Genomic DNA, 67,913 nt, shown 5'->3' with positions numbered 1-67,913 from the left:
CTGTGGGGAAATCTCTTGGGGGTCCACACCAGAAGAGGAGTCCTCAGACTGGGGGTCTCACCCCCACTCAGGCCGTCCATCTCACTCACAGACAGCCACCTCCGTCCACATGCGCACCAGCAACGCCCAAGGGTCCCACGGCCCCACCCCTCAGCCACACCCGAACTTCTGCCTGTCAAGCAGGTGCCAAATGGAATCTCCCCTCCGTGGCGTGCCGGGGAGGATGGCGGGAGCAGTCTGCTCCAGATGCAGACGTTCAGGGGATATAAAAACAAGAATAAAATCGACCAAAGGTTTGGTCTGCTTTCTGCTTTTACCACTCGCCAGCAATTGTAAACAATGTCAGTGATGGAGTACCCCACCTTGCAAAACATCTTTGGTGTTGGTCTAAGTTCTGAACATTTGCTGCAGATCTTATCATGGAGTTTAAAATATATACGTATAAGTATATGCGTATACATACATGTCTATGTGCATGTATATACAACAGTGTCTATGTAAGTGCTAATTATATGTATGCATAGACAAATGTACAATGACATGTATCCATCATTTATAGAACTGTGTATATATGTATATAAATATGCATATACATAATTAGCACATTTTTATTATTCTTTGTTTCTTATCTTTCAATAAGTGTTGTATTGTACATGGAAGTTAATTCAGAGAACTCCAGTTTTACAGTTTTTTGGCCTCAATACACAATGGACTCTGCTACACATATTCATTTTGAGATAGTTTCATGGTGGTCGGACTTCTGGTTCAGGGTCTCTCCAGACGTAATTCGTGCCTCCAGCATGTGTGGCACTGCCCACTCCTGCTTTGTTGAAAATGGCAGTTGCGACGTAAACATGGCTGGTGCAGTGATTGTAAAGATGAAATACAGAGCTTGAGTGACAGCCATGCTGTCCTCTGGAGCCCGTGTTTGCGTATCAAGTTTAAAATCGTGAAGCAGAGAACAAACCGCAACTGCAATATTTTTTGTTTAGTAAGTACAAATTTGAGCTCATACCTGAAATGTTTATTGAACTTGAACTAATATTTCTAAAACTGAAATGTGCTCTTCTTTTCAATTTCTAATTGTTTTCAAACTAAAAAAATAATCAAGGCAAGGATGACAAATGATGATTACTGGAAATAGTTCTGTTAATTACAGGAGAGTTTCTTACAAAACTAAACACACTCATAGCATACCATCGAGCACTGCGTTCTTTAGTATTTACCAAAGGAGCTGAAAACTTACGTCCACACAAAAACTCGCACATGGACGTTTATAGCAGCTTTATTCACAATGAACAAAACTTGGAAGCAACCAAGATGTCCTTCAGGGGAATAATGAAGAAATAAACTGTGGTGCATCAAGACAATGGAATATTATTCAGTGCTGGAAAGGAATGAGCTGTCAAGCCATGAAAAGACAGGAAGGGACCTTAAGTGCATATTACCAAGTGAAAGAAGCCCATCTGAAAGGCTACACACCATATGATTCCAACCCTATGACCTTCTGGAAAAGGCAAAACCACGGAGACAGTGAAAAGATGAGTGATCTCCAGAGGGTGGGGGAGGGACGCATAGGCAGCCCACAGAGGACTTTGGGGCAGTGAAACTGCTCTGTATGAACCAATGATGGATACATGTTGTTACACATTTGTCCAAACCCAGAGAATGTACGACAGCAAGAGTGAACCCTAATGTCAGCTATGGACTTTTGGTGATAAGGATGTGTCAATTTAGGTTCATCAGTGATAATAAATGTCCCCCTCTGGTGGGGGGTGTTGACAATGGGGGAGGCTGTGCACAGGTGGGGGCAGAGGCCATATGGGAAATCTCTGTCCCTTCTACTCAATTTTTCTGTGAGCCTAAAACTACCCTTAAAAAAACCAATAAAGTTTATTAATTAAAAAAAGAAAGAAAAGGTGCCGGCCCCATGGCACAGCAGTTAAGTTCGCACATTCCGCTTCAGCAGCCCGGGATTCGCTGGTTAGGATCCCAGGTGCAGACATAGCGCTGCTTGTGAAGCCCTGCTGTGGTAGGCGTCCCACGTAAAATAGAGGAAGACGGGCACAGATGTTAGCTCAGGGCCAGTCTTCCTCAGCAAAAAGAGGAGGATTGGTGGCAGATGTTAGCTCAGGGTTAATCTTCCTCAAAAAGTAAATAAATAAATAAAATTTTAAAAAAGAAATAAAAAACACAAATCAAGAAAAAGATGCTGGTTATTCCATGATGGGTGTTGAACTGATCTGAGTGTGCGATCCACCCCATTCACTGCAGCCTCTCTCTGCAAGGTGCTCTCCATCAAGGCGGGGGTTTTTATAGCCTTATTGAGATCTGATCCCCCTACCACACAATGCAGCCATTTACGGTATGCGACTCAGTGGCCTCTGGTGCGGTCACAGAGTTGTGTGGCCATCACCGTGATCGATTTTAGAACATTTCCACCATCCCAAAAGGAAGCTCAGCGAACCCTAAGTGTCGCCCCTAATGCCCCATCCCCTCCAAACCCTCGACACCCGCTCACCCACTTCCTGTCTCTGTAGCTCTTCCTTTGAGGGCAAGGACTGTTCCCTTTGCTCTCTCTGCTTGAGACATAGAAGCAGGTAAGCACGCCGCAGTTGTTTAACTAATCTGTTTGTTTTCATTTGAAGCTCAGTCACAACTGGCCTCTGCTCGAGGCCTCTCCCTCCTCCACTCATTGTCCCATCAGGACTTTTCAGAGTCACCTCCGTTAGAACTGGTAACCCTCTGCTTCATGATTCCCTGCATGCTAGTCCATGGCGCCTCCCTGACTCCTCCCGGGGCAGGGACAGAACCTATCTGCTTGTCTCTGCCCCCAGCTCAGGCCCCAGGAAACGTGTGTTGAATCTGAACAGAAACAAGACAAGTCAGCCACCTGGACACGCATCTGCCTGGAGCGCCAGGCCTGGGAATATCTACACACGGCAGAAAGGCCTGGGGTGTGTCAGGTAGCGTCCACTGTCCGGGTTTGGGTCCCAACTCTGCTGTTCAGCCTCAGCGGGACACCGGGCAAGAGATTCCATCTCAGCCAGTCTCCCTTCCCTCAACTATAAACGGAGCTAATAATAGGACCTACCTCCCCTGGCTGCTGCGAGGATTAGCGCAGGGGCTAGTAACACACAGAGTTCAGTAAATACTAGCTATAATTATCGTTAATCACGCGGGATTTAGGAAGCTATTACGGACGCGCTTCACTCGGCCATCCGTCAGTCTCGTTCCACACACATTTCCTGAGGAGAGGGAGAGAGAATCCAGTGCCCCAGGGAACTGTGAGTCCTTCCGTGTGACTGGGGTGTCGGGTGAGATGGGGTGGGGCGGCAGATAAGACAGATCAGGTGCCAGCTCCAGAAGGGCTCAGAGGCCAGGCTGGGGAGCTTGGACGTTCTCCTAAGGGCAATGGGGAGCCACGGGAGGCTATTGAGAAGGCGAGGGACAAATGTTGTCTCTGAGTGTTAGAAAGATGCCTTTCTGGGTCGAGGTTGGGACACTCCAGGGGGAAAGGACTGGAGGTAGGGAAGAGGCTGGGGGGATGAGACACACGGGAGAGGGTGGGACCAGGACTTCCACCTGCAGCCGCATGGACGTGGAGAATGCAATGGTTCTTAGTCCGTGATGTCTAGACAACAAGAGGGATCCAGCAGGGTCTGTAATCCCGAATGTTGTCTGCCAAATTGTGTGTTTCCATTTTTACAAAAGTAAAAAAGAAACAAGGTGAAAATAACTTTGATAGTATGTCTTATTTCACTCGATACAGTGTATTCTTGTCATCCCCGACACTCAATACAGTCGATTCTCCTTATTCACGGTGGCTACGGTCTCTAAAGTCTTGAGAACACTGAGTCACTGGCACTGAACCATCGCCTCTAAAGGAAGTGTGAGTTCAGGATCCCGCCAGCCTGGTCACAACATGTATGTCAATTGATCAATGAGTAACCTTGTTGTGTGTGTGTTTGTTTAAACACAACTTATTTAATACATATTGTTGATTCACTAACCTTGAGCTCACGGTCAACAGGGCCATACCTCAAGCCCAAAGGAAGCTTGTCTAACACCTATTTTTCCTGTGAGGCACATCGCAGCCCTGTTGCGATTGGCACACTGGACGGTACTTACGCACTGCGCTTGGGGGCCATTTTGAAGCCCCAAATCACCAACAAAAAGCACAATACTGCAACAACCACGGCACTAACTAGATTGCCAAAAAGGACATGTTTACAGGATGAGCACTGACAACGAGAAGGCAGAGTGCCTCCTCGTTGAACCTCAGCTGGGAATGTGCGCATCAGGGACTCACATTTTTCACGGCCCTGTGCACGCCGGTGAAAGCACCGTGACTGTTGACTTGAGGGTTACAAACAAATTTTATCGGGTAGGGAAATTCACAAATATGGAATTCGTGAATGATGAGATTGACTGTGTATCCAGAACATTATGATATCACCATGTAATTAATACAAAAATCGTCAATGAGATAGTTTGCGTTCTCCTTTTCGTGCTAAGTCTTTGACATCCGGAGTCTACTTTACACTCACAGTACCTCTCAATTCAGACCTGCCACATTTCAGGTGCTTGAGAGCCACACCTGGCTAGTGGCTTCTGTATCCGACAGTGCAAGTCTCCATGGCTTTTTCAGATTCCCAAAGCGACCTATGAACACAAAAACTAAAAATTAAGCACCGATGCCAGGTACAGCTGCCTTCGAGAGCCATGCGGTACGCTCTGAGAAAGCTGCATATTCTCTCTTCCCACCCAGGAATTCCACCTGGAGGCCAAAGCCCTGGAGAAAGCGTTTTCACTTAGCACAAGGCGACACGTATGAGAATATTGTTTGCACCCCTGCTTGAAAGAGCACAATATTGCAGAAACATAAAAAGCCACCTTCAGAAGGACGTACCCATAAAATACAGTATGTCCATACACTAGAATATTCAACATCTCTGCAAAGGAAAGAACTGAGCTCGATGTAACAACACAGATGAAACTCACAAACACAGGGTTGAGCTGGTGAGGACAAAAGCCAGCCGCAGAAGGTCACCGAGGTGATGCTATTTATACAACATTTAAAAACATGCAAGGTGATACTCTATAGCAGTTAGAGATTCATACGTATGTAGCAAAAGTTGTTTATTTTTAAATGAAGACTAACAAACATGTGGTTGGCGATGGTGGTTACCTCTGGGAGAAAAGGAAAGGATTTGGCCTGAGGTGAGTACACAGAGGGTTCCAATTATATTTGAAAAGTTCTGTTCAACTGAACAGTGATGGACACATAGGTGCTCATTATACTATTTAGGATATTTTTGGAGGGTCCGTCCCTGAATTATTCCATCGCCCAGGGAACCAGAGTAGGGGTTTGTGCTGCTGAGTGACCTGGTCAGAGACAATGATGGTTGACACGTGTGACCTGTCTGTGCCTTCGAAAATAATAGTCCCCATATCACAGGTAGATTGTGAGGATTAAATGAGCTTCCTGTACAGGTGTGTAAAGACCCCAGAGCACCGGCTGGCCTGCAGACACCGCCATGAGAGTGCTTGTTGATAATAATCATATCGACAAGCCATGATTTTATTCTGAGTGCTTCGTTTACTGCTTTCATCCATTATTTTATTTAGCAGTATTTATTCAATGTACATATGGACAAAGGGGCTCCGTGGTGCAATAGAAAGAAAAATAGCATTACTGTTGTGAAAACAGGAATGAAGGTAGCCCAGCCTTCAGCACTGTACTGTCGACTGCACCATGATAGCAATTCAGAGCCAAGATTTTAATTTACTAGTTTACCATCTTATCTTTCCAGACAAAACAAATCAATTTAATGTGATCGTTTCCTTTTCCTTTCTTTTTCTTTTGATCTCTTTCTTTGCCCAAGGACGGGGTGGGAGGGCGGGTGGGTTAAGCTGTCAGCTGCACAATCTTTGAGGCATAAGTTAACTTTTATGTGATCTTTCAGTATACGTTTTACTCATTAAATATTGGAAAAAATGTAAAATATATAAATAATTTATGATGTATACTCTACTATATACAATATAATATGGAATATGTGATAGTATATAGTATACATAATACATAGCATAATTATGTATAAGGTAATGTATATTACATTCATTATTATAATATATGCAATATATTATATATTACAAATATATAATATATTATAGGTGTTCAATGTTTCTTTAACAATGACACTCTGAGCAGGACCTGCAATTACTCTCATTTCTTAGGAGGAAACTGAGGCACAGAGGCAGTTGGACACTTGTTGGAGAGCATGCACAGAGCCAGGAGAGGCTCATGAGAGGAGCTCTTGGGGGCTGGCAGGAAGGACACAGGAGGGGACAGGCAGGAGGCCCAGAGGGCAGTTCTCATGAGGGGTGTGTGCGCCCCAGGGCCAGGGCTGGAGCCTCCCCCACCCACACCTGCCTCCGCAGGTCACTCCGGGTGACCCCGCCGGGCAGCGTTGCTAAATGGGGAGGTGCAAAGCTCCCCGGATCATCAGTGAGCCTCTGGGGGGAGGGAGGGGTGCTGGGGAGGGCGGAAGGCCTGCAGCGTGCCCCTCACCCTCCACGCGGGGGACCCAGGTGGCTGGCTTTGCAGCCTGACCTTTGGGCTCCAGCGCAGCAGCTGCTCTGCAGTCCCCGAAGGCCCCCTGCACACGCCACGGCCCCAGGGGAGGAACTCAGCTCCAGCCGGCCACCGGGGGATCTGCTTCACGCAAGCTGCCTGGGCAGGGGACAGAGAGCAGCCTGGAGTCCCCAGATGCTCGGGAATCCTGGCTCTGCCTCTCGCTGGCTGCTGGTCCGTGCCTCCACATCTCTGTGCCTCAGTTTTTCCATCAGCAAATTGGAAACCATCCTTCACTGGCCCAGGGCTTCAGGCAAGACTCCACAAAGTCTTGAATGAATTTTTTTTTTTTCAAAAGGTCCAGGGCCTGGCACCGAATAAGCATTGAATAAATAGTCATCATTGCGTTATTTCATCTTTTTTTTTTTTTTTTTTTGAGGAGGTAACACGTGCTGTGGGACAAATTGAAATAATACAAAAGACACAGCGATAAAAAGTTCCCCCAAAGCTGTGGGCTGACATTGATTACGGACTCAAGTAAAGCAGCAGCAGAGGACTTATTTGGAAAAATTGGGAAAAATTGAATGCGGTTTGGGTATTAGCTGATTCTAAGGAAATTGCCCATTTTAAGGAATTATCGTTAATGCCGATAGATGTGATTAATAACACGGTTGAGCTGGAAATTTTCCTTTTATAGAGACATAAACCCAAGCATTGGGGCACAAGTTATCATGGTGTCAGTACCTTATTTTATCATTTTTAGCTTTTTATGAGGGAAAATTGCCAGCACGACCAAAAATAAAGAGTAAAAGAAACCCCCTTGTTCTCAATTAACAACGCCCCCCCACCCCCCACCCCGCCAACTTTCGTTTTCTTTGGCTGGAGTATTTGAAAGCAAACACCAAGTAGCATATCATTTCACGCAAAAGGGTTTCCACAGTCTGTAATTTACTTTAAATACTTCATTTCCCCCAAAGCAAACAAAGCTAAAGTGAATATGGCAAAAAGTCAGCGTTTTTGAAGTCTGGTCAATGGGTTGAAGGGTGCTCCCCACGGCATCCTTTCAACTTTTCTGCATGTTTGCAACTTTTCACAATCAAACCTCAAAAAGTCAAAGAGCAAAGGAAGTTCTCCCTCTGACCACCCCCCCCCCCACCCCGCCCCGGCCCTGCCGGGGTTTCCAGGGGCAACATCGTAGCCAGTTTCCCGGGATCCTTCCAGAGTCTCCGAGACTGTCGTTGCTGTGTTTTTATTAATAGCAGGTTGTAGTAGTGGTGGGGCAGGCGGCAGGGCTGTGAGTCACTCAGAGCTGGCCCAGAGCCTGCCAACACCTCCTCCCACTCCAACCTTATGTAAGGAGATCGGTCTCTGGGAACCTCAGTTTCCTGCTCTGTAAACTGGGGATAAATCCTCACCCTTTTGAGGTGGCGAGGAGGATCCAGTGGAAAGCCCCCCCACCCTTCTGCACAGAGTCAGCTCAGAGCAGTGCCGAATACATGAAAGAAGCTTTTTTCCCCAGGACATCGCTCGGCCATTAGAGATCCTGGGTCTGAGGGAGGAGGGGCTGGGGCCTGGACCCCTGGGTCTGAGGGAGAAGGGGCTGAGGGCCTGGACTCCTGGGTCTGAAGGAGGAGGGGCTGGGGGCCTGGACTCCTGGGTCTGAGGGAGGAGGGGCTGGGGTCTGGACTCTCAGTATTAAGGAGCAGGACTTTGGGAATGGTCTCCTTGTTCCTGGAGGCCAGGACTCCCAGCCCAAGGAGGAAGGTGGAATGAGCAGAGCTGTGGGTCTGCCATCCCAGGTAAGGTATGTGAAGGGACCTGTCCCCCCAGTTCCCACTGCGCTCAGGCCCAGCCCTGGGGGGTTCACAATATGTTTTGTCCCCTCTGTCCTGGGACCAGAGCCCAGAGTCCAAGCTGGTCTAAGTTTGGAAGGGGGAGGGAGGGGGGCAGCGGGTCAGAGGGGGTGAGGGAGGGGTATGGGGGGGACAGGATGTCTCTGAGCTGTCACACACACCCCTGTCCCGGGCCCAGAGAAAGGGAGGGACAAAAGGCTCTGAGAGAAAGTCAGGAACAAAGACAGGAGGAGAGAGACGGAGAGACACTGGGAAGAGCAGACCAGAGTGAGGCAGAGGGGGGAAAGGGAGAAACAGAGAAAGGGGGGAGGGGGAGCAGAGTGCGGGATATCCTGAATGACAGACGGGCAACAACAGTGGGAACAGCGTGGGGACGAGAGAGAGAAGCCAGGGACCAACAGAGACAGGACAGGAAGACCCAGCCTGGGGACCCGAGAGCTAGAACAAGAACAAGACAGAGACGGAGGGCAGTGGAGAGAGACCGAAAGAAAGATAATCACACAGAAGAGACTGAGGGAGGGTACAGAGGAGAAGAAGGGGTGAGAGGGAGCAAACGAAATCAACAGGGTAATACAGAGAGGGACGAAGAGACCCAGAGAGGGAAAGAGAGAGGGGAGGAGTTGGGCACACAAAGTCAGGGAAATCTTTCAACTCTGACAGACACATAGGGAGACCGAGGCAGACCCTTTCAGACGAGCTCCTAGACCTTAGCTCTGCTGAGCGAGGCCCCGTGGGGTGCAGTGGGGCTCGGGTGAGCTTGTTGCTTTTTGGGGAGCCCAGACAAAGGGTGCTTGCCCAAGGGCCAGCCGACACCAGGTGATCCTGAGATGGAGCTCAGGGACCCCGAGAACCACGAGGATGGGGACCCAGAGGTGAGAGATGGGAGCCAGGGGAGAAAGAGACAGAGAGAGGCAGAAATGCAGAAAAATGGAGTCAGAGATAGAGATGGAGAGGGGCAGGGAGCAGACACAGAGAGAAAAATGGAAGAGACAGGAAACAGAGAAGCATCAAAGACCCAGAATAACGCAAACCCGAGGAGACACAGCAAGACCGAGGTCCCCAGAGAAACGGACTCAGACACAAAGAATGGGAAGCACAGGGAGAGAGCAGGACCCAGAGCGGGACGGGCGGAGTGGGGAATTGCGTGGGCTGAGGATGTGGCCCCAGTTGGAGCTGGGGGCTTCTGGTGGCTCCCACAGATGGTGGTGGGCGGGCTCTCTGAGACAATCACCCCAAACCCCGCCAGGACATAAAAACAGGTGGCCCGAGGCTGGGTGAGTCATTGTGACTCATCCTCCTCTCTGGGGACAGTGACCCCGTCCCCTGGTCCCCCATCTCAGCCCTGGGCTGGGCCTCTAATCTCCTGTGCTGCTCTCAGTGGGCCCCAGACTCACCCCCTCCCCACCTCTGTCCCTCTCCTGCAGGAGGACACAGCCACAGCCCTCCAACGGCTCGTGGAGCTGACGGCCACCAGGGTGACCCCAGTGAGAAATCTGCGTCTCCAGTATCGCCTCATCCGAGAGCTCGGCTCTGGCTCCTATGGCCGCGTGCTCCTTGCCCGGCCTCGCCAAGGGGGTGAGTTCAGCCACTAAAGGGCAGACTCCAGGACTTCCTCATAATAGGGTCTCAGAAGCCACCAAGACAAGGAGCATCCCCAGGTGGAGCTGTTGGGGACCCTTCTTGTTGGGGGCTCTCAGAAAGTTAAGAGCGCTGTGATCTTTCAAGAAACAGAGCTCACCCAGAGAGAGTAAGAGACTTGTCTGAGGTCACACAGCAAGGCAGGAGCACAGCTTGGATTGGAATCCAGGTCACCACATCCCCGACTTTATGTGAGAGGAAACTGAGGCCCAGAGAGGGTAAGGCAGCTGTGCAAGGCCACACAGCAGAGCAGGAAGTGTCCTCAGGGAAGGTGGCCTCCAACCCCCACTTCACACAAGGAGAAACTGGAAGCACAGAGAGGTCAGACACTATGCCCTGCCCCTCTTATTTTACACATGAGATGTCTGAGGCTCAGAGAGGTTAAGCGGCTTGCCTAAGGCCCCACAGTAAGATCAGAGCACCTTGAGTTCCCTTCTGTTCCCATCTCCCTGGTAGGTCCAGCTGTGGCTCTGAAGCTCCTGCCTCGGGACTCGGTCCTGAGAACTACCTTCCTAAGAGAGTTCTGTGTGGGCCGCTGCGTCTCGGCACACCCAGGCCTGCTCCAGACCCTGGCGGGACCCCTGCAGACCCCCCGACACTTTGTCTTTGCTCAGGAGTTTGCACCCTTTGGGGATCTCAGCGGGATGCTGCAGGAACGGGTGAGGCTGGGGGCGACAAAGGTTGGGACTGCTTATCCCATGTCCAACTCTGTCCCTCACCCCATTTCTATCTCCAACACTGACCCTCAAATCAGTCTTCAACCCAGCTCCACCCGAAGCCCCAAAACGCCCTCCTGATTTCTAATTCTCAATGCAGTTCCATGCCTAACTCTAACCCTAATCCATCCAACCATCCAAACACAAGCTTGCAGGGGTGGGGAGCTGGGGTTGGGGTTGAGGATGGGTGAGGTCTGATGAAGGGAGTGGGGATGGGATTGGGGTCCGGATGGAGACAGAGCTGAGATTTTCATTAGCATTAGGATTGGGAGTGTGAGCATGGGTGGAGTTGAGTGGGTTGAGCTTAGGGTCGATCATAGATTGGTAACGTGTGTGGAGAAGAGCGTGGATGGGTTTGCAGAGATGGTTGCGGATATGTATATAGATTGGGCTGGAGATGGGCTGTAATGAGGTCCCCTCCAGAAAGGAAACTACGTCGGGAGTGAATCCATGAGATTCTGGGGGTTCTTGAGTTTGAAGATTAGGGTGGGGCCATCTTTAGGAATAGACTTTGGATTTGAGACAGGATTGAGGATAAACAGAAGAAAGGGAGGGTGGGAGAAAGAGGGATGGATGGATGGATGGATGGATGAGTGGAGGAAAGGTGGTTGGATGGATGGATGGGTGGATGGATGAATGAGTGGAGGAAAGGTGGTTGGATGGATGGATGGGTGGATGGACGGATGAGTGGAGGAAAGGTGGTTGGATGGACGGATGGGTGGATGGAGGGATGGACAGGTGAATGGTTGGATGGATGGATACATGCATGAGTGGAGGGAAGGTGGTTGGATGGATGGATGGGTGGATGGAGGGATGGAAGGAAGCAAGGAGGGATGAATGGATGGATGTTGGATATTAAATAACTGAATAAATTATTGGATTGCTGACTGGCTGGTGGAATGGATGTCAAGTGGAAACACTGCTGTATAGACTGTTGGATGGATGGCTGGTTTGATGGATGAATAGATTTATCAATCGATTGATGAAGTAAACAGTAGGACTTTAGAACAAGGTCTGAGCTAGAGACGGGATCTAAATTAGTATGGGCTAAGATTGGAATTAAGTACGGGATTTGGGTTCTCACTGGCCATCTGGGTGGTCAGTTTAGAGGAGATAAGAAATATAAGGAGTGGGCATGATTTATTAGGGTTAGGGGAAAGTTTGACGGAAGCTGCAAGAGCTTCTGGTTAGGTTTGGGGTTCCAGTGAGGAAGATAGCCGGGGGTTGATCTATGGGAGTACAGATGTGGGTGCAGGTTGTGGTTGAGGATGATCTGGAGGTGTTGGGGGGATGTCATGGGGCCACTAGAGGTAGCCACTGTTCTGGGCTTCTGGGTTCTTGAACGCCAAGAAGCAAAATTGAGAAGGAACCAGGGCACCCTGACCTTCACCCTCTCTCCTTGACCCCAGGGCCTCCCAGAGCTGCTGGTGAAGCGGGTGGTGGCCCAGCTGGCCGGAGCCCTGGACTTCCTCCACGGCCGGGGGCTGGTCCACGCAGACGTCAAGCCAGACAACGTGCTGGTCTTTGACCCTGTCTGCAGCCGTGTGGCCCTCGGTGACCTGGGTCTGACTCGGCCTGAGGGCAGTCCAACCCCTGCCCCCCCAGGGCCTCTGCCCTCTGCTCCACCTGAGCTCTGCCTCCTGCTGCCACCAGACACCCTGCCCCTGCGACCAGCAGTGGACTCCTGGGGCCTGGGAGTGCTTCTCTTCTGTGCTGCCACTGCCTGCTTCCCTTGGGAAGTGGCACTGGCCCCTGACCCCGAGTTCGAGGCCTTTGCTGGCTGGATGACCAGCAGGCCCCAGCCAGCTCAACCACCACCCCCTTGGGACCAGTTTGCATCCCCAGCTCTGGCATTGCTTCAGGGGCTTCTGGACCTGGATCCTGAGACTAGGAGCCCCCCACTGGCTGTCCTGGACTTCTTGGGGGATGATTGGGGGTTGGAGAGGAACAGAGAGGGACCTGGGGGCTTGGGGAGTATGTCCAGTGAGAATGGGGAGGAGGAAGAGGAGGGGGCAGCAAGCCTGGAGGAGTGGACAGAGGAGGAGGAGGAGGACGACGACAAAGGTGGCAGGATGATGGGGACAGATGGGGGAGCTCCCTGACCAGGTGGCTGAGACAGGTGGCCAGAGCCTCGGCCAAAGTCCCCTCCCCCAGCCCCATGGCCACCTGGATAGGAAGACAGCTGCTCCCAAGAGGACAGAAATGGAACACATTGCATCTCTCCCTACTGAAGGCTGGACTGGGATACACAATTCCCCTCTTGACTGAGGACCCCGGAGTCCCAGACCCCCTGCCCCTCCCCAGTCAAACCCAGGGGTCTTAGTCCCCTCCTCCCTCAAGAACCTTTCCTCTTCCTTCTGCCCAGAATGTGTCTTCTTGAGTGAAGGCGCTGTTCCCCCTACAGATGCATTTCCGCACTGCAGGAACATGTTGAGTGCTCATCATGGAGTTCTGATAGAGTCACCCCTCTCTTCCAAGACCTTGGACGACTCCCGCTGTCCGTAGCACCAAATTTGGGCTTTCAGGATCCAACACTATGGAAACCTTGCCCTCTGCCTCTCCCGTTTCCCTGGGCTCTGGATGACTGGGGAGTCACTCATCCTTTCTGGACCTAAATTTACACACACATGCACACACACACACACACGCACATGTGCACACACATACATGCACACACATGCACGTGCACACACATACACATGCACACACGCATACATGCACATACACGCATGTGCACTCTCCCACTTGCAGATGTTTGCACATCCTGTGTCGTCCCCTGAGCACACCTTCCTCACGGCTCCGTGCCTCCAGAAATTGGCCCCGCCCCCACCCCCTCTCCCGCCATGTCAGGAATGCGTATCTGAGTGATCCATGTCTCCATCTTTTTTCCATCTCCGCTCTCAGGCTGTCCAGACTGGACATGGTCTTTCTCATTTCCACATGCTTTTAGGTTCTGCTCCCACATGGCAGGCACCCTGTACCTACCCACTTGCTGAGAGCACAGAGCACACGGCGTGTGATTGTCCCAGCTCCCTGTGCCCCTCAGACCCATCTGTGCTGGGGGCCTCGGCTGATTTGGATGCATCTCATATCGCCCTGTGCCACCGCCATCACAGCACGGGTGCCCCTGACTTGTGGTGCTTCCTGCCTGTGGGACAGGGGCTGCGTGGGTCCCACACCATGTTCCCATCACCTGGCACAGGGTCAGAAATGGGGAACTGTGCTTCCTCCACAGGGATCTGCCCTACCTGCTTTCTCGAGGTAAAAAAGCGAGTTCATTAAGTGCCACCTGGTCTCTGGGTTGGACGCTGGGACAGAAAAAGGCTGTGGCTGGAAGCACGGGTGAAACCAGAAGAGCCCAGCATTTGATGGTGAATTTCTTAGTTTGGACAAATGTCCCACTGGCTGCATGAGATAGTCACCTGCGAGGAGCTGGGTGAGGAGACCCAGAGCTCTCAGCATGGTCTCTGCCGTGGTTTTATAAACCTAAACCTATTCTGAAATAAAAAGCTTATTTAAAAAGAACCAAATGAGTTCACATCAGTCATCTCCCTGTAAACATGAGGGGTGAGTGCAGGCCCTCTATACCCCTAGCCTCCTCCCTCAGACCCAGGGGTCCAGGCCCCCAGGCCCTCCTCCCTCAGAGCTGGGAGTCCTTGCCCAGCAGCCCCCCTCCATTGAAGTCTACAAACCCAGAACATGGGCCGCCCTCCCTTCTCCCTCTCCCCTCAAGCCCCTCTTCCCAGTTGCTCCACCACCTGCTTCCCCTCCGCCCCAAGTCTGAGATCATCTCTCACTGCATCGTTCTGGAATCTCGTTGTCTCATCCTTTCCCCAAACAGGACCCCAGTGTCTTGTCCCCTGGACATCCCTTATGGAACACTTGCGTCTGACCTGTCAATGGAGCATTGATTGGGCAGTTTGGTGGGGTCAAGGCAAGGGCCAGCTAGAAAATGATTTCATCCTGTACAGGGGGCCTCGACTCCTGGGTCTGCGGGAGGAGGGGCTGGGGGCCTGGACTCCTGGGTCTGAGGGAGGAGGGGCTGGGGGCCTGGACTCCTGGGTCTGAGGGAGGAGGGGCTGGGGGCCTGGACTCCTGGGTCTGAGGGAGGAGGGGCTGGGGGCCTGGACTCCTGGGTCTGAGGGAGGAGGAACCCAGCTCCTGGGACTGGGACATTTGTCTGGCCACAGCCAGTTCTAGGAGTCAACGCAAGATGTCGCTCTGCCCCGAGTGGGGTATAAGGGGCGGGGCCAAGGGCGGGGCTTGGGACCCCTAGGTGGGGGCGGGGTCTTGCTCCTGGGCAGGCCTCTGCTGGCATGGGCTCTAAGTGCCGGGCACTGACCACAGCAGGCAGCGAAGGGTCAGGCAAGCCTTGAAGAAGGTGAGGTCTGGAGGTCGAAACCCAGGTGAGGAGGAGACAAAGGTTAAACGGCCTGAGGTGGGCAGCACCTGAGAGTGAATCCAGGCAGGTGGTCAGAGACCTGGGTCCCTAAGGGGAGCAGGAGCTGGACCTTGAGGCTGTAGAGTGGTTGAGTGTTAGGGACACATATTCTGGGGGTCACTAGATGTGTGAGTTGTATAAGGTTCCAGGAGAGTGGTGGGCTGGGGGACCGAACTCCTGAGTGTGAGGGAGGAGGGGCTGGGGGCCTGGATTCCTGGGTCTGAGGGAGGAGGGGCTGGGGACCTGGACCCCTGGGTCTGAGGGAGGAGGGCCTGGGGGCCCAGACCCCTGGTTCTGAGGGAGGAGGTGTGGGGGTTGTAAGAGTTGGACCATAGGCCTCTCAAGGGCTTGGTGACCGCTCCCAAGTGCTTGCCCCCATCCAGGCCCAGGCGTTGCCTCAGGCTAGTGTGGCCAACCGCCCTCTCTGGCCTCTGGGGGCAGAGAGCACCTGTTTGCTCTTTGGAGACAGAAGCTACTCACCCACCCCCAGGGCCCAAGTCTGTTTGCTTTGGAAACAAGGTGGGGGGTGTCTCAAGTTATCTGGTTCATCTTTCACCCTTGGGCCATCAGTTGGCCCAGGGATGTGGGGGCGGGGGCAAGGGACATCTGTGACTTCAGGCTTGACCTCACCCCAACCAGCAACTGACTAGTCTCTCCACTCCTCAGATGCCTCTAATGAAGAGGGAAACTGAGTCACAATGGCAAGTGCCACTGAGCCCCCAGCCCCTCCTCTCTCAGACCCAGGAGCCCGGGCCCCCAGCCCCTCCTCCCATGGGCCCTGGTCTTGCGGTCCCTGGGCCCTGGGTCACCTTCTCTCCTCTGTCCTTGCAGAGATGCCCGGCAAACAGTCAGATGAGGAACAGGTGGCGGCGGGGGCTGCAGAGAATGGAACTGAGGAGGACCTGGGGGGCCTCACAGCAGAGGAGCTCCGGCAGGGCCAGGAGGCAGCCCTGGCGCTGGAGGACATGATGGCACTTAGCACCCAGACCCTGGTGCGAGCCGAAGTGGATGAGCTCTACCAGCAAGTGCGACCCCTAGGCCAGGGCCGCTTTGGCCGGGTCCTGTTGGTCAACCACCGTCAGAAAGGTACCAGGGTCGGGGCAGGCTGAGTGGCGCAGGGGTTAAGTTCGCATGTTCCGCTTCTTGGTGGCCCGGGGTTCACCGGTTCAGATCCCAGGTGCGGACGTGGCACTGCTTGGCACACCATGCTGTGGCAGGCATCCCACAGATAAAGTAGAGGAAGATGGTCACGGATGTTAGCTCAGGGCCAGTCTTCCTCGGCAAAAAAAGGAGGATTGGCAGTAGTTAGCTTAGGGCTAATCTTCCTCAAAAAAAAAAAAAGAAAGGTACCAGAGCCTGGGAACAGAGGTGGAAAGTGCAGAGGGCGGTGGCCTGGGCCCAGGAGGAAACTCATCAAGGCTGGGGGGTCTGCTGCAAACCTGAATCAAGTCGTGCCTCTGCCCCTTCTGGCTGTGTGTTCTTGGGAACTCCCCTCACCTCTCTGAGCCTCAGCTTCCCACTTTGAAAATGTGGGTGACGATCCTTTCTCTGAAAGAACTGTGATTCTCTGAGCATATGTCAAAGGCTCTGTTGGCTGGGGACAATGGGGAACAAGACAGAGTCCCCCCTCATGGCCCTCACATGTGGCGGCTTAGTGGTCACCATGGGGCTGATTCAGGGCCATGCTGTCTGCAAGGCCGGTGCACAGCGGGTGTGCAGGACATGTTCCCCAAGCCCCAGTCTCGTGCCTTTCTGTCAAGCCTGCACACACCCTCCGTCCTTCCCACGAAGCAGGGACACTACTGGTGGAACTCAGAGTCAGCATCAGTTCAGGACACACCTTCCGCAGCCACCAGGGCACTCAGACCTGGCCTGGGTCATGCTGGGGACCCAGAGATGAATCTGTCAGCCCTGCCTGCAAGCAGGAGCTCCCGGTGTGCATCGGGAGAAAGGGTGTGTTAATTTGCTACGGCCGCCATGACGGAGCCCACAGGCGGGGCAGCTTAAACAACAGGAGTGGGTTCTCTCACAGTCCTGGAGGCTGCACGTCCGAGACCGAGGCGTCAGCAGGGTTGGTTTCTCCTGAGGCCTCTCTCCGTGGCTTGTAGGTGACCACCTTCTCCCTGTGTCCTTACAAGGTCTTCCCCATGTGCATGTCTGTGTCCAGATTTCCTCTTTTCATAAGGACACCAGTCATATGGACAAAGGTCCACCCCAGTGACCTCGTTTTACCTCTTTCAAAACCCTATCTCTGGGGCCAGCCCAGTGGTGCAGCAGTTAAGTTCGCACATTCTGCTTCGGTGGTCCAGGGTTCGCAGGTTCAGATCTTGGGTACGGACCTACACACCCCTCGCCAAGCCATGCTATGGCAGCGTCCCACATACAAAATAGAGGAGGGTTGCCACAGATGTTAGCTCAGGGACAATCTTCCTCACCAAACCCCGCCCCCCCAAAAAAAAACCTATCTCCAAATACAGTCTTATTCTGTGACACTGGGGGTGAGGACTTCAGCATATGAATTTGAGGGGACACAATTCAGCCCAGAATAGTCGAGAGATGCAAACAGAGAGAGATCCAGACCCGGGTCATCACATAACTCGGAGGCAGAGTGAGGCCGGGGGGCGGAGGCGTCGTACGGGGGCCGCGTCCACTCGTGCTTCGCTTGATACGTCTGGAGGCCTCCCGAACGCCCGGCCCTGCGCTGGGTGCTGCTGGGGCCTGAAGATGCAGCCGCCCGTGAGGGGCTCACGGAATGGTGGGGAGCGCAGAGGACAGAGAGCATCAAGACAGAGGCGGCCTGTGCCCTGATGGCCGGGATCCGGGGCATTGTAGACGCTTAAAAGAAGCCATGCTGCGTCCTGCTGGGGTGAAAGGGGAAAGGTCAGCATTTCAGGGAAGGAGGTGACCTCTCTCTGTCACACACGACCTCCTGATGGGCGAGCTTGGGCCCTGGCCACTGGTGACTAAAGAAATTGAAGAAACCAGAGTTCCTGCCTTTGGGGGGCTTCCTTTCCACACATGACAAAACTGGTAATAATTCCTTAATTGGGCCTCATACCTAGTGCAGGCTGTCTTTTCCTCAATTGCCTGAAACATGGCTTTTTGGCATGGGTTTGCAGGAACAATGGACCAAACTGGGCCATTGGAGGTTCTGAGTTCAGTTTTCGCAGTATCCTTCCATTCGCTCTAAGACGGCAGACGTAAGGGAGCAGGGTAGAAACTCACTAAATGCAGTTATTATTATTACTAATTATTATTGGGACCAGTGGTGTTTTGGTCGCCATGCTGTTTTCAGGGTGGCCTTGGTAGAGACGCAGGGGTGGGAGGAGGAGGAGGGGGCTTATGGGAGAGTCCAGGTTGAGGGGCCACAAGGGCGACCCGTGGCCCTGGCACCCCTCCCACACCTGCCCCTGCTGCCCCCAGGCACGCCCATGGCCCTGAAGCAGCTCCCGAAGGCCTCCACTTCCCTCCGCGCCTTCCTCTATGAGTTCTGTGTGGGCCTCTCGCTGGGCACGCATCCGGCCATCGTAGCGGCCTACGGCATTGGCATCGAGTCAGCCAACTCCTACAGCTTCTTGACGGAGCCTGTCCTGCATGGGGACCTCATCGCCTTCATCCAGCCCAAGGTGAGTAGGCGGGTCGTGAGCAGGCCTCTGAGAGCCTCATGGGGTCTCACAGAGACGCCCATGAGCGACCTGGGCCTCAGGAACCACACCCACTGCGTTGGGCCTCACCAGGCCTCACATAGCCCCCCAGAGCCCCTCACTGGGCAGGTAGGTCTCACAGAATTGTTAGTCCTCTCTGGGGTCCACTGACACCACAGGACCAGCACTACACCCTACAAGATTCATCAGCCCTCATGGGGTGACACTAGATCCCGTGGGGCTCACAGGCCCCATAAGGTCATATTAGGCCTCACTCTGGTTCACTGGGCCCCGTAAGGTCACACTAGGCCTCATTAGGCTTCATGGGGCCACACTAGGCCTTACTGGGGCTTGCAGCCTCACAAGGTCACAGTAGGCCTCTCCCTGGCACATTGGGCCTCAGGGGGTCCTACGGCCTCACCGGGCCTCACAGGTCACACTAGACCTCATTGGGGCTCACTGGGTCTCATGGGGTCCTCACTAGGGCACACAGACCTCACTGGGTCACACTAGGCCTCACCCTGGCTCACTGGGCTTCACTGGGCCTCATGGGGTCACACTGGTCCTCATTGGGCCTCCGTGGGGCCACCTATTTGAGGTCCTTCACTCTCCTGGGACTGCTCCCTGGGGCTGAGGAGAAGCTGTATGGCCCCAGGCCCCTGCTGGCTGGCTGGGGTCGGGGGCTCGCAGGCCCTGACGCCTCTCCCCCACAGGTGGGCCTCCCGCAGGCAGCAGCCCAGCGCTGCGCAGCCCAGCTGGCCTCGGCCCTGGAGCACATTCACTCACACGGCCTGGTGTACCGGGACCTCAAGCCGGAGAACGTGCTGGTGTGCGACCTGGCCTGCCAGCAGGTCAAGCTGACCGACTTCGGCCACACGCGGCCCCGTGGGACTCTGCTCCGCCTAGCCGGGCCACCCATCCCCTACACGGCCCCGGAGCTCTGCGGCCCCCCGCCCCTCCCCGAGGGCCTGCCCATCCAGCCCGCCCTGGACGCCTGGGCTCTGGGCGTCCTGCTCTTCTGCCTTCTCACCGGCTACTTTCCCTGGGACCAGCCCCTGGCCGAGGCCGACCCCTTCTATGAGGACTTCGTCATCTGGCAGGCCTCGGGCCAGCCTGAGGACAGGCCACAGCCCTGGCGCGGCCTGACGCCCGTGGCCGACACTCTGCTCTGGGGGCTGCTGGACCCTCAGCCCCGAAAGAGGAGCCCTGTGAGCTCCGTGCGGGGCTACCTGGGGCGGCCCTGGCGGCAGCGTGAGGGGGAGGCAGAGGAGGTGTACACCGGGGACGAAGAGGACAGAGAGTGAGGAGGCCGGGCCGGCCCAGGCCCACTCGCCCAGGAGACTCGCAAGGGGAGCCGGGGCCACATCCTGAGGCCTCCTCGGTGCTCACATGGTGGCTTTTGGCCTCTTTCTGCCTATTTTCATCTCTGTTTCATTATTTCCCCCTTTTCGTCTTGGGTGTCTCCCAGTCAGTGGACTGTCTCCCTCCCTTGGGCTGTGAGGCCACTGGGAACTGGGTGGCTACCCCACTGTCCCCTCCTCCCCAGGGCCCCTGCCTGCAGTCTCTTGGCTCCTTCCCTCACCTCCTGTGGACCCTACTCCTCAGCCGCCCCCCTGGCACCCCAACCACCTGGGCTCTCCTCTCCCTTCCTCGGGGTCACTCCCTCTCTGCCCGCTGCGCAGTTTATTCAGCGGGGTCATTTTGCGGGTCCTGCAGGAATGTGAGCTTGTGGGGGCAGCGTCCCGGCCTGTCCTCTTCTCTGACGAGTCCTCCCTCCGTGGCTGAGCCACCCCGGCCCTGAGTGGGTGGTCAGTAAATGCTTGTTCAGTAGCCCAGCCCAGCTGGTTTTGCGCCGCCTCCCTCCGCATCCCTCCTCCTCTTCTCTCTTGCTGGGTGCCACTCGCCCCCTCTACCCTTTCTCTTCCTCCCACATGCTGGGCCACCGCCCTCTTGATAATGTGCTTTCTCTTCTCTCAGCCCGGCCGTTCTCTGCAAATAAAGTCCGTCTGGCACTGAGGTCCCCGTGATGCTGCTGGTCTGTCAGCTGGGAAAGAGAAGGATGGTGTGTTCCTGTGTGTGCACGGGAGAGTGTGCTGTGGAGGAGGGATGGAGCAGGAGAGTGAGCAAGAGGGAGGGAGAGACAGAGAGAGGGAGGGAGGGAGAGACAGAGAGAGAGATGGAGGGAGGGAGAGACAGAGAGAGAGATGGAGGGAGGGAGAGACAGAGAGAGAGATGGAGGGAGGGAGAGACAGAGAGAGACACACAGAGAGAAAGAGAGAGACAGAAAGGATGGCAGAAAAACGGTCCCCATGTGCGATGACACGAGGCGCTGGCTCTGGGTGTGAGTTTGTGGTTGTGCCTGGGAGTGAGTGTAGCTGCTTGTGTCAGGGTTGTTAGTGCCTATTTCTGCACGTACATGTGTGTGTGAGGAGGATTAACCACCAGAGCTTGACCGTGTCCAGATGTTCACGGGCAGGAAGTGGAGCTGGATCAGAGCGTGTACTTCTGTGTGTTTGTGTGTCCGTGAGCATCTGTGCCCCTGTGTGTAGCAGGGCAGGTGTGTATGTGGGGGGGACAGTGAGGGTCTGAATGCATCTCTCCCATGTGGCTGACATGATTGTGTGTGTTGTGTGTCTGAGTGTCCAAGGCCATGTGTGCTTATATAACTGTGAGCGTGTGTGTGTGTGTGTGTGTGTGTGTGTGAGAGAGAGAGAGAGTGGGGGGGGGGGGAGCGGCAGTTTGAGTGCCTCTCACCGTGTGGACACCGGATCCGTGTTTGTGTGTCTACAAGGCCTTGGGTGCCCGTGTGTGCAGCTGGGGGGGGCAGTGGTGCAGGCGCCGCTGCCATCCCAGTGGCCCCTCTCTCCCTCACACCTCCCCCCTCACACCCCGGCCCCTTCTTGGCAGCCGCCTGTTTGCAAACACTCTCTCTTCCTCTCTGTGCCCTCCTTGGCAGCCAGCCCGGAGCAAGGCCACAACTCAGAGCCGGATCATGTGTCACTCCTCCCTGGCCCCCACAGCCCCCCCAGGGCCCCTGCTGTGGCCACCGAGGTGTTGCCTGGGGGGGGCAGCATGTGTGGCATGACCCCTAGGACCTCTTGAATCTAGGTTCCACCCAGAGAACTGGGTACATGGTCCCCTGTCCTGGGCGATCCAGGAGAGCTGCCTGGAGTAAGGGGTCATTGGAGGGAATAGGATGGGGCGGTGCAGAAGGGGAAGCATGATCGGGACCTCCTGCCGCCTCACCTGGGATTCTGAAACAGCCGGAGCAATTAAGCCAAGAATGTGTCTCCAAAAAAGCTGGAAGTGGCTGGGATGAGGGTGGCACTGGGAGAGGGGAGGGGAGATGAGCAGGGGGTGCGGGAGGTGGCAGAGGGTGTTAATTGGTGGCAGCAGCTGAGGATTAACTTCAAGGTGATAACGACCCAGGGAGGGGCCCAGCGTAGCAGAGGAGGCCGAGAATTCCCAGGAAGGGCCTGGGGGGCAGGCAGCACTAATCAGGTATTACGGACTTAATTCAGTAATACCTAACACTAACCGGAATACTTAACACTGACAAAGCACTCGCTCCTCACTGGGCAGCAGAGGTGTGGCTCCGAGCCCTCACGGCAGGTCGGGGCAGAGCAGGAATTTGAACCCAGGGTGGCTCCTGCCCAGGGCGCGCGCTGTTCACTGCAGGTGTCCTGCTGCCATAAGTGGGTGAGGGGGCTTTGGGAGGGGGCCAGGGAGTGTGGGAGTGTGTGTGACCACGTGAGTGTGTGAGTGTGAGAGACTAGGTGAGAGTGAGTGTGTGAGTGTGAGAGAGTAAGAGTGAGCCTGTGTGAGGGTGAGTGTGTGTGAGATTGAGTGTGAGACTGTGAGTGCATGAGCATGAGTGTGAGAATGTGACAGTGTGAGTGTCGACGTGAGAGTGTGAGAATATGAGTGTGAGTGTGAATATAAGAGTGTATGAGAATGAGTGTGCATGTGTGTGAGTGTGAGTTGTGTGCATGAGAGTAGGGTATGAGTATGAATATGAGGGAGTGAGTGTATGAATCTGTGAGAGTTTGACTGTGTGGGTGTGTGTGAGTGAATGTGAGGGAGTGCGTGAGTGTGAGTGTGTGCGAGTTTGAGTGTGGGAGTGTGCATGAGAGTTGAATGTAAGGGAGTATGAGTGTGAATGAGTGTGTGAATGTGAGTGTGAGAGTGAATTGAGTGTGTGTGTGTGATTGTGAAGGTGTGCATTGGGAGTGTGAATATAAGGGAGTGTAAGTTTGAAGAAGTGTGTGCAAGTGTGTGTGGGAGACTGTGAGCGGAGGTGGGAGAGTTGTGCGAGCATGTTTGTGTGTGGGTGAGGTGATCGCCCCTAATGAAGACAGAAAAGGGAGGCAGCAAAGCCCTTTGGACCCAGCCAATGGCTGTCATCAGACTACAGACATACCACATGTTGGGACGATGTGGAGACCTGGGAAGCTGCAGCCGCTGGCGGAAGGTAAAGCGGGGCAGCCACTGTGGAAGACAGTCTGGTAGCTCCTCAGAATGACAGACAGAGTTTCCATGTGGCCCAGCAATTCCACTCCTAGGTATATACCCAGGAGAAATAAAAACATGCATACACACAAATATTCATGGCACAATTGCCAAAAAGCAGGAACCACCCAGCTGTCTATCTGCTGACAAATGGATAAAGGAAATGTGCTCCATCCATTCAATGGAATATTACTCAGCCATGAAAAGGAAGCACACACTGACACACACTGCATCTTGGATGAACCTCAAAAGCATCATGCAAAGGGAAAGAAGCCAGACATGGAAGATGACCTATTACAGGATTCCATTTATATGACATGTCCAGAATAGGCAAATCCACAAAGGAAGGAAGATTAGTGACTGCCAGGAGTGGGGCCGCTGGGGAGAAATAGGGAGTTACTGAGAATCAGTACAGCTCTTCTTTTGGGGGTGATGGTGGTGGAAATGTTCTAAAATTAGATTGCAGTCAGTGTCGCACAATTCTCTGAGTATACCAAAAACCATGGAACTGTACACATAAAAGGGTGAATTTTATGGCATGTAGATTTTATCTACATGAGGCTGCTTAAAAAAAAACCCAGGCGTTTCCCAGGTTCTCACGCTGTGACGTGATCAAGGTCCTTTCCTTCTCTGAGCCTCTGAAGTCCCATTTAAAAGAAAAGGGATGAAAAACCCTGCCGTCCTTCTAAAGGCTCTGAATTCAGGACCTATTCATCATCAACTAAGTCCTCAGACACAGGACCCACTGGCTCCTCCTCCCTCCATTTCATAGACCAGACCACTAAGGCCCTGACAGGGGCCCCACTTTCCACGATCCTCAAGCCAAAAGGTGTCAGAGTCTGGATTCAAACCCAGCTCTGGTCCAATTCCAAAGTCTTTGTTCTTCATCCCCTACAGGATACCTGGGTCTGTGATTTCCAAGAAAGTTCTGGCTTCTCCCCCGTGCTGGGGAACCCCAATCAGGACCAGTTACAAAATTTGTGGGTGTCCCTCAATGGGCAAAAACTGAACGCCATCCCCCTGAAAACAGGAAAGAGACAAGGATGCCCTCTATCACCACTCTTATTTAACATAGTCCTGGAGGTCCTGGCCAGAGCAATCAGGCAAGAAAAAGGAATAAAAGGAATCCAAATAGGGAGGGAAGAAGTGAAACTCTCGCTGTTTGCAGACGACATGATCTTATATATAGAAAACCCCAAAGAATCCATTGGAAAACTCTTAGAAGTAATCAACAACTACAGCAAAGTTGCTGGGTACAAAATCAATTTGCATAAATCAGTAGCATTTCTATACTCCAATAACGAACTAACAGAAAAAGAACTCAAGACCACAATACCATTCACGATCGCAACAAAAAGAATAAAATACCTTGGGGTAAATTTAACTAAGGAAGTGAAGGACCTATACAATGAAAATTACAAGGCCTTTCTGAGAGAATTGGATGATGACATAAGGAGATGGAGAGACATTCCATGTACATGGATTGGAAGAATAAACATAGTTAAAATGGCCGTTCTACCTAAAGCAATCTACAGATTCAACACCATCCCAATCAGAATCCCAATGACATTCTTTACAGAATTAGAACGAAGAATCCTAAAATTCATATGGGGCAACAAAAGACCCCGAATTTCTAAAGCAATCCTGAGAAAAAAGAACAAAATGGGAGGCATCACAATCCCTGACTTCAAAACACACTACAAAGCTACAGTAATCAAAACAGCATGGTACTGGTACAAAAACAGGTGCACAGATCAATGGAACAGAATTGAAAGCCCAGAAATAAAACCACACATCTATGGACAGCTTATCTTTGACAAAGGAGCTGAGGGCATACAATGGAGAAAAGAAAGTCTTTTCAACAAATGGTGCTGGTAAAACTGGAAAGCCACATGTAAAAGAATGAAAATTGACCATTCTTTTTCACCATTCACCAAAATAAACTCAAAACGGATCAAAGACCTAAAGGTGAGACCTGAAACCATAAGGCTTCTGAAGAAAACGTAGGCAGTACACTCTTTGCCATCAGTATTAAAAGGATCTTTTCAGACACCATGCCTTCTCAGAGAAGTGAAACAATAGAAAGAATCAACAAATGGGACTTCATCAGACTAAAGAGCTTCTTCAAGGCAAATGAAAACAGGATTGAAACAAAAAAACAACCCACTAACTGGGAAAAAATATTTGCAAGTCATATATCTGACAAAGGCTTAATATCCATAATATATAAAGAACTCTCACAACTCAACAACAAAAAAAATCAAACAACCCAATTAAAAAATGGGCTGGAGACATGAACAGACATTCCTCCAAAGAAGATATACGGATGGTCAATAGGCACATGAAAAGATGCTCACCATCGCTGATCATCAGGGAAATGCAAATCAAAACTACACTAAGATATCACCTTACACCCGTTAGAATGACAAAAATGTCTAAAACTAATAGTAACAAATGTTGGAGAGGTTGTGGAGAAAAAGGAACCCTCATCCACTGCTGGTGGGAATGCAAACTGGTGCAGCCACCATGGAAAACAGTATGGAGATTCCTCAAAAAATTAAAAATAGAACTACCATACGATGCAGCCATCCCACTACTGGGTATCTATCCAAAGAGCTTGAAGTCAGCAATCCCAAAAGTCTTATGTACCCCAGTGTTCACTGCAGCATTATTTACAATAGCCAAGACATGGAAGCAACCTAAGTGCCCATCAACAGATGAATGGATAAAGAAGATGTGGTACATATATACAATGGAATACTACTCAGCTGCAAAACAGAACAAAATCATTCCATTTGCAATAACATGGATGGACCTTGAGGGAATTATGTTAAGTGAAATAAGCCAGCTAGAGAAGGATAATCTGTGTATGACTCCACTCACATGAGGAATTTAAAAATGTGCACTAAGAGAACAGTTTAGTGGATACCAGGGGAAAGGTGGGGTGGGGGGTGGGCACAAAGGGTGAAGTGGTGCACCTACAACACGAATGACAAACATTAATGTACAACTGAAATTTCATAAGATTGTAACCTATCATTAACTCAATAAAAAAAATAAAATAAAAAAATTTGTGGGTGTCCAGTGCAAAAGGTAAATGTGCATTTTTTTGTTAAAAAACAAAACAAAAACAGAAAAGAAGCTTATTGCAGGAATCTGACCACCAGAACCCACACCGGGAAGGCAGAGCTGGCATTGGCCAAGGCCCTGGGGGCCCGGAGCGTGCCTCATTGTCCCATTGACTTCACTTACACAACACAAACTCAACCATCACGAAGAAGGTCAGGATGGCCCCGCAGAGCACCAACCCTGTGCAGCTGCCCCCGACCCACGCACTGCTGTGGGGACAGAGCTGACCTGGGACCCAGAAGGGGTCCCGCCTCGCAAGGCCTCTGTCCACCACAGCGTTTGCCATAGTTCAGCTTCAGCCCGTTGCCAGTGTACAGATATGCAAATAAGGTGAGCAGCGATCCCAGACTTGAAGCGCCACCCACGGGTCCCCGGCCCATCTTGTCAAAACACACTTTCTGATCCAGTGGGTCTGGGGCAGCACCTGAGGCTCTGCATTGCTAACCAGCTCCCAGGCCGACGCTTCCAGTCCACGGGTCGCACTTTGAGGTGCAAGAAACTGTGAGATCAGGGTTTTACAGTATTGGTCTCGCATCCCAGCTAAACTTATTAATGCTGAACATTTGCTTGATTCCTCAGGGTTTTTATGTCGACACTCATATCGCCCGCAGGAAATGACGGATCTGCGTCTTCCTTTCCACCCTTTAGCTGACTAAGGAAGTCCCCTCTGCTCCTACTCTCCTAAGAGTCTGTGTGTGCATGCGTGTGCGTGTGTCTGCAAACCGTAAATAGGTGTTGAATTTTGCCAAATGTTTTTTCTGCATCAGGCAAGCTTCCTAGGCCTCTGCGGCTACTGTTCTGGGCTTGTTGCAAGCTGGCGGACACTGGATCAGGCTCAGACGTCCTGTGGGAGATGTCCGGGTTCAGGGCCAGCAGTAGGTGGGGCTGGCCACCCATTCTGGCCTCGAGCCCTGGGGCCAGATGTCTGGGCTTAGCTGCCTGGCCAAGCAGGGAGAGAGTGACCAGATAATTAAGCACCCATTTCTGCAGGGCTGGCAGAAGGTGGCTGAGGGTGGAGGGACCTTGGGCCAGAGTGCTCGATAGCACCCCAAACCCTGGCTAAGAGAGGGGCCAGGAGCCTGAACCCCCAGTGGGACCCTCTGGGGGGACCTGGAGCTGGGGATCACCTGCTTCTGCCTGGAAATGGGAAAGAAGACCTTTTGCTTCCAAGTTGGGGTGCCATCCTCTGAGCCCTCCGTGACCCAGACGGCAAGGGGACTGCAGGCAGAAGCTCTCCCCTCACCCTCCCCAGGTCACTAGTCAGCAGTTATTTAAGTCTTGGGGCTTAATGAGATCTCGGGGACAGAGAATTCTCTGTGTGCTCCTTTGCCTATTGGCAGGGGCAGACAGTCCAACTTTCAGGACCCCCAGACATTACCCCTGCCCCCATAGCAAGTAACTGGACCTTGCTGGCCTTTGCAGGACTGTGGGGGCGCCAGCTCTATGACCTTCCAGGACCTCTGAGCCAGGCTCTAGTCTGGGGAGAGGAGGAGGGGACAATTTCCTGCCTGAGGCTGTAGGAGACAGAATCAGAGTCTGGGAGCCAGCCCCCAGTTTACGAGCCAATGCCCAGAGAGAGAAGGGGGCCCACCCAAGGTCACTCAGAGGGGCCATCATGGAAGTGATGACCTGGAACCCCAGGCCAAGGTCGAAACAGAGGAATTTGCATCACATTATCTTGAGTCTGGGCTCTGCTGTGTAGCCTTAGGGAAAGGGCTTGCCCTCTCTGAGCTTCAGTGCCCTTTCTGAACAGCGATCAAGTTCCTCCCTCCAGGGCTGTGGTAAGGACGGGACGTAGCGTGTTAAGAGTCCACACTGCGTCAGGCACAGAAGAGCACAGTCAGGAGTGGTCACAATCACTCTCGTTAACTGAGCGCAGCCTACGTGCTGGGCTCTGTCCTCACCCGCACTGACTCATCCAATCCTCAGGACAACCCCAGGAGGCAGGTACTATTGCTACCCGCATTGCACAGGCGAGAAAACAGGCTCAGAGAAAGGAAATAAACTGCCAGAGTCCCACAGCCAGGACGTGGCCTCAAACCCAGGACAGTCTGATGTGGGCACGTCATATCTTAGGAGCAAGGGCGCTGCGTGAGGCAGGCCTGGGACGTGATCCAACCTCCATGCGTCTCCAGGCCCCGATCTGTGAAAGGGGGATGAGCAGTAACTATCACATGATGAGCACATATCAAGAGCCAGGCCTAAGCAGGACTAAGCACTCCTGCACTCGAATTAATCAGTTAATCACCATGGCAACCCCGTGAGGTCTATACTACTATAACCCCCTTTCATCGCTGGGCAAACTGACCAAGAAGTTGAGCGGCTCAGGTTCATGCCCACAGGACTCAAACTCCGGCACGCGGGCTGCAATGCAAAGCTCACGCCCTCCCTGCTGAGCTGTGGTAATAGTACCCTCCCCGGCGGGCGTTCACGAAGGTAAAATGACATCATGCACGCAAAGCCCTTAAAACAGAGGCTGACCCATAGGGAGTGCCCAACAAATATTAGTCATTATTATTATTATTACGCACTCATTCAGAAGATATTTATGGATTATGCACTCTGTGTCAGGCTCTGTTCTAAGAGCTGGGCTTGTGTCTGTGAACAAGACAAAGACTTCTGCCCTCATGGGGCTTCATCCTTGCTGTCATCACCGCCATCATGATCATCACCACCATCACCATCATGATCACCTTCATCAGCATCATCTCCATCATTGCTATCATCATCACCATCATGACCAGCACCACCATGGTCATCTTCATCACCATCATCTCCATCATCATCATCATCATCACAATCGCCATCATGATCACCACTATGATCTTCATCATCATCTCCATGATCATCTTCCTCACCATCATCACCATTACCATCACCATCATGATCATCAACAAGATTTTCATCATCATCATCATCATCACCACCATCACCATCATTACCACCATCATCCTCACCATCATAATCACCATCACCTTCATGCTCATCACCATTACCACCATCATCCTCATCACCCTGCATGATGCCTGTGGTATTCACAAAAAGATCAATCTTGTGATTCCATCTTTCCAGGGTTCCCCTAGTCCCCCAGAAACATCATTCACATCTTGTTTTTAATTAGATACTTTGGTTTTCCTTTTTTTGGTTGGGAGTGTGTTAAGCCCCTCAAATTCCAGATAGGGTCACACATCTCCCCTCAGAGGCCTCTCTTCCTCCTCTGGGGTAGTGGTGATTGGTGCAGCTGTGCTGGGGGGCCAGGCCACCTCTGCCAGTCTCTTCATAACCTCACCCAGCTGCCCCAGACCCTGGGCAGCCTCCACTAGCTGGTTCAGGCCCAGTCCCAGGGCTTGGCGCTCCTGCTGGTCCCGCTCCAGGGCCTGCGTCAGCCTCTGCAGTTGGCCACTCACGTCCCTCACAGCGGCCACTAGCTCTACCAGGGCAGGTGGCTCACAAGCCATGACCCTTACAGGTGGCACTGGGACCACACATGGGCCAAGGGGGCCTGGGCCCTGACCAGGGGTTGGCCCTAGGGTGAGGTGGTCAGGAGGAGGTTGATCCAAGGGGTGGGCCACGGGGGACAGCTGGAGGTCAGGGGTCACAGTGGGGTCTGAGGCTGAGTGTGGGGTCTGGGTAGGTGGAGGAGTTAGTTTGGGGCTCTGGCTTCTGGGTGGTTTGAAGTCCTCAGTGGCTGGTGTGTCCACGCCTGGGGCTGGAGAGGACCTGGAGAGGCTGGACTCTGAGGATGGAGAGGACTCTAGGCTCAACATCTGGGATGTGGAGGGGTGAGGGGCCCCCATGGAGGTGAACCGGGGGTGCAGGCTGGGTTGGTCTGTTGGTGCCGGAGTAGGAAAGGGAAGTTCTGTTCCCAAGGAAGTCAGAAGGGACTTGGTAGTGATCATAGGGGTTGAAGTGAGGTCAGGAGTCATAGTGGAGTCAGTAGTGATGGTGGGTTGGGTAGTGATGGTGGGGTGAGTAGTGATGGTGGGGTGAGGGGTCGTGGCTGGGTAAGGAGTTGTGATGGGGTGAGGGGTTGTGGTGGGTTGAGAGGTGGTAGCAGAATAAGAGGTCATGGTGGAGTGAGGGGTTATGGCTGGGTGAGGGCTCGTGGTGGGGTGAGAGGTCATGGTGGAGTAAGGGATCATGGTAGAGTAAGGGGTGGTGGTGGGGTAAGGAGTGGTGGTGTGGTGCGGGGTTGTGGTGGAGTGAGGAGTTGTGGTGGGGTGAGGGCTCGTGGTAGGGTAAGAGGTCATGGTGGAGTGAGTGGCCATGGTGGAGTGAGGGGTCATGGTGGAATAAGGAGTCACGGTGGGGTGAGGGGTCGTGGTGGGGTGAGGGGTTGAGGTAGAGTAATGAGTCGTCGTGGGGTGAGGGGTTGTGGTGGAGTAAGGGGTCATGGTGGGGTAAGAAGTCATGGTGGGGTGAGAGATTAAGGTGGAGTGAGGTGTCGTGGTGGAGTGAAGGGAGGTGGTAGGGTGAGAGATCATGATGGAGTGAGAGGTCATAGGGGAGTGACGGGTTGTGATGGAGTAAAGGGTCGTGGTGGGGTGAGAGGTTGTGGTGGGGTGAGAGGTCATGGTGGAGTGAGGGGTCGTGGTGGGATGAAGGGTGGTAGTGGGGTGAGGACTCGTGGAGGTGTCTGGGGATCTGGAATGTTCTGGGACCATGACAGGGTATGGAGTTGTGTCCCTGCCTGGGGTCGTGTCAGATTCTGGGGTCAGCTCTGAGGTAGGGGAAAGGTGGGTCACCACTGCCGGTGCAGAGGGATCAGACGTCAGTTCTTTAGGCGAGGTGGGTGGTGGGGTGGGTGAGAGCTCAGGGGTCAGCGATGGAACCGCGGTGGCGTCAGGGGTGGACAAAGTAAGGCCAGAGGTTGTCAAGGTGAGGTGAGAGTTCATCCAGGAGGCCGGGTCTGGGCTGGGTGGCAAAGTGCCAGGAGGGTGAGAGGTCACCTCCGGCGTTAAAGCTGCATCGGGGACGAGCTCTGGCGCCGAGTCGGGGGTCAGCGGCGGACGCGGGGGTCCGGGAGGGGCGGAGGGAGCTGGGCAGGGGGCGCGGGGCGCTGGCCTGGCCGCCGTGGGCCGCAGCAGCCGGCGGGGGAGCCACAGCTTCCTCGCGCAACCTGGAGGGGGAAAGATGGACGGCGGAGGTCAGCTTGCCCCGCCCATCCCGCGGCTCGCCCCGCCCCCAGGGTGGACCGACCAATGGGAAGGCGCATCGCCTCGTGACGTCATGGTCACCGGCAGACTTCAACCAGCCCTAGTGGACCCACCTCCCCGCCTCCTCCGATGTCTCCCGGCGCCACCTGGCGTCCTCCGTTACTGGAGCATGCCGGGCTGAGCAAGGTGGGGAGCGGCGGGAACGTGGAGGGGTACCGGGGATGTGGGAGGGGGCGGAAACGTGGGGGGATGCAGGATGGCGAGGGTCGGGGGGAGGTGCCCCATGCGGGGTTTAAAGGGTTTGGAAGCGCAGGGGAGGATACGGGGAATGTGCAGAAGGGGATGTGCGGGCGTGGGGAGAAGCTGGGATGCGGGGAGGTGCTGAGGAAGCAGGAGGGGGTGGACGGAGAAGGATGTGGGAGGTTGCCGGAAGATGCCGAATCCTGGTGGGGGGGATGCAATAGGATGCGGAAGTGTGCAGGATGAGAAGGGAAGGGGGGTGTGCCGAGGGTGCTGGGGATGCGGGAAGGTTCAGAAAGCTAATCTCAGAAATCTGAATATCCTTATGCTGTATTTTTAAACAATCAAAATTAATGCAAGATACACGATGAACAAAAAGTCAACATTTTAACCCAAGATAGGATGGGGCAGAGCAGGAATTAGGGTGAGTCCAGTGAGGTGGGTCAGATCCTGCTTTTAGTTTAAATTTTGATATTTAGTTCATCGTGGATTTTTTTTTTTTTGCCTTACTTTTGATTTTTAAACTATTGTATTGAGATTTATTTACTTGACTACTGAGTATTTTGGCGCTCCGTGAACTTCGGGACCTGTGTAGAGTGAGACGCCTCACCCTCTCCCTGCCCTGCTTCCAGGTAAGTGCGAATTTTAACCTGTTTTTACAGATGAGGGAAATCAGGCCAAGAGGGTAACTTGCCTGAGGTCACACAGACACAGTTCGCAAGTTGCAGGGACAAGATTTGAACCCAAGTCCTTTGCATCCAGAGTCTAGGCCGTTAAGTATCAGGTTCTCAGTGATGGCAATGTTCTGTGCTGTCCAGTAAGGTAGTCACTGGCCACATGAGCGCTTGAAATGTGGCTGGTTCAACTAAGGAACTGAATGTTTCCTTTTGCAAGGTTTTGATTCATTTAAATTTACATGGCCACCTGTGTTGGTGGCTGCCCTAGTGAAGGGCACAGCTGTAGAGGGTGCCACTTGTGCCTGTAGGGTCTTTGAGGCGCATCCCAAGAAGCAGTTAAGTACAGGGCTTGGTCCCCACCCAGGCTGCCTGGGTTTAAACCCCGGCTTTGTCGCCTCCTAGCTGGGTGACCGTGGCAAGTTACTTAGCTGCTTTGAATCTCAGTTCCTTCCCCATCTGCAAACCATGGATGATCCAGGTACCTCCCTTGTGGGGTCGGCATTGAGGGTGCGGGGAGATCGAGTGTGTGCAGAGCCCTTAGCAGAATGCCTCGCATGGAATAAGCACTCCTGTGATTATTAATATTATCATACTCATTGATGTCTGTGCCTCCATTTCTCTCATCTGTGAAATGGCATGATAATAGCATCTACGTCAAAGGGCTCATGTGGAGTAATATATAGAAAGTGCTTGAAATAGTGCCTGACACCTGGTAGACTGCTTGGAAAAGGTTAACTGTTTTTAATTATTATTTCAAGGATCTCAGCTTAGTTAGCTATGGTAGGGGCTCAGAGACTACAGTGGTATGGATTTTTAATTTTTCAGATCCAAGGTGCAGAGATAACTCTTGTCATCAACAGTTCCTGAAATGTCTCCTCTTGTTTTATTTTAATTTTTCTCCTCTTTATCCCCAATCTCCATCCCCCCAATCCTCTCCCACAGGTATCACCACTAATATGATTGACATATGTCTTTAAGTAGAGGTATGTCCTTATATAATATAGAATGCATATATGTTAATATATGTGTATGTATATTTTTGTGATTGTGCTTTTAATTTTTGCTAATAACATTCTGTTAGAAATCTCGTTCTATTTTTGACTTTTTCCTTCATCGTTATGTTGTTAATATCTATCCATGTTGCTGTGTATACAGCTAGTCGTTGCTTTAGCTTCTGCATAAAAGTCCATCATGTGCACCCACTGGATTTCTCTTATTCGTTACCCTGCTTTAGGACACTTAACTTGCCTTCAATTTCCTGAGAATACAATGTTCCCAAGAACATCCTCATATATGTCCCCTCATAAGCCCGTGCAAGAATTTCTCTGGAATACAGATCAAACAGCAGGATTGCTGGGTCGTAATTTATAATCATCTTTAATTTCACTAAATATTGCCAGCTTATTTTTATCAAATCACTATATCCAGTGGGGATGCCTGTCTCCCACATCCTCACCCACACTTGGTATTATCTACCTTTCAAAATTATTTTCCATGTTTGTCATCGTTTTAATTTGAATTTTCTGGTTCCTTATGAGTGTGAGGGTTTCTCATTGGCCTTCTGCAAATGATCACCTGTTGATCCCCTTTACCCATTCTCTCATAGGGTTTCCTGTCATTTTCATATTGATTGGCCAGAGTGACTTGCATGGTACAGGGTAGAGTTCTCAACCTGGGCACTGTTGACATTGGGGGCTGGATGATTCTTTGCTGTGGGGGGACATCCTGTCACACTATAGGATGTGTGACCTCCCTCGCCTCCACCCATTAGGTGCCAGTAGCCTCCCTGACCCCAATCGTTACGATCTAAAATGTCTTCAGATATTGCCAGTCACCCCCAGCTGAGGACGACTGGCGTAGACAATAACCCCTTGCTTTAGGATGTATTTCTGTTGGGTCCCCACTGGGGAATTTGGAGTCCATCTCTCTACCCTACCACACAAACATCTTAGGCCTATCACCCCAACCACGTGCCTCACCTGTGTCCCCACGGACCCTTGGAACTGGAGAGGCGTGGCCTGGGCTCCTGGTGGTGCCAGTGGTAAGAGTGGGTCCAGGTATGCCTGCAGTGGGGGTCCCCTTGGCCAGGGCTCCTCCTGAAAGTGCGTCCCATGTCCAGGAAGGCTCATAATCATCCTCGTCACCTTGAAAGACATGGGGAGAAACGAGAGTCACTTCCCCTTGAATTTGACCCTCCGCTCCCGCTGGGCCCCGCTCAGGCTGCATCCTGTCTCAGCTGGAGCTCCCCGTCTCCTCCCTGACCTCGCAGCTGCCTGGCGATCCGGGGTCATGTTCTCGCCTCCCAAAAACAGAAACTGGGACTCCACTAGCGGATAAAATGAGGACAGATATTATTTCAACTTCCTGACGTCCCTGCCCCTGCTCATCCTTTATTTTACCCCAGAAAAAAAAAAAACCCCTATAATATCTTTATTACTAAACTCCCAGGAACATTTCTCTACTATTACTTTTCCTATGGTTTTTGAATGAATACACTTGGATGATCTACATGACAAAAATTTTATATAACATATAAACTTATCATACATAATACACATATATCACTTAATATATGGAGAAGAAACATATAGCTCAGCCTTCAAGCTTGGTCGATCAAAAAACTTATTCTAACAGTAGCTTTGTCGACACATAATTTACACACCTTAAATTCACCTACTTAAAGTGGACAATTCAGTGGATTTTAGTCTATTCACAAGGTTGTGAGACCATCACCACAATCAAAATTAAGGACATTTTCATCACCCCAACAAGAAACTCTGTACCCATTACCTGGTCTTTCTTACTCACCTCAATCACCTCCCCAACTTCCTGCGACCATGTCCCCCCACGCTGACCCTAGAGGCCTCTTTCTTTTTATTTATTTTATTTTTATTTTATTTTTTATGAGGAACATTAGCCCCGAGCTAACATCTGCCGCCAATCTTCCTCTTTTTGCTGAGGAAGACTGGCCCTGAGCTATCATCCGTGCCCATCTTCCTCTACTTTATATGTGGGATGGCTGCCACAGCATGGCTTGACAAGCGGTGCCATGTCCACACCTGGGATCCGGACCCACGAACCCTGGGCCGCTGAAGCAGAACGTGTGCACTTAACCGCTGTGCCACCAGCCAGCCCCTAGAGGCCTCTTTCCAACACAGCGACCTGCCACTGCCCCACCCTGCCCCAAACCTCTCCATGAGTCCCCACTGCCCGCAGCACAAAGTCCACGTCCCTCATCTTCCTTCATAATCTGCCCCGGGCACCTCTCCAGCATCACCTGACCACGTCTCCCTTCTCACAACGCGCTGCTCCCGTCGGAGCCCTCACTGTGAGGCGTCCCCACCCAGCCCTGCATGCCTTGGAGTCTCTGCCCACAAAGTCACCCCGCCTGGACTCCCTGCCCCTCCATCTGCCATCCACGGGAGCCCGTTAAGACATTGTCCTGCTCTGCACGCAAAACCAGGCAGAAGGACGGCGTGCGAGACACTGGGCATGTTTGTCTCGGTCACTTTGAGCTCTGTGGTTAGCCATCCCAACGGCAGAAATCCCTTGCTCTGTCCTCTGCTAGCATGTTACCTGGTAACACAACAAGGGTCGGTTTTCGCCCTGACACCTGGCACTGTGGACACCTCCGTCACGCCTTCATGTCACTAACTGTTCTTAATTAAATACCTTCCCCAGGCCTCTTAAATGACTTCACAGGATAACTATGAAATCCTACCCAATGGCCATATTCCTTAGGACTTTAAAAACCCTTAGCAGCACTATTCATTATAAAACAAAAAATGGGGAAAAGCCCATGAGCAGTGATCACTAAAGCTTCCTTCCCAAGATGCCAGGTTTCAGGAGGACTCGGTTAAGAACCCAAATCGAAGCTGTCCTCCTGTCAGGCTGTCAGCAGGCACACTCCCTGCTTCTGTGTGTGCTTGAGATGCACTCTGGGATACAGCCACATGCTCGTGGTCCAGTGATATGGGATCCATTCCATTTTTCCATTAAAATATACATTTTTTTAAAAGGCAGCAGCATTGCAGAGTTACAGCCCTTGCGACGTCCCCTCCGTCCCTTCTCTTCATCAGAGAGCTGCTGCCTGAAATTCAGCTTCTCCTTCCCAAGCACGTGTCACACCGTAATGACACACAGCAGGCAGGACCCCTTGACGCCATGTTGCTCCTCCACGCCCGGCTTCTACAGCTGGTGCGAGGCTGTGCGCGAGCACAGACACACCGCAGACATCCTCTCCCCGCTTGCTCTCTGGCTGCAGCCCTTCCTAGCTGGGGGAGCAAGTCATTTCACTTCTCCACGACTCAGTTTCCTCACCTGTGAAGTGGGTATCATGATGGCATCTACTCCATGGGGTCCCAGGGCCTGGCACACAATAAGCTATTCTTTGAATTAAATATATATAACCCTAGTTTCTTCTTTTTAACCTCTGCATAATATTCTACCATCCGAACATACAACCATTCATCTATCTATGTCCCTGTCGACGGGCGGGGAGGTTGTGGTGATGTTTTGCTGTCACAAATACGGCGGCAGTGAACTTGTACCTGTGTGCCAGGGCTCCTGAGTGAGAACCCCTCAACACCTAATTGCGGGATTGCTGCGTGGAAGGCATGTGCACCTCCCTTGAGGTTGTCAAGCTGCCCTCCTCATTAGGTGCGGAGTCTCACGCCCACTTTTGTCCCACATCCTTGGTGCTGTCAGACAGTTTAATTTTTGGCAATCTCTCGGGAAGACGGTAGGTGGAGAAGCTGCAGTTTCACTACAGATGACCACACCGAAGCCCAGAGAGGGCAAGGAGCTTTCCCAAGGTCACACAGCTAAGGGGCAGCATTAGGCTTCAGCCCCAGGCAGGTCTACCTGGTTCTAAACGGGTGCAGATCTCCCAAGGCTGACCCCACTCCCCTGGTGAGCTTTTATTCCCCTTTAGGATTTGAGTCAAAGGCTACTCCCTTATCCCCCTCAACGAGGTCATGCCCTGCTGTCTGCTTCCTGGGTTTTCCAGAGCTAACTCTGTCACGTGCTCCTTCCCAGTGTCCGTGGCAGGAGCGGTTAAAAGTGTGAACCCTGGAGTCTGAACCCAAGCTCTGCCCCTTGCTCTCCTGACCTCCCTGTACCTCGATCTCCTTATCTGTAAGATGGGAGCAAGGACAGATTCCGTGGGGAGGAGGGGAGTTAAACCCAGTGATGTGCTCAGACGGCGCCTGGCACATGGAGAGTTTTCAACGAGTATTAGCTATTATCACTGTTATCCTCATCATCCAACCTCTCAATTTAATTTTCCATTTACTCTTGGATCCCTTCCCCTCTGTGTGACCTCATGCAGCCACAACAGACAGCGATACCCCAAATCCATGAGTCATCCACCCGCCAGGCCGCGTGTGGGAACTCCATTAGACACGGTTCTCCTTCTGCAGAGCCTCGTCCATTCCCACAGCTTCAGATTCCATCCTGTCCATTTATAGCTCAGCCCGGGCGCTCCTCAGAGCCGCAGGGCCGCATAGCTAATGTCTGCACTTGCCTGTGTCAGACGCATCACCAATGGAGCCGTTAATGTCCCCATCTGGAGCCTGTTCGCCCACCCCACAGTGTCCCCCGATCCAGGAAAAGGCAGGTCCCCATCTCCCACTTCCCTCTCCTCACCCCTGATCCAACCCACCACTCGACCCCATCAGCTCAACTCCCAGAATATGACTGGAACACGTCCACTTCTCTCTCAGTCTCCACTGCCACCCTGGTCGAGGCCACTGTCACCTCTCCATGGACCTCCCAGTCTCCCTGCACGCATTCTTGCTCCAATATCTGTTCCCCATGCGGCATCCTGAGGGACTGCTTCGGAAACGCACATGCAAGCTGGTCCTCCCTAGTTCAAAATGCTCCACCCAGGGCCTCTCACTGCACAGAGAATAAAACACAGACTCTGGACTCTCCTCCTATCACTGTCCCCTGCCTGGCTCACTCCACTGCAGCCCCACTGGTGTCCTGACCGTTCTTCCAAGGTCCCACCACAGGGCCTTTGCATGTGCTGCTGACCCTCTGCCTAAACTGCTCTTTCAGCTCCCTCCAGGCTCCCCATCACAGCAGACATCTTTATAATGGCCCACAGACAGTTCCTGCCATCATCCCCGTCAACAACTCCACTTCAGCCCCACTGACCTCGCTGCTGTTTCTTGAACCAGCTAAGCTTCACCTCCTTTACACTCTCTCTGGACTTACACTGTGACCTGTCATTCATCCACTCCCACCTCAGGGCCTTTGCACATGCTGTTCCCTCTATATGGCACACTCTCCAGCCAGATATTTGGACGGCTTTCTCCCTCTCTCCTCCTTGAGGTTGTCACTTAAATGGCACTTTCTCAGTAAGGTGTCTCTCGACTTTTTCTCTTCTTTCTCTCTCTCTCTCTCTCTTTCTTTCTTTCTTTCCTTTTTATTTATTTAGAGGAAGATTAACCCTGAGCTAACTACTGCCAATCCTCCTCTTTTTGCTGAGGAAGACTGGCCCTGAGCTAACATCCGTGCCCATCTTCTTCTACTTTATATGTAGGACGCCTACCACAGCATGGCTTTTGCCAAATGGTGCCATGTCTGCACCTGGGATCCGAACCGGCAAACCCCGGGCCACCAAGAAGCAGAACGTGTGCACTTAACTGCTGTGCCACCAAGCTGGACCCCTCGACCATTCTATTTTAAATTGCAACCCTCAGCCTCTCTTTCTCCCTCCCTTGCTCTGCTCATCAGCTATGTTCCTAGGGGTTAGTACCCAGGCCTGCCACACAGCAGGCATTTGAAACATGAATTAATGTCTGCATCTCCAAATTCTATCGTCTGGGCAGCCTCAAGAAATGTGGCTTCCATGAACTAGAAAGTGAAAACGCAAACTTCATGAGCCTCCAGCTTCACCTCCTTTACACTCCCTCTGGACTTACACTGTGACCTGTCATTCATCCACTCATTCAACAAATATGTAGGAAGTCTCTACCGAGTCTACAGCACAGATCCTGTGGAAGACAGAATAACGCTCCCCCAAAGACGTCCACACCCCAAGCCCCAGAACCTGTCTATATGCTGCCTTATGTGGTAAAGGGGATTGCGCAGATGTGATGAACATCCATACTTTGCGATGAAGAGATTATCCTGTATTATCCAAGCGGGCCCAAACTAAAGACACAAATCCTTAAAATTAGAGAACTCTTCCCAGCTGTAGTGACAGAAAAACATGCGAAGACAGAAGGAGGGCCAGAGAGATGTAACGTGGCTGGCTTTGAAGACGGAGGAAGGGGCCACGAGCCAAGGAATGCAGGGGTCTCTAGAAGCTGGAAAAGGCAAAGGAACAGATTCTCCCCTGGGCCTCCACAGGGAACACAGACCCGCAGACACCTTGGTTTTTGCCCAGTGAGACCCCTGTCAGACTTCTGACCTACACAACTGCAACATAAGAAGTCTGTGTTGTTCCAAGCCGCTTACCATGTAGCGACGTATTATGGCAGCAGAAACTGATACAGCTAAACACATGATGGAGATAAAGTCTAGCGGAGACGACAGTGCCCTCGAGTGGCAGTGCAATTTTCTCAGCTCCACCCTCTGCTCCTCTGAGAATCCCCTTCCTCCTGGTCTCTCCTGGTGGAAATCATACTGTCTCCTCCATGAGGTCTTTCCCAATTGCACTGCATGAAATAATCACTCCATCCCCGGGATCCTGCAGCTGTTGTTAATTTACGGTAAATAACTCTCAACAACCAATGTTTTGCGGTTTTAAACAATTTCACACACATTTTGCTCACTGGATTGGGACCTCAGGTCACCCAGCTAGTTCTAATCCCGGTGGAGCCACTCCTGGAACCCGGGGAGTGGGACTCCAGAACTCACGCTTGAAATTACTTCAGCAATTCAGTAATCTTTCCCAATCCGATGAGGCAAATGTGTGCGAAATCGTTTCAAATGGATCTCAGTCGTGGCTCCTGAATTAAAGTCTAACTACTCTAAGCCTCATTTTTTTCTCCACCTGAAACACAGATGTAACAACAGGACTGGGCCCGCCCGTGGCCCAGTAGTTAAGTTGGCACACGCGGCTTTGGTGGCCCAGGGTTTCGCTGGTTCGGATCCTGGGCGTGGACATGGTGTCACTCATCAAGCCATGTTGAGGCAGCGTCCCACATGCCACAACTAGAAGGACCCACAACTAAAAATACACAACTATGTACTGGGGGGATTTGGGAGAAAAAGGAAAAATAAAATCTTAAAACAACAGGACCTGCGTCACCCAGTTCTTGGAATCATGCGCTCCTAGCGCAAAGTGAGCTCTTTTTGACTCCTTCCAGGAACCACGGAGCTCTGCTTTTTTCAGCAGAGGAAACTGAGGCTCACAGACGTGGAGTCATTTTTTTCAAGGTCACCTTGCCAGCGAGGATAGAAATTCATGTCCGTCATTTCTCCCACTCCCACCCCGCCCACCCCCGCCCCTCCTCCGAGTCCTCCCGTTATTAAGGTTGTAGGTGTGACTGTCCTGAGATTCCCCTTGCGCAGTTGGTAGCTGCGCGCTTATTTGCGCTCCTGCGCTGCCTTTCCGACCAGGAAGGGGCTCCCGGAGCGGCCGGCCGCCCTCCTGGCCACCGTGCCCAGCATCTGACCGTCTCCGCCACGAGGGGGCGCTACGGGATAGGGCGGCAGCGCCGGCGGCAGAGAGCACAGGTTCTGGCATCCCGGCTACACTGCACCGAGGACCATCCCCTCTGCACACTGGGCCGGATGAGCCCTAACTCACAATTTGGGTTCCCCCACCTCCCGCCAAGATTGCGGCGCTTCCAGGGCCTGCTCCTCTGCTCCCCTTCCCGCAGCGGGAGCCCGGCCCCCGGGACACTCATCCGTCCTGTGGGACCTCGGCGCGCTCCACCGGCCTTCACTCCCGTGGGCGGGGCCAGCCAGCCAATCAGGAGGCGCAGAGCGCGCGCGGCGTCACAAGGCGCTAGGCAGATTGACTCCCGCCCCTCCATCCTCCGCCCGGCCCCTCTCGCCGAGGCACCGGAGTGCGCACGCGTGCTGAGCACGCCGAAAGGGCGGGAAAGGGCGATAGAGGTGCGGGACGGTCCCGAACGGATGCAGAGGCGGCGCGCGTCTCCGGGGAGGACGCGCAGAGGGGCGCGGGGTGACAGAGCGGAACCGGGACATTCGGGGGGGTAGAGGGAGACGCAGAGAGGTGGGGGGAGAGGCACGGCTGGTGCGACAGGCGGAGAGGGAGCAGAAACGGCGACGCCGGGCCTGCGGGAGAGAGGGAGGCGGGAGGAAGGGGTCGGAGCCCCCTGCGAGACAGAGGGGAGGGAGGGCGGGCTGGGGGCTGGAGAAGCACGGGGAGAGACAGAGAAGGGAGAAGGAGAGCAGCTCGGGGGGAGGGAGGAGGGAGACGAGGAGTGAAGGAACAGACGATGGGGCCGACAGGGCCCGGAAAACAGAGGGACAAGGAGGACGGTGAGAGACTGCCCTGACCGTGAAAACACCGAGCGACAGCGATGACCGGGGGAGCCAGGGAAAGTAAGAGGAAAAAGAGACTCAGGGAGGGGAAAGAGAGAGAAACTGATGTGAAACACCCAGAGAGGAACAGAGACCAGCGGGGTGAGCAGAGGTAGTGACGTGGAGGGAGAGTGGGCTGTGAGGAAGGGGCAGAGGAGGATGGAGACCTGAGCCGTGGTGCAGGGAGGGGACAGAGATGAGCCACGCACACAGACGCAGACACACACACCGACACAAACACACACACAGATACACAGACACACAGGCACACACGTTCACAGGGACTTGAGGAGGGCAGGACACGGAAACTGGTGCGAGAATGCTCCGGTGGCGGCAACATGGGGCTGAGGCGGGTGGAGGCCCCAAGTGTGGCAGCAGAGATGGAAGGAGAGAGGTGACAGTGAGACAGAGGCCACGGAGCAGAGGGGGACAGAGCTGTGGGGCTGGAAGCCACCAAGCCACCCCGCTGGCCAGGGGAAGGGGGTCAGTCTGGGGACAGCCAGGAGACAGACGGGTTAGGGAGAGAACCCTCGATCCAGGGGTCCCCGCCCCGCCTCTGAGCCACAGCCTAACCCAGATGAGAGCGCAAACTGCGAGAACTGGTCTGGGGGAGCTGGGGTGGGAGTGACCACGTGGTGACAGAGTGGGCCTGGGCCGGGGGTCTGGGGGGCTGTCTGGCGAGGCTCTGGTCCGAGGGGCACAGGCTCATGTGTCCTGAACGATTCCTGGGGGACCACAGCAGGTGTTCGGGAGGACTATGGACTCAGGTGTTGCAGAGCCTGGTCTGATCCTGGAGACACACAGGGGTCTCCTCCTCCAGGGTCTGGAGGAGAGTGTTGCAGTCCAGCCCAAAGAGAGACCGTTTTTAGGGTCTCTGGAGCCAAATACAACCCTGTCCGGGTCTCTGAGACCCAGGCCAGCCCATTTAGGAGGGTCTTTCGGGGGGGGCCCTGCAGGGAGATCCCCCCCGGCCATGCCCTCACCTGTGCCTGGAAGGCGCCTGGCTGCTGGGGAGGAGGCCCCTGGCCTCCCAGTGCTGGCCGAGGAGAGAGTGTGTCCAGACGGCCCTGCAGCGGTGGTCCCCTTGGCCAGGTCCTCTCCCGAGGTGGGGTCCCAGGTCCAGGGGGGATAATCCTCCTCGTCTGCATGGCCTTGGGAGAAGCGGGTGAAGAGTTGAGCCCCATGCCCCCAGCGGTCTCAGAGGCCCTTCCTGATGGTCCGAGCTCCCCTTCCAGAATCTCCAGAGACTCTGGGTCCCCATGCGGCGGCCCCCGCCCCCCGCCATCCCTGGTACCAGTGCAGGTGAGCCCCACGTCTTCCTCGTGGTCACAGTTGTGCTGTCCCCACAGCCTGGCAGGGCAGTCACTCAGCGAGGCCTCGCTTCCCTTGCAGCCCACGTCGTCCAGCCAGATGGGCCCGGTCCCCGGGCCATAGTGGGTTTTGCCCACCCGGGGCCGGATCCTTCCACAGCCCAGCTCCCAGCAGGCCACCGTGCCATCCCGCAGGTCCCAGTTGTCATCGCACACTGTCCCCCAGCGTCCAGCATGCCACACCTCCAGCCGGCCGGCACACCGGTTGGGCCCATCGGCCAGACGAACCCGGAAGAGGCCTGCGTGGGGAGGAAGGCCCCAGGTCAGGGCGTCAGCAGGGGTCAGCCTCGCCCCTCCCCATTCCCTCCACTCACCAGAGCCCCCGGCCATGCTCCCAGTGGGAGAGGGGGCTGGGTCTCTGGATGACTCTGGAGAACCTTCTGCTGGGATCTCGGCCGATGGCTCCATGGAGGCCTGAGGCATTCGCTTGCTGGGGGCCTCGGAGGTCACTTCCCAGGGGCCTTGAGTGGTCGGCGTTGCCATGGTCTTAGAGGTCCGTTCTCGGGGGGCCCGGGGAGTGCGCGTGGCAGTGGTGTGTGAGGTCAGCCTGGGGGGGGCCTCTGAGGTCAGGGTTGTGGTGGTGCGTGAGGTCAGTTCAGGGGCACCCTGAGTGCCCGGGGCCCTGGCGTGTTTAGTGGTTGGCATCACAGGGGGCTGAGTGGTTGGTCTCTTTGCAGTTTTGGTCACCCACTTCTTAGTGCTCTTGGGCACTTTCCCTGGGGCCTTGGTGGTGGTTTTCTCGGGGACACTGGGGGTCAGCCTTGCAGAGGGCTTGGTGGCCAGCTCCCCCAGGGGCCAGGCATCCGGATCTCTCCCCAGGCCAGGGATCCAACTCCAGCTGAAGGGGTCTGAGATGGAGTCCAGGCCAGGGGTCCCTGGAAGGCGGGAGAGGAGGACAGAGAAGATGGCAGACACCATGATGCCAGGCTCGTCCATCCAGGCCTCCCCTCTCATCACTCCTCTACAGTCAATCACCATGTTCCCATTCATTCTTCTCTTTGTTCCTTATTCACTCATTCATGTCACAAACATTTATTGGGCATCTCCTGGGAGCCAGGCACTGTGCCAGACCCTGGCAATGCTGTGTCAGTGCAACCCGACACTGTCCCCTGCCTTCAGGGCACTTACAATTGTGATGTGACAGGCCCCCCTTGGCCCCCTCACACCCAACCAGTCCTCTCCATCTCCCCGGGTGCAGCCTCGCTTCCTGTACCTTCTGATGGCTCTCCCTTCCTCCCCATCCAGCTCTCACAGACCACCAGAGTGGTACCAGGTCACTCCCCAGCTTAAAACCCTTCTGTGGCTCCCGGGGCCCTCGGGAGGAGAGGGAGCGGGGCAAGGGCCTCGGCTTCAGGCAGAATGGACGACCCCAGCCTTCTGGCCCCCACTGCACCGCTCACACCTTCCTGCTGAGCACACATGTGCAGTAAAGGGTTAACCGTGCCCCAAGGAGGGCTTGGCCTTTTGCCCCTGGCTCCTGGGGGCAAGCTTGATGCCCTCGGAATGTCCTGCTTGATAAGAGCATTGCTTCTCTGGGGACCCCGGGGCCACCCAGACAGTCTATGCTCATGATATGATTTATGGACAGCCAGGAGGCAGCCAGCCACGTCTCGTGACCACTGAGCTCCTATAAAATCTGGACACCAAGGCTGGGAGGGCTTCCCTGGCTGGCAACACATGTGTGTTGTCACGCGTCGTTGCTGGAAGAATGAAGTGCTGTCTGTGCGACTCCCCTGGGAGGGCACGGCTGGAACCACGCAGGTCTCTCTGGGGCCTGCCCCTGCGCCCCTCCCCTGGCCAATTGTGATCTGAGTCCTTTCGCCGCCAGAAACCATAAGCCTGAGTATGACGGCTTTTCTGATTTTTGTGAGTCCTTCTAGGAAATCATGGAACCTGAGAATGGTCTTGGGGACCTCCCAAATGATAATGTGTCCCACGGGCTTGCAACAATTTGTTGGGGCGTCTCTTTCCCTCGGTGAGCTGTGAGCTTCTCGAAGGCCAGGGCCCGGTTCACTGCCTTCTGAGGACTCAGTACCTTGATCAGTGTCTGGTACTCGGTCAATGTTGGCCGATGAACACCAAATGCGGTGCCTGGGTTTATAGCAGCTGGCCCTCACTTTGGCTTCTCTCCATCTCCCAGCAACCCTATGTGCGCTTCCTTTCATCTTGGGGAGGACAAAGCTCCTCTCTGTGTGGGAGACTTCCCTGATTCTTGGAAAGAGGAGGAGGAGAAAGAATCCTAGCTCTGTCACTTAGTTGCAGTGTGACCTTGGGCAAGTTACTTAACCTCTCTGTGCCTCACCATTTTCATCAGTAAAATGGGCATAACATCCACCAACCTGGACTTACTGTGAGGTGTGAATGTGGTCAGGTGTGTGAAAACACCCAGCCCAGGGCAGGGGCTTAGGAGGCAGGCACTCAGTGGACATTAGGGCAGATGTTAGCTCTCATTGCCTCCTCCAGGAAGCCCTCCGGAAGCCAGCAGGTGGCTAGAGCCTCCTTACCAGCACAGGTGACTCCAACGTCCTCATTGTGAGCGCAGTTGTGCTTCCCCCAGGGAGCGGCAGGGCACTGGAATAGCGACGCCTCGGTGCCCACGCACCGCACATCATCCAGCCAGATGGGGCCAGCGCCCCAGCCAAATCGGCCAGCAGCGGGGTCTGGCTGCCGAGCTCCACCGCAGCCCAGCTCCCGGCAGACTACGGCCGAGTCCCGCAGGTCCCAGCTGTCATCACACACTGTCCCCCAGCGCCCGCTGTGCCACACCTCCAGCCGGCCTGAGCACCTGCTGGGCCCAGCCACCAGGCGCAGCTGGGGGGACCCTGCAGATGGAGAGACCCAAAGCATCAGAATTGGGGCGGCTGCTAGGCTCTCTGAGTCTCCCTCCACCTTCCCTGCACCCTCCTCCCATTCATCCACCCATCGGCCAATATGGGCTTTTCCGTTCATCCATCCTTCCTTTCTGGCGGTGGGCATTTACTGAAGCCCGCGCTGTGCCCTCGTCTGCAGCAGGCACAGGGATGAAGAGAAGGACCACATGATTCAGAAATGCCACTCCTGGGGATACACCCCAAATAACGTGAACACAGGGATCCAGGCAGATACTTCACGGCAAATGTTTGCAGCACCAGTATTCACGGTAGGCAAAGGGTGGAAACAGCCTAACCGTCCATCAGCGGATGAAGGAATAAGCAAAATGTGGTGCCCACATACGACAGAGTATTATTCAGCCTTAAAAAGGAAGGAATTCTGACACGGACTACAACATGGATAAAGTTGGAAAACATTAGGCTCAGTGAAAGAAGCGAAACACGAAATCACCAACACTGTATGATTCCACTTCTGTGAGGGACCTGGACAAGTCAGATGCACAGAGACAGAACGCAGGAGGGCGGTGCCAGGGGCTGGGGGTGGGGAGAGTGTTTAATGGGTCTGGGGATATGTCTGGGATGATGGAAAAGTTCTGGAGACGGACGGTGGTGATGCTTGCACAATAATGCACATGTTCTTATACCACTCAACGGTACACTTAAAATGGTTAAAACGATCAACGTATATTTTACCACAAGAAAAAAAAAAATCACGTGGGCTCTGGAACAAATTGCCTTTGCTCGAGTCCTGGCTTTTGCATTTTGTGGCTGTGCAGCCTCATTTGTAACATGGAGACCAGACAGTCCCTGCGGGTAAGTGGAGGGAGCGCTACCCAAGGAGGACACGTGGAGGGCTTGGAACAGCACTGGTCACACGGAGCCAGCTGCCGAGTAAATGGTGGCTGTTCTGTTATTACTATCATTATGATGCAGGAAAAGGGGAGAGAGGCCTCCAGGAACAGTGAGCAAGTTCCTACTGTTTTCGGCCTTTTCCAACTTTGAGGAGCCAGCTGTATCAATGATGCCTTTTTGTTTTCCGTATTTCTGATGCTTTGACATCTTGGGGCCTTGCTGACCCTGCAGGGACTGCCCCTCCCAGGGTTTGCTAATTCCTAGAGATGGGAAACTCCTGGAGCGTGCCTTTCATCTGCAAACCAGCCAATCCAGAGCCCACGGAAATGATTCAAACCAGCCGGTCCTAAGCCTGCCGCCCTGCCTTGCCCGTGCCTCCCCGCAGAAACCACAATCACAGCTCCAGCCCACGCTTTCCCCTCGCTCCCTCTGCCTCCCGACCGGCTCTGGTGCTTCCCTGTGTGGCCCTGCGTCATGTGGCGTGCTGTGCCCCCTCCTCTCGGGGACTGTGAGAAACCAACTATCTTTCCAATGGCAGTCGTCTCCTGACCTGTCGGCCACACCACGCTCAAATAATAATAAAGCCCATATTCTAAGGCAACAGCCACCGTTGATCCAGTCCTTTCAGTATTTGTGAGAAGAAGGCAGCCTTCAAAACTTATCATACATTTCAAGACGGTGCCATAGAGCATTAAACTGAGCACAGCTCTTCTGAGCCTGGGGCTTGGTGCTCCCATCCTCCACCCTTCTCTTTGCCCCCAATGAGACGGTGTCTGAGCAGGGAGAAAGGATACCTGGGGGCTGACTTCGGGGAGGAAACAGAAGCTAAGACCCTATTTTCTTGGGGAGCAGAAGGGACTCACCAGCTTCAGGCCCAGGCTCCTGAGGGGCAGTGGGGGAGGCAGGCGGAGGTGGAACGCCTGCTGTCCGCGGGGCCTGGCTCACCACAGGGGGTGGGGGCCCGGACACCACCTTCCTGGGCATCGAGCTGTTGCCGTCCACGGCAGGGGCCGTGGGAGGGACATAGCCGAGAGGCATACCTGCGGCAGGGGAAGAGATGATCACGCCCACTGCTGAGCAGCCGGGTGGCTCCTGCTCTCTCTATCCCAGAAACCTGACGTAGGATGAGGTTTCGCGGAGGAGGACAAGCTGGGGCAAGGGGGCGGTCTGGATGGAGGGGTGCATGTGGGGCATCCATTAGGAAAATACACAGCCCACAGCCCCCTACTTTCTGCCCCCCCCACTCCAGGGCTGCACCACAGCCACATCCCCAGCCTCTCCCTCCCCCACCCCCGTGTCCCCCTCACCGTCACACACGGCCCCCGCGTCCTCTCGGTGATGGCAGTCATGCTGGCCCCAGGGCCGTGCCGGGCAGAATCGCAAGGCTGTCTCGTTCCCCCGACACCGAAGGTCGTCCAGGAGGATGGGTCCAGCCCCCTCCCCAAAAAAGGCACCTCCGGGGGCGGCCAGCGCCCCCCCGCAGCCCAGCTCCCGGCAGGCCACGGCAGCATCACGCAGGTCCCAGGCATCGTCACACACAGACCCCCAGCGCCCCCCGTGCCACACCTCCAGGCGGCCAGCACACCCATGGGGGCCGTCAGCCAGGCGCAGCCGGGGGGCCGGGCCTGGACGGGGAGAGAGGGAGAAGAGAAAGACAGAAAAGTGTGCTGGATGAGCGGGGACAAGCTGTGCACAGGCACAAGACAATGATGGAAAGCAGCTATTCCATCTCCAGTTGTAAATGAGAGAAAGGCTCTGAGCCTGGAAGCCAGTCACCAAGAGACCCACAGGCCCAGCCACCCCACCATGTCGCTGCCTCCCCAGGGCCAGGCCCTGGGAACCCTGGCCCTCAGCCCTCCATCCACCACCCAGGCCTGGCGCCCCAGGTCGGCTTCCCACTGCCCGCTGCCTTCTCTGGTCCTGTAAAGCAGGGCTTGTCAACCTCAGCACCACTGACATCTGGGGACAGATCATTCTTTGCTGGAGGGGCCGTCCTGTGCTCTGTGTGATGTCCAGCAGCATTCCTGGGCTCGACCCCAGGTGCCAGGAGCACCCACAGTTGTGACAACCAGAAATGTCTTCAGACATTGCCCAACATCCCCTGGGGGCTGGGGAGTGGGAAAATCACCCGCCGTGGAGAACCACTAATCTAGATATTAACCGCTTTGGTTATAGGGCGCATTTCTGTCAGGTCTTTCTGGGGTAACAGCTGGGTCACCATTGCAGAGTCCCTCTGTCTATCCCCTCAGGGTAGGCTGGGACAAAACAACCCCTATCGCTGCCCTGGAGAAATGACCAGACCAGAGAGGGGCCAACACCGAGTGTCCTCAGGCCCCTCAATGGGGTTCGCTTCTCCCTGAGACTTAACCCTCTCTGGAGGCTAGACTCACCTCCCATGAACTGGTCTCCACATGCCTTCCACGCCACGGCACACGGAGGGGGCCCCCCTCACTGCCCCCAGTCCACCGCTCTGCACCCAGCCTGCATCCTGCTGGTCTCCATCCCCCCACGCCCAAGGCTTCAGAGGCCAGGGGGCCCTGCCGAGCTGTGTGCAGTGGACAGACCCGGCGGTCAAGTTCCAGGTCCAAACTGCTAGGCCTAGGACCTCGGATCAGCTGCTTAACCTCTCTGGGCCTCCTTTCTGCAGCTGTGAAGAAAGGGGCGAAACCAGCACCCCACGAGGCCGTCCAGGCGGGCATGAGGCTCAGAGATCACCCAGCCCGGGGGAAGCACCCAGCACGAGACTTAGCACAGAGTAGGGACGCAGGTGGACGCTGTCTTCCTCTTCCCCCTTTGCGTCCACTGACTGAAGCATTTCCTGCCCCTGCCTGGGGGTGGGGGGCGGAGGGCACCCTCTATCTCCCTGCAGCCCCTGGACTTCCCCACCCACACCTGGGGGCCACCACTGTAGCTACCCTGTGCCAGGTGCGTCCTGCAGCTCAGCGACAGGATGTCCACGAGAGTGAGGACTGGCTCTCTCGGTGACAACCCGCCAGGCTGGGATGGTGCTTAATGAACATCTGTGGAAGGATGGAGGGAAAGAGCAAAGGAAGGAGAGAAGGGGGGAAGGGAGGAAAGAAGGAAAGAGAAGGGGCGATTGGAGAGCTCCATGAAGCCGGGGTTGTGACCTGCAGGTGAGGAGGGCAGACCTGGCCAAGCCCTGTGCAGCTTCCCGGACAGGTGTGGGAAGGCAGGAGGACATACCAGTGCAGACCAGCCCTGCGTCCTCGCTGTGGTCACAGTTGCTCCGACCCCAGGGGCTTCGGGGACAGTCCCGCAAGGCCTGCTCTCCGCCTCCGCATCCTACATCATCCATCCACACAGGCCCGGAGCCTGGGCCGAATCTCGCCCCTCCAGGGGCGGCCAGCGCCCCCCCACAGCCCAGCTCCCGGCAGGCCACAGCGGCATCACGCAGGTCCCATCCGTCGTCGCACACGGTTCCCCAGCGCCCGCCGTGCCACACCTCCAGCCGGCCCGAGCACCCGTGGGGGCCGGAGACCAGGCGTAGCCGCTCTGAGGGGACAGGCAGCGAGGGAGGGGGACAGTGAGTGGCCTTGTATGAGGCAGCTGTGGATGAGTGGATTCAAATACCCCTCACCTTCCATCTGGGGAAACTGAGGCCTGGAGGGGGCGGTGGCCAAGATCTGCCTGCCAGCCCTGTCATTAATGGGAGAGCCTAGAACTGAGTGGGGCAGGGTGCCTGGGTCCGGGGAGCAGAAAATGGGGTCCCCTCACTGAGTGAGGCTAGGGGAGAAGCCAGGGAGCCCGGACCTGACTTTCTGACACCATGAGGGATGGGACGCTCGCTGGAGCCCTGCCAGGGCCACAGGTTAAGAGGAGGGCACCCGGGGGGTCCGCAGTTTGGGCCAGACTGGGCCTAGGGGCTCGCCCTGTGCTGATCTGTAGAGAGGAGCCTTCAGGGGACTCACCCTGGCGGGGGGCTCCGGCCGTCAGCAAAGGGGCCCTGGTGGACTTGGCCTGCTTAGGCGGTCGGGGGCTCTTCTTCCGGGAGCTGTTCTGGGGGTTCCCGGCTGGGCGAGGGGCTGGGAGAGGAGACACCAGGGAGGGAGGTTGGGAGCTGCTCACCCTTCCTCCCACCTGGGGGGACAGGCCGTGCTTCCGAAGGGGTTTTGAAGGGGACCCTTGGGACTGTGGAGGAGAGCAGGCACCTGTCCGTCTGCTGGGGGGTCTCCATGAAGAAGGCCCCTCCCCGCACCTCTGAAACAAGAAGGAGGGAACCAGGCAGGGTGGGCTCACTGTGGGTCACGGGAGGCTCCTCAGAGCCCGGGCTCAGCTCCCCAGACAGCCCCAGCAAGGAGTGCCCATCCAGGACCGAAGGTGACTCATCTCTGTCCCTTGCGTTGGCCACACGCTGACCTGCAAGAGAGCACAGCGCGATGGAGGCGGTGGGCCCTGGGAGAGAGGCAGGGGCTGGGACCCCCACACGCTAAGCTGCGGGTCCTGGAGGGAGACACCTGGCTTTGGAGGGGGTGTCAGGGATTGGGGGTGCCGGGACATCTGGACCCTCAGAGATCCTGGGCTGAGCACCAGCAGGTCCCCTCACCTGCACAGACGACGCCGGCGTCCTCCTCGTGGGAGCAGATGTGGGCCTTCCAGCCCCGGTGGGGGCAGAGGCCCAGCTGCCCCTCGCTGCCCCGGCAGGCCAGCTCGCTCAGCCACACGGGCCCCACGCCCTCCCCGAAGAAGGCACCTCCAGGGGCGGCCAGCGCCCCCCCACAGCCCAGCTCCCGGCAGGCCACAGCGGCGTCACGCAGGTCCCATCCGTCGTCGCACACGGTCCCCCAGCGCCCGCCGTGCCACACCTCCAGCCGGCCAGCACACCCATGGGGGCCGTCCGCCAGACGCAGCCGCTCTGGGGGGACGGAGGAAAGGCTGTGACATCCCAGAGGCCCGGGGGCCAGAGGGAAGGCAGGGGCCGGGGGCTGTCCTGCAGGATGTGACCGGGAGGCCAGCTGTCCTGGCCATTGGTGGGGACCTCAACTCGAGGAGAGCAGTGGTGAGAGACACGGGCCCCAGTGGGAAGCAGGAGATTGGCCGCCCAGTGGTTCTGGGAGGAGCAGCGCCCGAGGTCACAGCCGGATGAGGTGGTGGCCAGAGTCCCAGCAGAGGGCGAGGCCGGGCACAGGACCGGGAGTGTTCGGGGCCACTTACCAACAGCCTGGATCCCCATCAGAGCCGCTGGAAGGGAGGTTGGAGGGGTGGGACAGAGTGAGGGGCAGGCCCAAGGGGGTCCTTTCTCCAGCACAGGCCCCTTGTCTTGAATACCCCAATACACACACACACAGAATCCTCACACCTCTGAACCAGAAACCCCACCGCTGGGAAGCAGGAATCCGGGCCGAGGACAGGCAATATTCAGGCCCCTGAGACGGGTGGGGCCCCAAATGCCTCAAGTCAGGACGGGGCGGGGGCAGGGGGGCCAGGCCCTTGGTGCTCCCCGGGGGCCTGGCTAAAAGTCAAATGGTGGGTGACTCTCCACAGGTTCAAGGCTGGTGGTAGGGGGTGGGCAAGTCCTGCGGCTCTTAAAAGCGTGGGACTGGGCATGCAGGAGGCTGGGTCCCTGGGGGATCAGGCAGGGAGGGCCAGATGTCCCGTATCCAAGCGCCAGAGATGGGGCCCGGGAAGTCTGAGTCCCTCAAATGGATGAGCTCAGGGGTCAGAGAGTGGGGCCCAGGCCCCTGAGTCCCCAAGGAGAAGGGGTCACTCACCGAGGATGCAGGCCAAGACCCTCATGTTTGCAGAGTCGGGGCAGGGATGGGGTGAAAGGGGACTGGAGCAGGAGAGGGGAGGAGGCGGCGGCCACCGGAGGAGGGAGGGAGGGCGGGAGGGAAGCGCCTGCCGGAGGCGCCCTGGACCCGGGGAGGAGCAGGCAGGGGCTGGACGCTTTGCCAGGAGGAAGAGAGGCTGCTGAGGAGGCGGCAGGGGACAGGAGGGGGGGCGGGGAGGGGGCTGGCCGGCGGCTGAGGCCTGGGGAGGAGGGGGGTGGCGGGCAGGAGGGAGGGTGTCCAACTGCAAACACCCACACGGGAGGCGGCCAGTCACGCTGCTGAGCTTAGAGATGCATGGGGGACGGCGGGCTGCAGGGAAGTGACCAGACAGGGGTGCGAGTGGGGGAATAGCAGGGGCGGGCACCCACCCATCTGCCTCCTCCTGTGTCCAGCCAGGGAAGCATGGGGGGACCAAGGTAGAGGGAATCAAATGTGGATTCAAATTAGCTGCTGGGGTTGGGGACCTTGTACCTCTGGGGCTAACAGTGCAGCAAGACAGCTTGCAGCCAGACACCAGGAAGGACTTCCCAGATCAGGACAGGAGACTAAGAAACCCCTCTCCATTCTCCCTGGTGGATTTATATGCTATCCCCAGCTCTCCATCTGAGAGAGGAGTGGTTGAACTTATGTGTCCCCAAGGGAACTGGAGCAGGGGGATGGGAGGACCAAGGATTGAGGCTTAGGTGGGGGAGGGGGGACTCTACATACACACACTCATACACACACTCATACACACGCACCGTCACACTCTCTCTGCACCAGGCAGCTGTTAGGCGGAAAAAATTTGGTAATGGGGAGCGTGAGTCAGACGGCTGGCAGGGAGCGGGCTGCCTGCCGTGAGCTCATCGCCTCCCTCATCCCAGGCCAGCAGCCCCACCAACAATTAATGTCAAGTCGGGGAAAGGAGGGGCCAGACAGAAGGGGCGTTCTGAGACGACTGGAAAAGGCATCAGAGAGAGGGAGACGGCGCACAGCAGTCCGGGCTTTATTAACAAAAGGGTGTAAAAAACCAGATGGGTCTGGCCGCCCCTCTCAGCTGTCACCTTCCCTGGGAGGGGCCAGCAGGCAGCCCTGTGCCTGTCCCCTCCTCCTTGGGTGCTCTCCTGGGGCAGACAACCCTCCCCCGCAAAGGCTCAGCTCATCCCCTCCAAGCACAGGTATCAAACCCCACCCCATTTCCGGGGGGCCTGTCCCCGTTTGGGGTGTCCCCACCCCAAGTCCTAACCCTTGGGGGGTGGCTCGCTGGGCCTCATCTCCTCCACCCATCTCTCTCCCAGGCCCATACACAAACAGCACAGGCTTTGCAGACAGAAAGACCGGGGAGATTTCTCAGTGCAGACAGAATCTGAGGCAGGGGATTACACAGGTTTAGCTCTCTGAGAAGTTCAAACACTACAGACAGACGTCAGGCTGTGGTGGGGTCTGCAGCCCTCAGCAGGCCTGTTTCCAGGCCCTGGGTAGGCTGGGGTTCACGGAGGGAGGATGCGAATGTGCCTGCACACAGTGGGTGCTCACTAAGTGCTGGTTTCCCTCCCTCCCTGGTGCAGGTCTGGAGTCACAGGTCCTTGCTGAACTCCCTCACCAGCGTGTAGCCCATGCAGCCCCAGCTCCCCTCGGCCTGGTAGCCGCAGCCCTCCAGCATCCCCGCCACGCCCCAGGCTGCCACAGCCACCGGGACCACGAGCCGAGCCCGGGGCTCCCCCATGCCCCCCGCCCAGGCTCGTGCCCGGGATTCGGCAAAGGCCAGCAGCCGCCTGCCCACACCTCGGCGGCGGTGCCAGCGGGAGACAGAGAGGCGGGTGACCCGGGCCCCATCCCCAGCATTGGAGCCCGGGGCCAGGGCCAGGACCCCGCACACGTCACCAGAGCCGCGCACTGCCACCCAGGGGCCCCCTAGACCGCCTGGCGGAGGCAGCGAGCCCCACCGGGCCCGCAGGCCCAGCTTCATGGCGGCCACAGCCAGGAACACGGGCAGGAGGAGGGCCAGGGCGAAGGAGGCCAGGACGAAGCGCAGGCCGCTGCTGGCCGCCGCCAGGAGGAGCAGGGCCGGCGGCCGCGTCAGCGCATGAAGGGCCACTCGGTTCTCCGTGTCCTTCACACCAGCCTGTGGGCAAGCAGGGTGGTCAGAGTCGGGAAGCTTGGCCTTCTGTCCCACTAGGAACCCCCCGGGGACCAGGAGAGGGGACAGACCCTGCCAGCGAGGAATCCAGGGTGGGAGCTCCCAAAGGTTAAGGGAAGAAGTTGGCGTGTGGTCAGCTCCACAACCCTCCAGCTGCTAACACCCTTCCTGAGCCCCAGGGGTAGGGAGACGGCGCTAGAGGAAGAAGGGGCCAAGCCAGCAAATCGCTTAGGAGGAGGGGATCACTCTCCAGGGGTACTGGCTGGCTCAGGCAGGTGGCTGAAGCCACTCACACTGCCGTCCCCCTCCCCCAGGCTCAGGGTCCCCTGCCGGCTCTCACCTTCAGCATCTCCAGCACCACAGGTTTCTCATCTTCCCTCATCTCCCGCACAGACAGGTGACTGGGGGCCATGACAGCCCCCAGGCACCCACGCCCCCAGAAAGTAGCAGGTGTGCACCTGGTGAAAACAAGCAGGTCAGCGTCAGAGGGGCACCTCTTGTCCCCAAAGAGCCCCAGGGGTCCCAAATAACAGCAGCATGTCCCAAATAGGACACTGAGAAGGCTAGGGATCCCCAAGGGAGGTCCGAGGCAGCATTGGCTTCCCTCCACCCGGTGACCTTTCCAAAGTGTCCAGGGATCCCCCGCCCCCCCGCGCCCCGTGGTGTGCAGCGATCTACCCCTAAACGCCCTGTGAACGCTGACACCTTGCAACCCGGGGCTCCCTCCCAGGCCCTGGGGCTGCCCCGGGGGGGGTCGGCGAAACCCCCCCAAAGCCGCGGAATAGGCCGCGCGCCCCCCCCTCAGTGCCCAGCGACCCTCCCCCCACAGTCGCCTCGACCCGCGTCGCAGGAGCAAGGACCCGCAAGCACCTCTGCGGGTCGCTTCGACCCTTCGACACCGTGTAGAGGGGAGCAGGGTCGGGAAGGGGTCGCCGGCGGATGTGACGTCAGAGCGCGCACGAAGTGGGGCGGGGCGGTGCCTGCACAAGGCCTTAGCAACGATTGCCAAGCTCCCGGTGGGAGTCAGGGGAGGCCTGGGGTGGGCTGGGAGGGGCAGGGAGCAGCGACCCTGCCGGAGGTGGGGTAGGGGAGAAAGAGCAAGGGAGAAAGGGGGCCTCTGGGAAGACGGGAGCAGACGCTGAGGCGGGAGGGGATGGGGGCGGCGGGACCCGGCGGTGGGACCCGGCGGGGGGGGGGGGGGGGCGAGGAGCTGTACTCACCCGGTTCGCGGAGGGTGAGCGCACACTCGTTCCCCAACGTTCCCTGGTTGCTAAGCAACCTGAGCGCTGAGAGGGGGCGGTGATGCAAGCGGATCAATTCTCATTGGCTCCAGGGCCTTTGCGGGAGGGGCCGCGCCAGCATCCCCAGCCCACTGCCTCCCAAACTCCCCCGCCCCGGGGACCTCCACCCCAACCCACCTGGGCTCTTAGTGACCTTCAGATAAGCATTCCCACCCACCCATCATTCAGATGAGGCGGGGTGGCGTGAGTTACAGCGAAAGAGTGGCTGAACCAGGATTCTGGACTCCAACGCCTGCCGGCTATAGTGACCACTGCATCTGTTTTTTAAGGATAAACTCAGCCCCACATAGAAGTGGCTGGCCCCAAGAAGCAAAGCAAGTCACCTGCAAGCCAGGAAGCAAGAGATAAGACTCCAGGCTCCCAAGCGATGGCGATGGCCATGACATTTCCCTTCTCGGCCCCTCCCCACCCCCCCAAACCAAAACACAGAAGAGGAGGTTCTGGTCTTTATTAGCAAGCCCGGCCTGCAGCTCCCCTTCCCCCAGCCCAACCAGGCAGACAGAAAGTCGGGGTCTCTGTGTGGGGCAGGAAGAGGTACCAGTGGTTCTACTCAAAACGTGTGCACCAGCTGGACTGTGGGCAGAGTCTGGACAATCTGGATGGAGGGCAGGCTCTGTGGGGTCATGCCCCCAGGCGCAGTTCCTGCAGGGACCACTTGTACCATCTGGGAAGTGGGCGCCGCAGGGATGCCCGCGGGGAGCGAGGCTGGGCCAGGTGGCGGTGGGGCCAGCAGCTGCAGCGTGGCGGCGCCTCCCCCAACGCTGCTGTTTTCCAGCAGCTCGGTGGCCGGGGCACTGCGGATGATGAGCAGTTTCTGTCCCGAGGGGCCGGGGGCAGGCGGCTCAGCCAGCCCCGGGGGGAGGGTCTCGACCTCCTGCACACACAGCTGGGTCTGCTCCCCATCGGCCCCGCTCAGCACCAGGACGCTCTGCAATCCCTCGTCCGTCTGCAGCGTCTCAAAGAGCACATCCTGGACCACACCAGCGCTGGCCTCGCCGTCACCCGGCTCCCCAGGGCTGGGGCCCGCCAGTAATTCCTCTGCTGCTCCACTCTGAACCACCAGCAGGTTGGGGGCCTCAGTGGTCACTGTTCCTGCACTAGGATTGGACAGCTGGCCCGCCACAGACTGGAGTTGGACCGTGGTCACTTCCTGTGCCGGCTGCAGCTGGACCGTGGTCACCTCCTGTGCCTGCTGGAGCTGGACCGTGGTCACCTCCTGTGCCGGCTGGAGCTGGACCGTGGTTACTTCCGGGGCTGGCCGGAGGGGCTGGAGCTGGACCCCACTCATTTCCTGTGGCCCCGCCTCCCCACTCCCTACATTCTGCAGAACGATGAGGCTCTGCCCTCCCCCGCTGGCCCCGGCGTTGCCCCCTCCCTGCACCCCCAGCCCCCCAGGGCCGGGCAGCCAAACTACTCCAGCCCCCTGACCAGCTTTCCCCACAGCGCGGGGGCCCTGCCTTGCACGGCCGCCCCCACCACCAGTACTGGAGGAGGGCAGCAGGATGAGCTTGGGGGGTGCGGGTGGGGGCGGGGGCGTAGGGGGCTGCACGCTGCTGGGGATGAGTTGGAGACCCTGGGCAGTCTGCACCAGGAGAAATGTCTGGGAGTTGGGGGCTGCCGGGCCTGCGGGCGGGGCCTGGGCCGGGCCCCCTGCCACCTCTAGGGAGAGCGTGGCCTGGAGGTGGGGGAGCACGTGGACATCTTGAGTGGCAGAGGGGGCTGGAGCCGCAGCCAGGGGGGCGGAGGGCTGGGGGCCGGCGGCAGGGGCCGCAGGGCTGGCAGCCGCACTGGCCGGGTCATGCGTCCTCAGGTGGCGCTGCAAGTAGGCGGCCATGACGAAGCTGCGGCCGCAGATGGGGCAGGCGAAGGGACGCTCGGCCGAGTGCGTGCGCTGGTGCAGCAGCAGGTTGGAGGAGTGCGTGAAGGTCTTGGGGCAGAGCGGGCAGCGGAAGGGCCGCTCGCCCGTGTGCACGCGCTGGTGCTGCCGCAGGTTGGAGGTCTGGGCGAAGCTCTTGCCGCACACGCCACAGGCGTGCGGCCGCTCGCCCGTGTGTACGTGCCGGTGGCGCCGCAGGCACGATGTGTTGCGGAAGGCCTTGCCGCACTCCCCGCAGGCGTAGGGCCGCTCGCCCGAGTGCAGCCGCAGGTGGTACTGGTAGTGCGACGACCACTTGAAGGTGAGGCCGCACTGGCCGCAGGTGAAGGCGCGCAGGCCCGTGTGCACGCGCTGGTGGATGGCGAGCAGCGACGAGCGCTTGAATGCCTTCCCGCACTCCCCGCACTGGTACGGCCGCTCGCCCGTGTGGTCCCGCAGGTGGTAGCGCAGCCCCGACGAGCCCTTGAAGGCCTTGCCGCACTCGGCGCACTTGTACGGCCGCTCGGCGGCTGCGGGTGCGGGCGCGGGCGCGGGCGGCGGGGGCGCAGCGGCGGCGGCGGGGGCCAGCGGCTCCTGGGGGCAGGTGACCTCGGCAGCCTCGGCCTGAGGGGGCGGGCGCCCGGCAGCCGCCTCCTCCACGTGGCACTGCTGGTGCGCCAGGAGGCTGGCGAGCTGCGGGAAGGCGCCATCGCAGCTGCCGCAGCGGAACGCCTGGCCACCGGCCGCGCCGTGGCTGTGCTGGTGGCGCGAGAGGCCGGCCACCGTTCGGAAGGACTTCCCGCAGGGCAGGCAGGCGAAGCCAGGGGCGGCGGCGGCGGGCGGCGGCGGCGGCAGGGCGGCGGGCGGGGACAGCGAGGGCACCGGCGGAGGGTCGGCCTTAGGCGCGTCTGGAGGCCCGACCTGGGCCGCCGGCGCCGCCTCGGGCCCGGGGCACGGCTGGTGCTCCAGGAGCAGCTCCTCGCTGCCGAAGCCCAGCTCGCAGCCGTCGCAGCGGTACACCAGCTCCACCGTGGTCTCGGCGGCGGCCAGGAAGAGCTCGGGCACCACGGGCGGCGGCGCGGGCGGCGGCGGCGCGGGCGGGCTGGGCGGCGGCAGGGGCCGCTGCAGGTAGGCGGCCGCGCCCAGGGCCTTGGCGGCGGGCTCGCGCGGCGCGGGGGTGCCGGGGGCGGGCACGGCGGGGCCGCCGTGCGTGCGCTGGTGCAGCAGCAGGTTGGAGGAGTGCGTGAAGGTCTTGGGGCAGAGCGGGCAGCGGAAGGGCCGCTCGCCCGTGTGCACGCGCTGGTGCTGCCGCAGGTTGGTGCTCTGCGTGAAGCTCTTGCCGCACACGCCGCACGTGTAGGGCCGCTCGCCCGTGTGCACGTGCCGGTGGCGCCGCAGGCTGGACGAGTTCTTGAAGGCCTTGGGGCAGTCGGGGCAGGGGTAGGGCCGCTCGCCCGAGTGCTGCCGCAGGTGGTACTGGTAGTGCGACGACCACTTGAAGGCCAGGCCGCACTGGCCGCAGGTGAAGGCGCGCAGGCCCGTGTGCACGCTGCGGTGGATCTGCAGCAGGGACGAGCGCTTGAAGGCCTTGGGGCAGTCGGGGCACTGGTAGGGCCGCTCGCCCGTGTGGCCCCGCTGGTGGTAGAGCAGGGCCGAGGAGCCCTTGAAGGCCTTGGGGCAGTCGGGGCACTTGTAGGGCCGCTCGCCCGTGTGCGTGCGCTGGTGGTGCAGGAGCCGCGACGACCACCGGAACGACTTGCCGCACTCCCCACACTCGTACTGGGCCGCCGGGGCGGGGGCTGCGGGGCCGGGCTTCTCCCCGGCGCCCTCGGCGGTAGAGGCCGGCGCCATGTCTGCGTGGGAGCCGACCATCACACCTGGGGGGGATTCCGGGTCAGGGGAGGGCGGGCGCTCCCCCTGCCTCCACCCGCAGGCCGCACCAGCTCATCCCCAGCCCCACCCTAGGGCCCCACAGGAGGTAGAGGGCGCCTCCCCAGGCCACCCCCGCCGCAGGGAACCTCCCTGAGGACTAGGGCTTCCAACGGTCCGGGTTTGTCCCGGAACGAGAAACTGCAGGGATGTGAGGCTTCAGGTGCTAAAATGGAAACTTCCAGGCAAAGTGGGAGGAGTTGGTCACCTGCCTTAGGATGTTGGCCATCACCTCCAGGAGGTACGACAGGCCTGAGGGGGCCAGGCAGTGTCGTTGAAGAAGGCTGGATGCTCTCCAGCACCCTGGCTTCCCGTCCTTGACCTCTGTTCCTCCACTCCCCATCCTCCACCCTGCCTCAGACTCCCTCTCACCGCCATACCCTAAGCCCTTTCACTCTAACTAAAGCCCCTGTGAGCATCCCATTCTCCCCCACCTCCGGTCCTGCCTGCCCACTCCCTCTTGGTACCCTAACCAAAAAACCCCCAGACTCCAGATGGGCCATGCTCCAGGCTCCACACCCTCCGTCCCCCATCCCATCGTGACTTGGTCCTCCGTCTCCCTCTCATTCATGCCTGAGGATCTCGAGGCTCCCTCCTGGCCGCCCTGCACTGCCCTTGCTGCGTTTCTCTATTCCATTCACTCCCCAGGTAAGAGTGGCATGTTCCTTTTCACAAAAACCTGTTTCTTGTCCCCTCCTGCTCTTGGCAGGTGACCCTGCCATTGATCTCGTCACTGAGAGAATAAAGCAATCAGAAGAGAACCACGTTCCCACCACCACACCCGTGGTGCTCAACAGGGCAACCAAGTCCCCGCACCACAGGGCCATGGCCCAGGGACACTTGGCAATGCCTGGAGACTGTTCTGGTTGGCTGGTTGTTGACGGGAGGAGCGGGTGCTCCTGGCATGTGAGGGGTACAGGCCAGGGATGCTGCTCCACGCCCTACAATGCACAGGACGGCACCCCGCACCAAGGAACGATCCCGCCCAAAACGCCAGTGGGGCTGAGCTGAGAATGCCTGCCCCGGGCCGGTGGACGCTGCCTTCCCACCCACAGCAGTCTGCCTCATCTCCTGGACCATTCCCGTCTGCCTGCCCGCAAGCTACATCTCCCATCTTTTAAAAAAACAGCAACAAAAACTCTTCACCCCACCTCCCCCTCCAACTACCGCTGCATTTCTCTCCTCTCCTTTGCTACAAAGCAACTCAAAAGTGCCGTCAACACATGCTCCTTCCCATCTCAAACCCCGTCAGTCAGAGCCCTCCCACCCCACTCAGGGCCTCCATGGGGCTAAATGCCATGGTCTCTGCTCAGTGGGCAGTGGATCCCTCCCTCCTGGAAGCCCTGCCCTGGCCTCTGCCATTCCCCTCTCCTCTTGCCACCCCTTCTCAGGGCCTGGGGCTGCTTCCTCCTCACCTCCTTGACTTGTGGATGTAGGGGAGCCCAGGGCTTTGTCAACCCCTGGTCCTCCTCCTCATCCACACTCTCTCCCTGGGAGCCCTCACCCACTCTCAGGACTTCACCATCTATAAACAGGATGACCCCAAAACTGATCTCTACTTGACACCTCTCCTGCTCCAAAGCCCTGCTAGGCATCTGGATGCCTAACAACACCTCAAACCAAACATGCCCAAAATCTGACTCCAGTTTCTTTTGCTCCTGCTCTCCCCCGCACACAACCCACCCCCCCCTTCACCCATAGTCTTCTCCACCCTGAAAACAGCTCTAATCTTCCTCAGGCCGAAGCCTCGGGGCCTCCTCTCTCTCTCTCACTCTGTGTGACCAGTCTGCCAGCTGACTGCCCTGTTCCAGCAGGAGCATACTTGGCATCTGGCCACTTTTACCAGGTCCCCCGTTACCACCTCTGTCCAGGGCACCGACATCTCCCTCCTGGGCGGCTGCAACAGCCTCCTAACAGATCTCCATGTTTCCACCCGCAGTCTGTTCCCAGCCTGGAGGCCGAAGGGAACCTGCCGAAAGCCTTCCACAGCTCCCATTCCAGAGCAGAAAATAAATCCCTTACGGGAGCCTACAGACTTCCCAAGCCCCCCCGCCCTCCCCCCACCCCAGCTGCCTGACTGTCCTCCTGCTGGCCTCTCAGACCCTCACAGCACTCGAGTCACCCAGTCTGGCCAGGCACGCCCATTCCCACCTGGGGCACTTGCACAAGCCCGTGGCTGCTACCCTCTTCCCTCCGATGTCCACAGGGCTCCCTCCCTCACCTCCAAGTCTTTGCTGAAGTGTCCCCTCAAGGAGGCATGCCCTGAACACCCTACTTAAATCTGCAACCCCTGCCAGTGCTCCTCGCTCTCTCTCTACCTTATTTCTTCCCCCATTTATCACTTTCTAAGCTACTTTATAATTCGGGTTTCCCAACCTCAGCCCTGTTGAGCGTTGGGGCTGGACCAGTGTCGAGGGTGCTGTCCTGTGCATTGCAGGGTGTTTAGCAGCATCCCTGGCCTCTACCCACTAGATGCTAGTGGCATCTTATTCACTGTTGCATCCCAGCGCCTAGAATGACATCTGGCACTGTGAGTGCACGGTAAACACACTGAATGAACGGAGGCTGGGCATCCCCCTTGGACAGACTATAAAGATTCCCTTTAAAAAGGCGAGCATTTTCTTTAAGATGTAAGCAAGTCCTTTTAAGAGACTAATTATCCCAGGAAGCTGCACGAGCCTTTCAGAAGGCCGGGCAAGACTTCAACAACAGATGTCTGTGCTCTAGAGGAGCCGGGGCCCATCTTAAGCGGTAAAGCGCGCACCCTTCAAAAAGCGGGACCACACCCTTCCATCAGGCGCGACTTCCCCTTTAAGAGGGTACTCGCTCTGCACACCCATCTCCACCTTTGTTGAGCTAAACTAGGGACTGGTTTGAAGGCACCAAGAATGAGAAGCTTTTCCTTCAATGTCTGGGACACTGTCACCTGCCTTTAAAGAGCGAATTCATGCTTATGAGGGGTGGAAAGCGAGCAGCTCTTGTAAACTGCAGAACATGCCCAGCCCCCCTAAGAACAGCCCCTTGCCCCTTAAGAGGGCGGAGCCGGCCCAGCGGATAAAAGTCGGAGGTGAAGCAGCGCCCTTCCCTTTAAGGCATCCCTTCCGGTTTCACGCTCGCCGTTTCCCCAACGTCCCCGCCCTCCGGTGCCTCCCCCCCACCCCCACCCCCACCCCCTCCGGTCTCTCACCTGCGGCCCCAACCGGGGGAACGAGCCGGGGAGACCCAGGTCGTCCCGCGGGGGCCGACGGGAAGGCGGGGCCCCGGCAGCGGCGGGGCAGGAGTGGGGGCCGGGGAGGGGGGCGGGGGCGCGCTCCCTCCCAACGGCCCCCAGCGCGAGGCACCCAACCTTTATCGGTGGCCTCTCGCGCACACAAACCCCGACGTCGCTGTCGGCGCGTCACGACGCCACGTGCGCCGAGGCCCCGCCCCACCCTTCCCATTGGCCGCCGGCGGTAGCGGTGCTGGCGGCGCGAGGCATCTTGGGAGTTGTAGTTCTCCGCGGTTCCCGACCGCCTGGTGTTTGAGGCGGCCGTGGGGGGTCAGCCGAAGGCCGGGGAAGGCCGGGTCGAGACGCGGGGTCGCATGTTCGGCTTTATTAGTATCGACTCCCTCTCGTCTGTAATAGAGACCCTCCTGGGCTGCGCAGTTTCCGAACAGGGATGTGGTCACTCCTGGCCTGATCCCCACGCCCAGGCCCTCGGGGCTCCCATTTGCTCGGTGGGGAAACCGAGAGCTGCAGTGCTTCCCGCCCCCCAGAGGTCCCACGTGCTCGCGGTTCCCGGGCGTCTGCTGTGTGCCTGCGTGTGCGGTCGTGTGGGAACCCGGGCCCTGCTGTGCGGGGGGCTGCCGAGGGCACTGGGGACCCCAGAGCCTCCTTCGTGGCCTGGGGGCTTCGGAGAAGACGAAGCTGTCCCAGATTCGCTGTTCCTCCCCTCCACACTCAGCCCCCGCCAACCTGGGCCTTGGTGCCATACTGACTTTTCTGCTGGTCATCCAACACAGTTTCTCGATCACGGTGCTAGTGACCATTTGGGCCGGATCACTGTTTGCTGTGGGGGCCGTCCTGTGCATTGTAGGATGGTCAGCAGCGTGTCTGGTCTCCACCCACTAGAGGCCAACAACACTCCCTCTCCGCCCGCTCCCCTCCCCCACACCTTATGATACCTGTCTCTGGACATCACCTCGTTGAGAACCATTGCTCCAAGGCAGAAAGAGCCACTCCGCAGGCTCTTTCTCAGACCAGAATGCCCTCCTACCCCATCCCTTCTCAACTCCTGCTGGAAAGCTCCCTAGACTAGGTAGGGTCCCATTCCATGCTCAGTGGCACTCATCTATGTTCCATGACAGCAGGGATGGGGTCTGCCTTTGCTACCCAAGTGTCCCCAACAAGCAGCCAGGGGCCTGATCAGAAGCAGGTGGTACTCTTTTGAGTTGAATGAGTGAGTTTTTGCAGCCTCCCATACGGTTTCCAGGGCCCCCAGGTGGGCTGGAACTCAGTGTGATCTGAGCCCGTGTGGACCTGTCTCTGCCCTGCAGGGTCTTTATGAAGTCTCCAGTGAATTCACACATGTAAAACCCTTGACTTCCACCTCAACCCAAACGTTCCTTTCACTTCAGCTTTTGCCTCCCCAGCCAGAAAGGAGGCTGCCCCAGGCACCAGGAGGGCCACGTGATCAGAGCCCAGAGCTATGGAGGAGTAAAGAGGGGGAGACAAGGATGAGGAGAGAGTTGCAGCCACCAGAGGTGGAGTTGGGAGTCCCTGCCCCTTGGGGTCCTCCACACCTGCATCCAGAGCTCCCAGCACACCAGGCCCTGCCCCCTAACGTTTGCTCCAGGATGGAAGAAGGGTGCCATACAGGGTGGGGGTGCAGATGTGGAATGTGTTGCCTACCTGGCCACCTGGCAGAACGCAGTCCACCCACCTCATCTCAGCCCATTTCGGTCCCTGCAATAATGAAAGGAGCTCCCGGTGCAGCTGGAGCCCCAGCCAGCCCGATTTACCTGTCTGCTGGGAGGTGTAATGAGGAAGGTGGGAGAGGCAGAGTCCCAGCCCCTGCCCTTGTTAGCCGTCCCCTACTTTGGAGTCAGAAAGCAAGCAAAGGGTTTGAAGTCAATGGCCTCCAGCAATGCTCCCACTCTCTGTGCCTGGCTCCTCTTTGGAGGGGAAAAAAAAAAAAGGTAGTGCAGACTTGACAGGTTCATTTTCAAAAGAGCAGTAACAGCCCTGCGGGACAAGTGATGGGACACCAACTCTGAGGCCAGCCCTGTGGCTGGCTCTCCAGGCCAGGGAGGAATCTTGGGGACACAGATGGGAGGAGGGCTTGTTCCCCGAGTCTACCCCTGAGCTGGAGCCCTCATGGAACCCTTGTATGTAGATTCCTCTGCAAAGCCGTTCACGGGACACCATGGGCCCTGAGGCAGACAAGCACCCTGACACAGAGGAGACTACAGGAAATCACCCGAGGCGCGCAGGCCAGGCCCTGCGGTGTCCAGACCCTCAGTTTGGACCCAGGCCCCTCCCCAGGTCTTGCTCCAGGACGTGGGGGCAGAGGACAACAAAAGTCCTGTTCCAGTGAGTTTACAGAACTACAGGGGTGAGGGGAGGTGATGAGGGAGATGCCCTACACTGCACGCTACTAAGCGCTTTGGACAAAAGTGGAGCAGGAGAGGCAGACCCAGCATGTCCTGGGCTGCGGGGGGTGACGGCCTCCCAGGGTTCAACTGTGGAACCAAGCAAACATCTGGACATACGCCCCTCCAGGCACCAGGCGTTCTTGTTTCTGGCCAACACCACCCCACCCCAGGTGCTTTTTGGGGGGACCGAACCCCTCCAACTAGACTGGGCATCTCATCCAGCCCCAGCCCCTCAGAGTCCAGGCCCTGCCCACTTCAATCACAGAGTGGGGAGGGGGCTCAGGTCCCACTCACTGGGCCTGCACCAATGCTCCCCGCCCCAGATGCCGGAATTCTCCAACCCACCACCCTGCCCTCTAGAAGGACGGGGGTCTGTGGGGTTTTGCTGTGTGGACATTTGATTCTGGTTTTGGCCACTCGGTCCATCACCTTGGTGGTGGCACAGCCTAAACTCACTAGAAAAAAGAGGATTAGGAGCTGGGGCGAGGTGTACCTGGAGCACCTGCCTCTCCCCACACACCCCGGGGACGTATCTGGAGCAGACAGGACTCCCAGGGCCAGGGACTAAGAAGAAAACCCTTTTTCACACAAGTGGAGTAAAGAGAGCAGAGGTGCACTTTAACCAAGCGGGGAGTGGTGGTGCCGACAGGAGAAGTCTCCTGGGTCATGGCTGTTGGCTCTTCCCAAGGGGAGGGAGCCAAGGGGACCCACGTGCACGTCCCACGGACTAAGGATGCTCCTTTCTGACATATCTTGGGGCTCCCATGGGTGCCCCTGCCTGCCCTGTCCTGACGGGCCTCCCCACATGGAAGGAGTGCCGTCCTCAGGTCACTAGGGTGGTAAATAAAGGACCTCTGAAGTCTCCCAGTCAGGAACAGAGCCCGGAAGGAACGTCATTTCCTGTAACCAGGAAGTGACTCCAATAACCGGGAAGTGATTTCCCTGGGAGTGTCTCCAACCCTACTGTCGGCCTCCGTCCAAGGCTTGTTTAGCGGGTCTCACATGCATGGTCAGGAGCCCAGGGAGGCTGCCGGGGCATGGGAGCCCAAGGAGACCCCTCAGCCACCCTGGGGGAGTCAGGGCGGACCTCTCGGAGGAGGACACAGGGTCCCATCTGTATGGAGAAAACAGGGCCCTCTGTTTACAAAGTACAAAAATGTGGACAAGGACAGATACATGCCCAATCCCCTCCCCAAGGGTGGCCACTGCCTTCTGTGACGTCCCCCGGTGACCCGTGCCTCGTAGAACAAGCCCTGTTTCTTCAGGTGGCGGGGCTTGTGGATGCGGGGACATCCCTCCTGACAGGTTGTTATATGGCAGAGGTGCGGGGAGCCCAGCAGACGCCATCCAGCTCCTGACTAGTTAACCTGGAGTTAATCAGAAGGCGATGCCATGCTGAATTTCATGTGTCGTCTTGACTGGGCCCCAGGATGCCCGGATATTCAGGTAAACGTTATTTTGGGGTGTGTCCCTGAGGGCGTTTCCAGAATCAGTAGACGGATGAGGCCGCCGGCCCTCACCGGGGCGAATGGGCGTCGCCCAGCCCACGGAGGCCTGACTGGGACGATAAGATGATTTGTCCCCTGCCGGGCTGCCGGAGCCGGAACGCTGACCGGCCCTCGCGACGCTGGTTCTCGGGACCTCAGAGCCCGACGGCAGCCGAGCCAGCTCCCTGGTTCTCGGGCCTTCCAGCTACGTCGCTGGCCCTCCGGCTGGCAGACAGCAGATCATGGGACTTCTGTCTCCATAATCGCATGAGCCAATACCCTATAACAGATGTCTTAGCATAATATATAAATATATAATATAATAATATAATATAATATATAATATAACATATATGTTTAATAATATATATTTTACATATCATATATAATTGTATATAATAATATCAATTTCTTTATATAATATATGAATATATATAATATATAATATGATAATATATATTTAATTTCTATATATTTTTCTATATATATTTCTATATATCACATATATATAATAATATAATAGATTTCTTTATATAATATATAAATATATAATATAATATATGATAATATATTATGTTATATTTAATAATATGTATCTTATATATAATTATATATAA

The 67,913-nt window shown here is 56.4% G+C and overlaps 4 protein-coding genes and 1 long non-coding RNA gene across 17 annotated transcripts; 2 read left to right on the top strand and 3 right to left on the bottom strand.

Moving 5' to 3' along the window:
- The first annotated feature begins 3,171 nt into the window (after positions 1 to 3,171).
- LOC103555553 (serine/threonine-protein kinase SBK2) lies at positions 3,172 to 20,888 on the top strand. 9 transcript variants are annotated; one of them, XM_070633478.1, is made up of 5 exons: positions 3,172 to 3,287; positions 9,858 to 10,008; positions 16,060 to 16,314; positions 18,652 to 18,854; positions 19,586 to 20,888. In XM_070633478.1, exons 3-5 carry the CDS (start codon positions 16,062 to 16,064, stop codon positions 20,174 to 20,176), a joined length of 1,047 nt encoding a protein of 348 aa, XP_070489579.1. In that variant the 5' UTR covers positions 3,172 to 3,287; positions 9,858 to 10,008; positions 16,060 to 16,061; the 3' UTR covers positions 20,177 to 20,888. The 9 variants fall into 9 exon arrangements, with proteins under 9 accessions (XP_070489579.1, XP_070489577.1, XP_070489578.1 ...); XM_070633476.1 differs by lacking the exon at positions 3,172 to 3,287 and adding an exon at positions 8,239 to 8,379; XM_070633479.1 differs by lacking the exon at positions 3,172 to 3,287 and adding an exon at positions 8,652 to 8,700.
- Positions 20,889 to 29,562: 8,674 nt separating this feature from the next.
- SSC5D (scavenger receptor cysteine rich family member with 5 domains) lies at positions 29,563 to 53,237 on the bottom strand. Of its 3 annotated transcripts, XM_070633467.1 has the most exons (14): positions 52,912 to 53,237; positions 52,355 to 52,381; positions 51,747 to 52,055; positions 51,440 to 51,559; positions 51,112 to 51,225; positions 50,387 to 50,695; positions 48,490 to 48,807; positions 48,046 to 48,222; positions 45,965 to 46,282; positions 43,775 to 44,335; positions 43,385 to 43,699; positions 43,074 to 43,241; positions 34,563 to 34,727; positions 29,563 to 31,629 (listed from the first exon to the last, which is right to left on the bottom strand). In XM_070633467.1, the coding sequence occupies exons 1-14, from the start codon at positions 52,934 to 52,936 to the stop codon at positions 29,693 to 29,695; spliced, it is 4,863 nt and encodes a 1,620-aa protein (XP_070489568.1). In that variant the 5' UTR covers positions 52,937 to 53,237; the 3' UTR covers positions 29,563 to 29,692. The 3 variants fall into 3 exon arrangements, with proteins under 3 accessions (XP_070489568.1, XP_070489569.1, XP_070489570.1); XM_070633468.1 differs by lacking the exon at positions 52,355 to 52,381 and having other exon boundaries at positions 52,912 to 53,058; XM_070633469.1 differs by lacking the exons at positions 50,387 to 50,695; positions 51,112 to 51,225; positions 51,440 to 51,559; ... (1 more) ...; positions 52,355 to 52,381; positions 52,912 to 53,237 and adding an exon at positions 49,573 to 49,692.
- LOC139085532 (uncharacterized) lies at positions 32,424 to 39,263 on the top strand. The gene is made up of 3 exons (XR_011543894.1): positions 32,424 to 32,538; positions 33,526 to 33,566; positions 39,131 to 39,263. It is a non-coding gene; the product is annotated as an uncharacterized lncRNA (long non-coding RNA).
- A 696-nt stretch (positions 53,238 to 53,933) lies between the features above and the next one.
- On the bottom strand, positions 53,934 to 56,812 carry NAT14 (N-acetyltransferase 14 (putative)). Of its 3 annotated transcripts, none has more exons than XM_070633472.1 (4): positions 56,509 to 56,812; positions 56,311 to 56,376; positions 55,431 to 55,548; positions 53,934 to 55,075 (listed from the first exon to the last, which is right to left on the bottom strand). In XM_070633472.1, the coding sequence occupies exons 3-4, from the start codon at positions 55,500 to 55,502 to the stop codon at positions 54,527 to 54,529; spliced, it is 621 nt and encodes a 206-aa protein (XP_070489573.1). In that variant the 5' UTR covers positions 55,503 to 55,548; positions 56,311 to 56,376; positions 56,509 to 56,812; the 3' UTR covers positions 53,934 to 54,526. The 3 variants fall into 3 exon arrangements, with proteins under 3 accessions (XP_070489573.1, XP_070489574.1, XP_070489572.1); XM_070633473.1 differs by having other exon boundaries at positions 56,715 to 56,778; XM_070633471.1 differs by lacking the exon at positions 56,509 to 56,812 and having other exon boundaries at positions 55,961 to 56,376.
- Positions 56,813 to 56,824: 12 nt separating this feature from the next.
- On the bottom strand, positions 56,825 to 63,566 carry ZNF628 (zinc finger protein 628). Its single transcript, XM_070633470.1, has 2 exons — positions 63,363 to 63,566; positions 56,825 to 60,123 (listed from the first exon to the last, which is right to left on the bottom strand). Exon 2 carries the CDS (start codon positions 60,116 to 60,118, stop codon positions 56,942 to 56,944), a length of 3,177 nt encoding a protein of 1,058 aa, XP_070489571.1. The 5' UTR covers positions 60,119 to 60,123; positions 63,363 to 63,566; the 3' UTR covers positions 56,825 to 56,941.
- Positions 63,567 to 67,913: the final 4,347 nt, after the last annotated feature.

This window comes from Equus przewalskii, chromosome 9 (assembly GCF_037783145.1).
Source record: "Equus przewalskii isolate Varuska chromosome 9, EquPr2, whole genome shotgun sequence".
Taxonomy (NCBI): domain Eukaryota; kingdom Metazoa; phylum Chordata; class Mammalia; order Perissodactyla; family Equidae; genus Equus; species Equus przewalskii.
This window is presented reverse-complemented; position numbering and strand designations above follow the sequence as displayed.

Coding starts and splice junctions, on each gene's coding strand:
- LOC103555553 (XM_070633474.1), top strand. CDS start 9,261: ATGGAGCTCAGGGACCCCGAGAACCACGAGGATGGGGACCCAGAG. Junction 10,009..16,059: donor TGCCCGGCCTCGCCAAGGGG/GTGAGTTCAGCC, acceptor CTGTCCTTGCAG/AGATGCCCGGCAAACAGTCA. Junction 16,315..18,651: donor GGTCAACCACCGTCAGAAAG/GTACCAGGGTCG, acceptor TGCTGCCCCCAG/GCACGCCCATGGCCCTGAAG.
- ZNF628 (XM_070633470.1), bottom strand. CDS start 60,118: ATGGTCGGCTCCCACGCAGACATGGCGCCGGCCTCTACCGCCGAGGGC.
- NAT14 (XM_070633472.1), bottom strand. CDS start 55,502: ATGGCCCCCAGTCACCTGTCTGTGCGGGAGATGAGGGAAGATGAGAAA. Junction 55,076..55,430: donor TGGTGCTGGAGATGCTGAAG/GTGAGAGCCGGC, acceptor GCTTGCCCACAG/GCTGGTGTGAAGGACACGGA.
- SSC5D (XM_070633467.1), bottom strand. CDS start 52,936: ATGAGGGTCTTGGCCTGCATCCTCG. Junction 51,560..51,746: donor CGCCGGCGTCGTCTGTGCAG/GTGAGGGGACCT, acceptor GCTCTCTTGCAG/GTCAGCGTGTGGCCAACGCA. Junction 48,808..50,386: donor CGCAGGGCTGGTCTGCACTG/GTATGTCCTCCT, acceptor CTCCCCGTCCAG/GCCCGGCCCCCCGGCTGCGC.